At 40.9% G+C, this 68758-nt stretch overlaps 3 protein-coding genes and 1 long non-coding RNA gene across 6 annotated transcripts; 1 reads left to right on the top strand and 3 right to left on the bottom strand.

The window, feature by feature from the left end:
• Positions 1-2255: 2255 nt before the first annotated feature.
• On the bottom strand, positions 2256-8384 carry LOC124271126. Its single transcript, XM_046706195.1, has 6 exons — positions 8260-8384; positions 6270-6581; positions 5053-5130; positions 4687-4719; positions 3401-3476; positions 2256-2403 (listed from the first exon to the last, which is right to left on the bottom strand). Coding segments are annotated over exons 1-6 (555 nt in total). The 5' UTR covers positions 8315-8384; the 3' UTR covers positions 2256-2402.
• A 6953-nt stretch (positions 8385-15337) lies between these two features.
• Positions 15338-16666, top strand: LOC124271129. Its single transcript, XM_046706196.1, has 3 exons — positions 15338-15966; positions 16025-16137; positions 16314-16666. The coding sequence occupies exons 1-3, from the start codon at positions 15338-15340 to the stop codon at positions 16664-16666; spliced, it is 1095 nt and encodes a 364-aa protein (XP_046562152.1).
• A 14791-nt stretch (positions 16667-31457) lies between these two features.
• On the bottom strand, positions 31458-60502 carry LOC124271130. 3 transcript variants are annotated; one of them, XM_046706197.1, is made up of 9 exons: positions 59895-60502; positions 57014-57328; positions 40595-40660; positions 40175-40240; positions 38974-39031; positions 37666-37679; positions 33085-33105; positions 32873-32950; positions 31458-32428 (listed from the first exon to the last, which is right to left on the bottom strand). In XM_046706197.1, the coding sequence occupies exons 1-9, from the start codon at positions 59947-59949 to the stop codon at positions 32343-32345; spliced, it is 759 nt and encodes a 252-aa protein (XP_046562153.1). In that variant the 5' UTR covers positions 59950-60502; the 3' UTR covers positions 31458-32342. The 3 variants fall into 3 exon arrangements, with proteins under 3 accessions (XP_046562153.1, XP_046562154.1, XP_046562155.1); XM_046706198.1 differs by lacking the exon at positions 40595-40660 and having other exon boundaries at positions 59895-60494; XM_046706199.1 differs by lacking the exons at positions 40175-40240; positions 40595-40660 and having other exon boundaries at positions 59895-60493.
• A 3371-nt stretch (positions 60503-63873) lies between these two features.
• LOC124271127 lies at positions 63874-65340 on the bottom strand. Its single transcript, XR_006896951.1, has 3 exons — positions 65273-65340; positions 64265-64309; positions 63874-63943 (listed from the first exon to the last, which is right to left on the bottom strand). It is a non-coding gene; the product is annotated as an uncharacterized LOC124271127 (long non-coding RNA).
• Positions 65341-68758: the final 3418 nt, after the last annotated feature.

Raw genomic sequence — 68758 nt, forward strand, 5'->3', positions numbered from 1 at the left:
CAGGAATCGAGTCCATGAATCTATGTTTCGAGAAAATAATTCCATAAGACTTAGTGTGATAATTTCAAGGCTTTTCTGTTTTTTTCATTTCCAGTAGAACCAAAACTGCTGTGACGTGATGGATGCACTACCTCATTAAAGATAACAGAGATGGCTATATTTGTATACAAAATTAATTCATGAGACTATAGACAACACATACAATCAACAGCTTTGCCCAAACAATACCTTTCTGACAAATCAAATATATCAATAAATCTGTTCTTGGCAAGACCAGACGATTTATAGATCTGGGCCCATTTTACCACCTGTCGAGCTGAAGGATGCAAGTGGTGTATTGGGCAAAACTACCATGTTTCCTGGCTACTCTGCCCTCAACCGCGTCTTCCACAGACACAGGGAGAACACAGTGGCAAACAGGTTGCCCAGTTTGGTCACCTCTTACGACAAACAGGTTGCCCAGTTTGGTCACCTCTTATGACAAACAATGGGGTGCTGACGACCTATTGGTACAAAAAATATACCCAAACCCAAGTCCTCAAAGACTAAACACGGTGTGGAAAAGCAAAGACAAAATCTGACTGTTCAAACTGAAATCTGCTTAGACTTGTAAGATGTGACCCCTTCAGTAGTTCACCTGCACTGATGAATCAGTTGACAAGTAACTGGATATATATACATATATATATATATATATATGGGACAAGTTGTGTTGAGGCATCCCCTAGGTGTGTTTTGGGGGCGGTGGGGTAGCATAGTGGTTAAAGTCCTTGTGACGATAGACACATAACAATATTATGTTATTGTTATGACATTTTATGTTAGAACATTATTCGAATGTCAACTCATCGCCCGCGAGAACCATTACGACTTCGAATTTGTAAAAATAAAGATCTACGCACTGGCGCCAATATTGAGGGGACAAAATGTACAACGCAAAGCAAAATGCCAACTACTGTTGAAAACAGCCAACAGTAACGAACTGAAGGTGATTAAAAACTTAATTCTATTATATATTTTGGATTTTACCGGAATTTGAATCAATTTAGAAATGTATCAATGGTCGTTTTCCAGCTCGTGCCTTTTTACCTCCATGAGTGCCATGCCGTACGTGCTTCCGGTTTCATCACGGGTGGGTACACTTACAAATATTGTGATAATGTTTCATGATCTGCATTATTTAGGTATTGAGTCGTTTTCTTTGAATGTTTTTAAGTGCAGATTCTGCTTATGAACGCGTATTTTCAAACATCCTTCGTGTCTTGTCACCTAAAAAAACTGCGAGTTTGGAAACGCCCTTACGCGTCACCCACGGCTGTCAACAATGTCAGTGTGGGAAGGTTTATCCAACAAAATCTTTATAAACTCGATAAATATGATCATTTTGTTACAAAGACAATACCTTTTACCTAATCAGACCATGTAATTAATTCCAGCGAAAATAGTTGGATCTATCAAAGGATGGCACATTTTTTCGGTATCACGATGCATGTGGAAGTGTTTGTTTACCGCCGTTGCCATGATCGTTCCTATTCGTTCAATCGGTGATGTAACATTGAGATTGTTTTTGTTTATAATTAATTAAACCGAAAGTTACAAATATTTAGGAAATGGGAAATTTCAGCGTTTTCTCTTCACCAAAGAACAAAATTATTGATCAAACTATAAAAAAAATGTTTCATTATGAAGAAAACATGAGACAGGGTACTACTCGACGTGATGTGCCTGAAGTAAAAAAATGGCCGTTATTTGCGCTTGTGTGCCGAGAATTTTGGCGAAACATTTTTTAGTTCGCGGGCGTTTCGTTTAAAGGTACATAAACTAATGGAAGATTATATGTTCAGACAGCTGAGAATTGATTCATTCCATACATAATTCAAATGACACGTAAATCCGACTTGTTGAATAATTATTGCAAGTTTTATTTGGGGATGTCATTCTGCTGCTCTCCTGTCGAATGGGTTCGACAGTAGCATTGAAGGATTAATTCATTTGATGCATTTTAACTCATCAAAATAACACCAGGATTGAATATCGTGTTAAGTAATGCTCAAGGATCATTGAATCTGAATGTATTAAATTCGGCGTGACGAGAAAATGCTTCTAAACTGAGCATATTGAGGATCGATAGGAACAGAATAAAGATTGTATAATTTAATACATTATAGAAAACTACTTTCAGCAGATGAATTTTTAATCGTGGAGAGTAAAGGTGAACACAACCTTGCTATTTGTAAGCATTTATTAACATCAGGTTCAGAACTTCCTCCGTCTTCCCGTTCAGCCACCACCATGCAGCATACAAATATGCATGTGAAAGGAAGTTAGTGTCACGGTGCAGACTTCGCTTAACTCAGTTCTCTAACGCTGTACAGGAAAACAATCAAGCTGTGCAGCGGCAACCTGCAACATATATAAATATGTATAAACATACCATCTATATATGTGTTAATCTACGATCCACGTCCACGATAACATGCATCAACCCATTTGAGTCCAACTCGTGTTATACCGGGACAAGCCGAGTAGCGACTTCTTGGATGTAACGACAAGAATGGGCTGCTGAATTCTAACCTGGTTCGTCAGGGTACACGAGTACAATGCTCATTTTCTTTACAATAGTGATAGGCGACGGACTACCACAGTATTGGTGTCCTCGTCATATAGCGGCAAACATAAATACATTATGGTTTCCGCCCATAAATACATTGGGAATATAAACTACTAAGGGAAGTTTTGAAAATAATACTTTTGAAATAAGCTTAGGTTTCAAAAGTCTAATGAACATCTGTTCCTTTTCAACAAAATACTTATTGTATTTATGAAAGATGAAGGCAGTGACTGATACTATTTCACAGCCAGCTTAACAAGCCTCGTGTCAGTTAAATATTGAGTTAAAAACCACTCTCTGTGATCGATCTTTTGACTTACAGTCATATGACCTTGTCTTTACATACATATGATTTCTGATACAACTCGAGCTGTTTCACTAACATTACTGCAAACTTATAACATTAACCACTTATAGCGTAAACATTTACTGTAGGCAGGAAATACATAACTTACAGAGAGCGGAGTGCCCGATTCGTTTTCGGCTATAGAAAACTGCATCCGCATTCCATTCCTCTACTAGATCTCTGCGGAGTTCTGGGAGATGCAATTGTTCTAGTGCCACACACCAATGAACCCTAGTCCCAAGCCCAGGTTCGTCCTGAGGAGGTTGGGTTTGACCAAGTTACACCAATGTGTCGAACACCTGTCTTTGCGCTTTCTTCCTAGACGCCGTGAACTAAGTGCTCTAAGTGAGTTAACTCACTCACCAAAATATGTCACCAACTGGGCTTGAATTCGGTTTCTAATGGACAGACTGCACATAGAGGGCAAACATATGAACACTTACTAAATCATGCCGCCACTTAACACCAAGTACAGCATGACAGCCAGACACGTGTTGAGAAACTGTCCACTTGCCCTGTCTGTAATGAAAGTAAGCGTAGCTAAAACCTTACTTAATTCACATACAACAAATTTATATAAATGAAGTGTTGTCAAATCCTACGCCAATAGTTTCCTTGTTGGTTTTCAGTTTGCATGCACTTAATCCAGGAAATATCTGACGTGGTCATTCACTTATTAATGATCAACATCAACACACAGTGTTATAACACACCGAAAAACTGGCATCAACGAAAATATATATAAGCAATAAATATATAAAATATGAGTCCAGATATTTTTCTTGTCAAATATCCTTTATATCTGCACAGCAGTTTTAATTGTACACCTGAAGAACCGTTGAACGGCGAAAGATCTTGTGCAGATATAAAGGAGATTTGACAAGAAGAAATATCTGGACTCATATTTTATATATATATTCGCTGATATACATACTCTTCTGGGATCTCAGCACTGTGCAAACGGACCATCCTTTCATATACTGTGAAAACCCCGTTGGTCACAATACATACATATACCTTGATGCTAGTTCTCTTTTTACGTCTTTGTGTATGAACATTGAATTGATATCCAGTGTATTGCATTAATCTAATCCTGCGAATCAGCCTCGGGTCTTCAACGCGGTGATCGAACCTCAAAACAAGGACGATACCATAATGCGGAAACTTTCACAAACAGCAATTTATTTTGATTTAACTATATATTTCCGTAAATAGCATACATTTGATACACGGTTTATTATCTCAATAGGATGTGGCTTACGGAAGTGTTTTTAACTATAAACGATGTTCAGCTTCAACAATCCCATGCCTTAGTCATGACTCACTGAAACCTAGGGTAGCCGAGAACTCAAATCTCTCGACAGGGTGACACCCTTCATGCATCCACTGGGATAGATATAGGTACGCTTATAACGAACCCTCTTATAATAAACTGACTTTTGTTCCTGGAAACAATGTGCATATGTTTGTCGAAATACGTGTAAGGAACTACGGGAAAAACGAACTTAATTAGGAATTCTTTGCGTCCGTGATAATTGATGTTAACCCTACATTACTGGAGTTGTGCTCCAAGCTCTTAAGTACAAGAAATGAAGTTGTTTCTTTTGCCGAGTCTAAGCATTCTATGGTATACCATCATTGTCAGTACCAATGATGTATAATCAACAACCTATACCGAAAAGGACAACAGACAAACGAGAATTTAAGCAGGTTACTGTTTTTGTACTACCTGATGTATTGATGCTGGTAGTATCTGCAGTGCCTGTCAAATACAACACACAGAGATATCAAGTGTAGCTCGGAATATTTCCGAAAAGAACAATAAATGGGTTTATGTTTCCAAATTTAATGAGTGCACATGGTCGAAGCATTATAGTTGCATGTTCAGTCAGCGGACTAATGCCAGAGTTACGTACCTTTGGCATATAAGGAACCGATGTTTTCGGGCTCAGTTCGCAGATCCGGTTACAAGTGCTTACAGCTTACAACAAATGAAACTTACAGAATATTGCTAGATTTCACATGAACTGAAACAAGCTACGTTTTATACAAACTGATGCTGTTGATAAAATCAATCAATCAATAAATATATTACCTATGCGATTACTTTCTGATGAGTAACTTGGCACGGCAGCTGATGTGGTTGCGACGGTACCGAACCCTCCATGCAGCTCTACAAATAGTTTGATAGTTGGAATGCTTTAACATGTCAGCGACAATTGATAAAGATACATATTCCTTTGTTAATATATCAGGTTATATCATGATTAGAGTTGTTGAGATCAATCATATCACAATTAACATGCCAACAAGGTCACCATAAGAGACGACAAGTACCATCGTGGTACTCTCTGTTTTCGGTGAAGCGGTTCTCTTACGATATATACTGTTATCAAATTGAAATAACTTCAGTTTCTCTTGATGGCTTTACAAATACAATAATATAATAAGGTGATTATAACATTACAATATTACAATATCGCGTAGGTACCGCTCAAATATTACGATTTTTCTCAGCTATTATATGGTAAATGATGCAATACTAAAGAAAGCACAGTCCACATTAAATATTACTGTTATATATACGGTAGGAATCTATTTGTATATACGGGAAATATTTATGAAATTTAATATGATACATGTTTCACTATCATTCTAGAGTCGTAGTGTGTCGTTTTAAAACGTTTGTTTGATTGTCAAGCCGGTGTCAAGCTTATTTGGGTGTCGTTCCCCACCATAGCTAAAATAAGTAAAACGCAATTCTCGCATCCCCCATCGGCATATAACCCGGTTCTGCATAAAACATAACCAACTAAGTCTCGTCATGCATAGGCTGATGTGTATTACCCATATGGTGAGACATAACCAGTGTCAAATGCATAATATATGCACATGTGTACATACCACTTTTGCCTAGCAACCATTGTTTCTGTATTTCGTCGTCTGTGACGTCATTAAACAATTGACGTCCAGTCAGTGAACAGGACCCTCACACTTGCTTACCGTGTTTTACTGCACAAAGGTACATGAATAAAATGGATAAAAAAGAAATTATTACACTCGAGCAAGTGTGTCATACAACGGATACGAAACTCGTTAAAAATTTTGTGATACAAAATTTCACACTCGTTTCGTAGAAGTCGTACGACACCCTTGCTCATGTAATAATCTATTTATATGACAATATAAGGGATACGAGAACTGGGTTTTACTTATTTTACCCATGAGGAAACTGACACCCATAAAGGAAACCAAAAACTACCACGATAGAATAATAATGAAACATGTATCGTATTAAGTACACGAAATTACCTATCGTTATGCTGTTACTAATGTCATTGGCGTCCATATTGGAGCAGATCGATTCTAAGTTTCTGTCGACGCTGGCGTTGATCCTCAGATTCACGGAATGTTGACTTGTATCACAGTTTACTTCCATTCGGCTTGATAAGTCGTACATGTCAGCCTTGAAAATGGATATTTCACAGCCGCTTTGCGCGATCTGTGTTTGGAAGTTCTTTTTCCGATTGATAAGCCAGTCAATGCTGGTGTAACTTTTATTTTGACTACAAGTCATTGTGACGATTTCTCCATCTGATGCTATTGCAGGGAAACTGGTTAGCCCTATAAGGTATAAAAATAAATATGTAGCTGTGCACATTTACCCGAGGCAAGGAAGTTAACAGCCTATAAAACTCAAGTTCACTTTTGCAATCCAGAGCGCGACGTTTCCAAATCGCTAGGGCTGGATAAAATGATCGATACTAAGAAATATCGTTGATAGGAAAAAGTATTAATGATTATCGATATGAAAATTGTGTCATCGATAACATCGTACCTTAACTTAATAGAGATAAGTTTCTGTATTCTCACACAGTATACAGATTTAGGACTTTATTCCTGGTCTGCATTTTAATTATGTTCAGAACGCTGTTTTGTTAATGATTCATGCAAAAACATGTCACAACTCACAAGTGATGTGAAAATATTCATTTCCTTCAGACATTTTTGGTATTTTTCGCTGAAAATTACGTCTCCGATATTTACGGATAACCGATCGATATTTAGTTCACCAGTCTCGATCTCTATTATCTCGATAGCCAGTCCTACAAATCAATGACAAATTCCATATCGATATTTTAGTCCATTGCAGGATTTACAACTCGTATACTGTCAGCTGGGCTTGGACACCTGCCTTTCTATTCATGTTGGTAATCCGCGGGATACCCAAGTAATTTGATCACTTTGAGAGGAAACATCAGTTATATTTTTTTCCATTTTGTAGGTCCAGATTATTTATCAGATCGTCTTAGTCAGGCACCACCACTTTTTAAAGACAAATTGAGGATAATCTACAGTTAGAAAGTGACTGGTCAAATAGAGGTTGGATATTGGTGGTGCTATGCTCAAGCGATGAAATTCCTGCCGTCTTCGGCAAGGGTCAAACGTGGCTGTTTATAGTCAGATAACTCCCTTTCCTATGGAGTGAGTGAGTATAGTTTAACGCCGCTTTTAGCAATATTCCAGCAATATCATGGCGGGGAACATCAGAAATGGGCTTCACACATTGTACCCATGTGGGGAATCGAGCCCGGGTCTTTAGCGTGACGCTTAACCATTATGCTACCCCACAGATCCTTTATGGGGAACATGACTGGCATATAATATAATCCCAAATGAATGGCACTCTTTTCATACTAATTCAAGTGTTCGTTTGGATGATAACTTATTTGCTGAACGGAATTTACATGGAAATCCTGTTTGTTTCCAGACAAATGTCACGTTATTTTATAGTTCATATTATTGGTGACACTCGTTTACAGATAGTACATAAACATGTGTGGGTGTTGCGTGGTCCTGTGCACTGAGCTCAGGTCACAATCAGTTGAAGCTAAGCAACGTTGTGCGCGGAGAGTCCTTGGATGGGTGACAGTGTGTAACAGCTTGACTCCTGGGCCTAAATTTTGGAACCTCTCTTAGCACTAAGATAGTCGTAAGTGCCATTCATTAACATTAACCTACGACTATCTTAGCGCTAAGAGAGCTTCGAAAATCTAGGCCCTGAGAGTTTGTGGTCTGATACATGTGGTCTCACCTTAGGCAAGTGAGTTAGTTCAAAATTGCCTCTGTTCACCCAGCAGAAAATGGGTACCCGTGAACTAAATCGTGAGACTATTAACCTTGTAGCGCCTAACAGGCAGCTTGGGTTATCCGGGGTAATAACGATCAGACTGTGCGCTTTGAGCAGGATATATAGTCTGGAAAAGGCGCGTTATAAATGTTCTCCTTATTATTTGCTTACCTAGCTCCGATGCGTCCACTCGAAAGACAAGGCATGACAACAGGATACCAAACATCGATGCACTATTGGTTGACAACGGCACACAGCTGACGGCTGTTGGTTTGTGTGGCGACACTCACCCAGTGTTTGTGTGTAGTACTAGATACTGACTTTTCTTTATGATTCAATACGCGTTTCGAGTTCCTTGTTCGTGTCATCGTTGGATGTAAATGAACATGTTTCGAGATCCTCGGTTTTTCATTAGAAATTGACTAACATATCCGGTTTCCGCCATAGCGTGTTGATGAACGCATCTCCTCGCTTTATTGAACATATTGAACCAGGAGCTGCGTGTTGTTACAGATCGCCATACCCCTTGTAAAGTTAGACTGAACAAATGACGCAGAAAAATATGAAACCAAGAGGTTCAGAAACAAGGCGGATCAGCTTTCTGTGGTGACGTTGAATTATCACTCGCTCTTACAATAACTTCCACATGACAACATGTATACAGTATATTTACTCTTCAAAAAGGGTCACAGCTTAGACTACGGTAACAAACATGTGGCCAATGTGTAGCAAATAAGTATAAAAACCACCAGTCATATACGTGTTTGTCTTCAAAATTTATTCCAGTCAACACGTAATGTACAGTTACAATATTAATCTGTGCATCAGAGCCACTTTCCAAACACATAGATGCTTACTTTACACCTAAATCAGAGATGCAGAATCCTAAATTATCTCGGAATTACAACGCAGGCAGTCTGTAATATATCACATTACATAATATAAATTAAACATGCGTTATAAATGGCACAAAAGAAAAAACGCTTCTTTAACAGGTTAAGATTTTTTCAAAAAGATATATTTGATTTCGTGAACTCTAGACTGAGCATGCGTGGAGGGGCTGGGCTTTATACTTTTATCATTCAGTGAGTGAGTGAGTGAGTATGTTTAGACACCGCTTTTAGCAATATTCCAGCTATATCACGGAGGGGGGACACCAGGATGGCCTTCGCACATTTTATCAGTGGGGAGAATCGAGTACAGGATTGAAAATATCGGATAAAAACGAACTATGATTCATATTGTCATATCCGGGAGTTATTGACACACATCTTATGATACCAATACAACAAAAATTCAGAGAGTTGTATTATTGTTTAAATTCGCCACATGCTATGGTTTATAGAAAACGACTATACAACAGCAGTCCTACGTCTACGATGGTCACGAGATGGACAGTCATAATTGTTCGCGGTTGCGATGTAAGCACTGATATTTCCCCAAGTTTCCCAATTCCTGTTACGAAAGTATTTTGGGCATGGATGGAATATGTCGTAAGGACGAAAGAGCAGTCCTACTTCCAAGATCCCCATGATTTGGATTGTCCAATTCCTTTAACTACAGTGTGTTGAGTGAGTGAGTGAGTGATTTAAAATGTATCGTCACGTCAGCAATATTTCAGCCATATCGTGACGAGAACAATTAATTTCATACATAGTAATTAATGGTAAATTGTACAAACCTGCCAACGAAGGACAGTAAAATAGCTAGATTATCACAGATTCGAATTTAAAACTACTAACTAAATCTAAAACAGGGTAACTATAGATGACAATACAATATGAAAACAGGCTATAGATAACCAACAACAGAATGTAGATCACTATACTAGGTAACCTGGGGACTTCCAGTACCTTTGCTACCTGCATGTACCCTAATTGGATTAACACAATCCCTTCAGCTGCTGGCGACTGTACCAAATGTTAACCAAAATTAAAATAACAAGAATATTACGTCTAAAAATCCTGGTAAGTTTGAATTGACTTTGACAATTTTGGCGCTTACCTGCCCTCTCATGGGGACAATGATTTCACAGTACAGTATGTTGAACAAGGGCGAAATATGTCGTAACGAGGAAACGCAATACTGTACATTGGTGGTACCCAGATATAAGGAGGTTGTTCCTGGCCTTATTTCAGTATGAAACCAACTCCATGTACAGCATCAGCATGGTACCCCGTGATACCCCATGACCTCTCCTCTTGCCAAACTGCAAACGTTAATGATGCGATGTTAAAATGAAAAGAACGTTGAAATTATCAGTTAACTAAACTGGACATGAAGCATGGATTCATATTGCCAAGATCACATCTACATACACACCTACATTTAGGATAGACACCTCCAATCTGATAATTTATAAGGATATATCCTGATCATAAGCAACTCAAATACATGGCCTTTAATTAATTTATAAACAAAATGTTCCCTACCTTATAATGCATTCATTTAACACCACTCACGCACAACAAAACATCTACAATGAATTCATTGTCAAACGAATCTTTAGGATGCACTTAAACAAGGCAAGAAGCAGAGCCACTCAAGAGATTTTGGAGACTACCCTGTCGAATCTTTTGAACTTGGTACTTGATCAGCCATCAGCGGCTGAAAATGTAAACATTGTTTGAAAGGTATAAGTGACACTTTTTGTGAAAAATTACATGATAACTATTGCATATTTAATACACGACAATGAGATTTGTGTTGCAATTGTGAAAAGGACAGAAGAGACGGACTGACGGATCGAATGCCATACACTTCCCAAGGGTTTAACATTTCCAACATCACAAGATAAAAGTGTATTGATGACAACCTCTGTCATTAGAGGAACCCAACACAGATGGCAGCAACTTCCACCAGAGTTCCCTTCTTTTCCAAACACATCAGCAAGAACCAAGACCATACCATCATGCGTGAAAACACTAACAACCTAATGAACTACTGGGCACATTGGTACTTTCTCACTGCTCTTGATTCACAGGTACTTATATAGCTGTCCGCTTCCTATCCTTCATTTCATCTGATGGAGGAGTAAGAAGTTCTACAGAAACTGACATTCATAAATGTTTACCTTTATTGGGCATCACTTCAAAATGTCACTCAAAGATGATATTTTGAACATAACTATAAATATTTGCGGTTTAAAACGAATTCGATGGCAGAGAAAGATCCCTTGAAGTGACATTGAAGTCCATTTCATCACCGTGACTCATCACGAAAACATTGGTTTACGATCCTGAACATGACAAATGAGTATGCATGTTTAGATAATGTCTACGTCAAAACCATGAATAAAAAACAGACAAACATCAACATCAGATTTTTCTTGAGTGGATATTTATATACATTAGACGGTGTGAAACTCTTCAGTGAAGACAGTGACCAGACAATGGACGTTGGCGATGGCTGTTGCTGGCACCCACCATAGTATGAGGTTAGTTTAGGAATACATGTATGTGCGAGTATGTACATATACACGTAGTACATTTTTAACAAAGATTATGTACCTATGAGAAGAACATATCTCTTCGCTTGCCACGATGCACTATCAATAGATTTGTCAAATTATTGGGTGATTGGTGCTTTGAATATTTAACCAACATACAACAATTTAATAAAATAATGGATGCTTTCTACACATCGGGCTACTGATGGTTCATATTTACCTTCATGTTGTCCTGAGTACGCAAAGAATGCCAGTAACTACAGGGCAAGCCTTGATTCAAATTCATTTGGGAGGGTCTGAATAGAAATTTAACTAGAAACCTTTAATGTGTTTTTTTTCATATCCTGGAACTATAATTAACGTCGGATTGTCACTTTCCATTTCGAATCTCTAGAGCTTCGATACATTTCTCAAACTTTAATGTTTTACTCATACTCCTGAGGGTCATGTGGGAACTATTGTAACTGGTGTTTTAGAAACCATTAAGTTCTAAATATTATTACAGAAACAAATATCATACACTGATGTTGATATTGTACATTACAAAGGAGGTTATATCCAGTTTGTTTCATACAACTCAATTTCTACCTGTATCTCCCATTTGCCGGCATCGTCTGGTAATCGGTGTAGCGGTACAAGGCTCCGTTTCATCCGGCCATTATTCAACAAATACACAGCGCTGAAACACATTGATGACATGTAGTTTATTACAGTGTTTTTGTTTTTACTTTATTCACATTTCTTATAGTTTACTAAGACCTACAACAAGAAACGAATAATACCAATAAAAATGAGCACACTGTATCTTGCAAACTGGAAATAATAGCGGCTACCTTTCCCGATGGTTCCTTAAACGGTTCAAATAGTAGCCACGTATGCACCTGTACTCTAGGCACACGGTTCTGTAATCCTGGACTTACGTTTGTTTTTGTTCATTGATGTATATGAGGGCAAACAATATGTTCTTCCACACCTTTATTGACAAACATGCTCCTCCAATCAGCCTTGTACATGGACAGCTCCCAATTTCCTTTATAGGAAACGGTTCTTCGAATACTCCATCTGAATTGCACAGTAATATCTTTCTGGCTGCAACACATAATGATAACGATACCTGTACAACATGACACTTAACGAAGAGGGAAGGTTGACAATATTGTGGCAGACTCAAATGTTTATACAGTGTAGATAATAATTATTTCTAATACTAATTCAGTTACACGGCGCCTAGTATCTATCTGACTAGTGTTTCACTGGACACCGCAGTCAGAATCTGATCATGATTACCCCGAATAACCCAAGCAGCCTGAGAGGCGCTAGAAGGCTCACAGTCACATGAAGTATCTACTGGGTGAACAGGGTCAATTTTGAACATGTTTACTTGCCAAAGGTGAGGCCACATGTATCACATGCACTTCATCGTGGGGCAGGATTGAAGTCCTAGAAATTCTGAGGAGTCAAGCTGCCAAACACGGTCACCCATCCATGGATTCTCCAAGCTCGACGATGCATAACTTCAACTGATTCGTGACCTGATTCTACGCACAGGACCACACACCACCACAAATATCAGAAGTTGTTCACTGGTCACGAGGGGGGCATGGGTTAATGCACCCTCTATGTTTATGTTTATGAACGTAAGCAAAATAGATGGTACATTAAACTTAGAGGGTTCATGGGATGGAGAGACAGTACAAACGCTGATTGTTTTACTTATTATTTATGTCACACCCACACGCACGATGATGCATGATGCACCTTCTATGTCTGTTTATGTTCCCCAGGGGAACAGTGAACAGTGTATTTATCTTCCCGAACAACTCAATGTTAATTTTGAAATGTTTGAGCCACGAGCATCGGATCAAAATGAGGAGTACCAGAGTTAGGCAATTTGCCGATACCGACAGCAGACAAAATACTACTTATACCATGTACTAGTTCGGCATTTCCAGCGGGTAACATAAAAAATGGTACTCGCTTGTAAGCGGGATACATTGATTGGTTCAGCCAATCAGAAAACGACACTGGTCACGAGGGGGGCATGGGTTGATGTACCCCTATATTTGTTTATGTGATGAACAAGTTGACCAATGATGAACAAGTGATGAACAATGGGCGCCGAGGGACCAGCAAATAACGTATTTATCTTACGAACATCTCAATTAGGTGATACACCTACTGTGTGGGAAAATCAGAGGTATATAACGAAATTATAATAGCTCTAAATTTCATTTACAACCTCACGCTACGCGTTCGGTTATAAATGAAATTTAGAGCTATTATAATTTTGTTATATACCTCTGATTTTCCAACACAGTAGGTTTATCTCCATTCTACCATGACAATTTTTTTCAGGTGGAGCTCTTTCTTTGGTTACGAGTCAATACGTGAAGCGGCCTCGCATTCCAATTTCAAGTGGCATCGCCCGAAATGGATATTATTTTCTACATTTTGGAAAGTGTTTTGTGACCTAGTGGCTTCAAAGTGTAGTGAATTCAAATTGAATCGGATTCGCTGGCATGTTCGCGAGTCTGTTGACAAAGGGCCAGATTTGTGGTGATATTTCCGAAAGGATGGATCAGGACATGAGGGTGTACCTCTGGCATAAACACGGTAAGGTAATTAGTTATACTTTAATAGACTACTTTAGATCAAGCAGTGTAATGGATAAAAGGGATCATGACTAAGCTAAATAACTTTTTCAACGACATTATACTTTTAGAAAAAAAATATGTTGGGCTAAACAGAACGGTTTGCAGATTCTGTAATTTCAAAATATCATTTTGTTTGAATTGATAACCCAACTGTTTATTTATGTGGACGGAAGGCATTAAACATTTCTTTGGCGTTCGATGTTAATGCATCCTCCGTTACCGATCAAGATCAGTGGCGATATCGTTGACGAAAGCTGATAATATATTGGACACGCAAATTATGTAGCAGTCTATTGCTGGATCTATTCTGACATAACATAGAATCAACGTAAACATATTTGTTTTTGCTGAATTTTTATTCGGAAAGCAGACGATGTTTTGATCTTGTTCGACTGAATATTTGTTTCCATGTTTTTGAAGTACTTTTGTATGTATAAACACCTATTGCTGTGATTTATGCAAGTAGTGAGTCGAGCCCGTCATCGCCAAATCCATCTTTAAAGGCATATGTGTAATCACCGTAATTTATCGATGCATCGGTAGGTTGTTTGGTGTCCGCCATGTTAGTGGGCAGACAAAAATTGTGCATTACCGTAAACCATGTATGATTGCGCACGGAAAACAGAGACCTGTATAACGTAATTATATACCTCTGAATGACTTTAATTAACCAATCACAATCCGGTGTTTACTGATGTCATGGTAGATTGTTAATTTCTAACTGTTCCAAGCACGGGTAGTGGATCATAATATTGAGTACCTGAGTTAGACAACAGTTCGGCATTTCCAGCGGGTAACATAGAAAATGGTACTCGCTGGTAGCGTTGTACATTGATTGGCTCAGCCGATCAGAAAACGACATTTATGTGTGAGGTAAAAAATATATATAGGCAGTCAAGGCAGTCAAGGTAGTCAATGCAGTCAATGCAGTCAAGGCAGTCAAGGTAGTCAAGGTAGTCAAGGCAGTCAAGGGAGTCAAGGTAGTCAGGGTAGTCAAGGCAGTCAAGGTAGTCAAGGCATTCATGGCAGTCAAGGTAGTCAAGGCAGTAAGGTAGTCAAAGCAGTCAAGGCAGTCAAGGTAGTCAATGTAGTCAAGGCAGTCAAGGTAATCAAGGCAGTCAAGGCAGTCAAGGTAGTCAAGGCACTCATGGCAGTCAATGTAGTCAAGGTAGTCAAGGTAGTCAAGGCAGTCAAGGTAGTCAAGGCACTCATGACAGTCAAGGCAGTCAAGGCAGACAAGGTAGTCAAGGCAGTCAAGGTAGTCAAGGCAGTCAAGGTAGACAAGGTAGTCAAGGCAGTCAAGGTAGTCAAGGTAATCAAAGCAGTCCAGGCAGTCCAGGTAGTCAAAGCAGACAAGGTAGTCAAGGCAGTCAATGTAGTCAATGTAGTCAAAGAAGTCAAGGTAGTCAAGGCAGTCAAGGTAGTCAAGGTTGTCAAGGCAGTCAAGGTAGTCAAGGTAGTCAAGGTAGTCAAGGTAGTCAAAGCAGTCAAGGTAGTCAAAGCAGACAAGGTAGTCAAAGCAGACAAGGTAGTCAAGGCAGTCAATGTAGTCAATGTAGTCAAAGAAGTCAAGGTAGTCAAGGCAGTCAAGGTAGTCAAGGTAGTCAAGGTAGTCAAGGTAGTCAAGGTAGTCAAAGCAGTCCAGGCAGTCAAGGTAGTCAAAGCAGACAAGGTAGTCAAGGCTGTCAAAACAGTCAAGGCATTCAAGGCAGACAAGGTAGTCAAGGCTGTCAAAACAGTCAAGGCAGTCAAGGCAGTCAAGGCAATCAAGGCAAGGTATTCAAGGCAGTCGAGGCAGTCGAGGCAGTCAAGGTAGTCAATGTAGTCAAAGAAGTCAAGGTATTCAAGGCAGTCAAGGCAGTCAAGGCCATCGAGGCAGTCGAGGCAGTCGAGGTAGTCAAGGCAGTCAAGGAAGTCAAGGTAGTCAAAGCAGTCCAGGCAGTCAAGGTAGTCAAGGCTGTCAAAACAGTCAAGGCATTCAAGGCAGACAAGGTAGTCAAGGCTGTCAAAACAGTCAAGGCAGTCAAGGCAGTCAAGGCAATCAAGGCAAGGTATTCAAGGCAGTCGAGGCAGTCGAGGCAGTCAAGGTAGTCAATGTAGTCAAAGAAGTCAAGGTATTCAAGGCAGTCAAGGCAGTCAAGGCCATCGAGGCAGTCGAGGCAGTCGAGGTAGTCAAGGCAGTCAAGGAAGTCAAGGTATTCAAAGCAGTCAAGGCAGTCAAGGTAGTCAAGGCAGTCAAGGTAGTCAAAGCAGTCAAGGCAGTCAAGGTATTCAATGTAGTCAAGGCAGTCAAGGTAGTCAAGGCAATCAAGGTAGTCAAGGCAGTCCAGGTAGTCAAGGCAGTCCAGGTAGTCAAGGCAGCCAAGCCAGTCAATACCATCGGAAACTTTCCGTTACACCCAGCCTAACTTGCCCTCTGACTCGGGCATTGTCTGTGATCAAAGTCCTCCTTCTTATGACTTTCTATGAAAGCTAATCTAACAAACGTCAAGGTTTGCACGGATCTTAACGTGACTACGGAATTCAGTACCATGTCACACAACAGACAAAACAGCAAAGTTATTTTTTTTATCATATATTGGCCAAAGAGCTCTACAATCCTAGGTATAGCTAAAGATAGGACCTGGTACCTTTACCGTCCTCCATACCTGCTTAGCAATTCATAGGACGGTGGGGTAGCCTTGATCTTATGCGTTCGCTCGTCACGTCGAAGGCCCGGGTTCGATTCTACACATGTGTGAATCCTATTTCTGGTGTCCCACACCGTGATATTCCTGGAATATTGCTAAACTCGGCGTAAAGATTCACTCACTCACTCACCAAAGTTGGCCGCACTTTCTCTTGTCGATATTGCACATAATCAAAACAAGTAAATAATCAGGGTTCCAATTGATCGCGTATAACAAAAAAGTGTTACTTGCATGACTGTCAATACTGAAAGTCGCACTTGATATTTCATAATTCTATATTCATCCCAAATGACCTTAAAGAATACTGTTGAAATCTGCTTTGTCCCGGTACGAAACCTGCACATTCAATGTACTTACATTTTCCTTCTGTTTGAAAACTGTTTAATGTCTTCATATTTGTTTGTAATGCACGCCTCCTGGTACCAGGGTAAGACGACAGGATGACTGTGATTGTGCCGTCTTTCTCCTGACTCAGCAGGAACAATCTGAAAGGACAATCATTTTTCCCTCTTTCTCTGTTCTTCATTTATGCATATCGTCCCTTTTTGTTAGGGGTACTTCAACACAGCATTTCCCTCTGATTGTTCAAGATAGGCACTTGCAGTATAGACTGACTGAGTTTGGTTTTACGCCGCTTTTAGCACTATTCCAGCAACATCACGGCGGGGGACACCAGATATGGGATTCACACATTGTGCCCATGTGGGGATTCGAACCCGGATCTTCAGCGTGACGAGCCAACGCTTTAACCATTAGGCTACCCCACCGCCCCCACTTGCAGTATAGAAGTGAATAAATTGTTAGACCATTCATATTACTTGTAAAGGCATGGCAACCTCCAGTGGCAAGGCAGCTCCCAATTCTGCGAAGTGTGAGGTTCAAGGGTATTTCAAGGGTATTCAAGTAGAAAAATAATATGAAATAGTATGAAATTTCCATACTCAATATTCCGCCAAAATGCCGTTCCATAAATGGGACAATGTGCAGATTAGTGTACTTATATTAGGTAATTGTTTAGGATCGTTACGATCAAATTGTAAAACCATGTATCATCATGGGTGATCTGAACGGACACAATCCGCTTTGGGGAAGTGTCCATACTAACAATAAAGGTAAAATCCTTGAGGAATATATATAAGAGAATAACCCCTGTAAATTTAACAATGAATCACACACTTATCTACATCCAGCTACTGGAACATATTCTGCCCTCGATCTGGCACTCACCGATTCAACTCTGTATAATGAATTAGAATAGCTGGGCCATGACGATGACCTATGTGGGAGTGATCACTTCCCCACCATTCTTAAAACTCTAAACCCCGCGTGATGATCCTCCAAGAAGGAACTTCACCAGGGCTGTTTGGCCATTACGTAAGACCCTATGTATGGTCGAACACTTGAAACGTGGCCTTTTCATCAACGTAAACCATGGTTCAATAATAAATGCAAACAAGCCAGAAAGTGTAGGAAGAAAGCCAAAAAGTAGTTTCGACGATATCCTACCGTGCATGATTTGAATACAGTTAAAATCTTAAATGCCAAGGCTCGATGTGCATTTAAACAGAATACGAGGTGTGGAACATGGTACAAAGAATAAAGGGCAAAGGTTCAAAATCATCCGTTCACCATTTGAAGGACGGTGATAATTTATTAAGTGATACAGTTGACATCGCCAACGAACTTGGTGACACTTTCTCCAAGCATTATGTTGAGGGTAATGCCCGAGTAACTCTCTATTCCTTAAAAATAATGGAGCCGAGGCCCCGGAGGGGCCAAGGCACATTATTTTTAAGGAATGGAGAGTTACGAGGATATTACCCTATTTAAATTACATTCAAAGTATTGGGAATACTTCTGTTATCAAAATAAAATGTCAAAATAACAAAATGAAGCTTTGAATTTGAAAATGGTACACAAAGTAATGGAGCGAGCAGACAATGGAATGACGTCACCAATGTAATTTAACTTCGTCTAATTATGTCCTTGAATTTCCGAATACATCTAAAACAACATCTAGTTCATAACTTCTAAAACCGTTTGTGATGTACTTTCAGTAAAAAATTACTATTTAATCAAGTAAACTAAATGAGTCATGCTATTTTCGCTATATAATACTTACTATGACATACAAAGAAATTCTTAATAAAGGCCCTTCACTTTTCTCCACGAAAGATGCACTGGTGTTGCACTTTCATCGCGCGTGTGAATGCACCTATACCAAGTAATGGCAAATAACCCTGTACTCATCTGTGTACATGACGCTCTTTGGCGGTGTAAAGAAAGTACGGAAAAAAATAGTTACTGGTAAAATAACACCCAATTCCTTTCATTGCTTACCCAAAGAAACAAGCTCATAAAATTTGATGAAAATCTTAGATCCTAGGCATATATGGGTTAATATTCACTGCGGCATGGTGTCTCAGTTGGCTAGCACTATAAAACCAGCTAAAGTCTGGCCTAGTACAAGCAGCTGCACATACACCTACACATGCATGCACGTCGTCATTTGAGCGAAATATTCTCATGCACGACGTTAAACCCAATTTCACCTCACCCCACCTCCATGCTTGATCACAATGCCAGTGTTATTAATCTCATTCCATCTCAATGCAATTGACCTGTTAGCAAAATATATTCCAAAGTGATGTAATAAATAATGTGTGTCTCCAAGGAAAATTGAAAAGATAACATGATCATGATCAATCAAATGAAAGTGTTTACCGTCTTTGAGAGTCAATAATAACATCTAGTGGATTTGTCACCGGTATGGATGTTGGCGGTTGTCCTCCAAACCTTTTGTTAGTACGTTGTAACACAAAGGATGAGCGGCGAAGTGTAAACTTCATATGGTTCACAGGATCCTCTATTGTCTTAAGTACATCTGGAACTTAGAGGTCAAGTGTGCCATTACACACCTATGTAGTTTATCACATGTTTCAATGTTTCATCATGCCATACAAGCATGGGAAGTTCAAAGATATAATAAAGATAACCTTATGCTTTTTCATAACGACACAGATATGTTCTACTTTTTATATCATGAATTGTAAATGATGTTTGAAAGTTTCAATTTAAAAAGAAAAGAAGCTTTATCTGATTTATTCATATCAAAACAAATGAACTATTGGGAATATTTACATTTCATGGTGATTCGTTGGCTGCGTGCCACCCTCATAATCATATTTACATGTGTTATAAGAGATTGAGTTGTCAACCAAAGCATATGCTCCAAGGGCTTGTAGCTGACCCCGATAACGCCTCTGCAGTGTACTCTGGTTTCATACAATAATTGTTGGTTTTTAATGTTCAGATAGAAAACATGTCCACCAGTGGTTATAAGAACTATATCACTGCGCCGTATTCTGGACGCCACCGTGGCACGGTATTCCTGGGGACCTGCAGACATATCAAACAGCCGTTAATGATGGTGTGTTCTACCAACAGGTTTCACATTTCATCTACATCACGCCAAGCAACTTTGAATACACCTTAAGGATGCGAAGTTGCGCTTCTCACTTTGGTATATATTTATCTCAGAATGAATAATCGAGGAAATGAATGAAAACCGATTCATTTGTAGCTGGAGTAAACTGATGCCAAAAACATGGTACGGACTTATCGTTAGTGGAAATGCAGTAATGTGAATGTCATTCACAAACATCGTTTTAGGTTGCTGGAAATTCTCCCTGATTAAGCTTCGCCACGAAAGGGTGATAGTAAATGAAGGTTAAGTCCATCCGCGATAAACTTCTTTCTGGGCCATAACAAATAAAAATAATATTATGCAGCGCACATATCCACGCAACTAGTACATGCTCAAGCCGGTGGCATTTTTCCCCCATAGATCATTGGATGTCAGTCTCAACGGCACATCGCATTATCAATCTCAACTCCCTGGGGATTATACAACTCTTGCAGCACAAAACCAAAACAAGAAGTGTTTTACCTTCCAGACGACATGAACCTGGTTGTCCTCTGAAGAAGAAATTCTTTCTTTGCAAACCACGGCGGTGAAATGGCCATTTGTTTCTCTTTGGTGGTCGTTTGGCAGAATTATGAATTCCGCGAATATGTTTAGCTGACTTTTTACCATCTGAAGACCCATTCCTGTGGACTATAGTTACTTGGTCTATTGGCATCTGACCCTGGATGGTGTTGTGTCCAGCCTTCTGGGTAGGATATGTTAACAATATATTAAACAACATCTTTCTAATGAATAAACATTTGCTAGAAGATGGGCATCTTAACATGAAAAGGTTATTGTAATATGTTGCAACATTACGTAATATTACCCCAGGCACTAAATGCATTGATGCCATCTGTTAGTAAATGACCATAGGTATTGTTATTTTTTAATCTAATAGTTCAGAAAATAGAACCCAAATATCATCCACCCATGTATGTATGTATGCAAGTAAGTGTGCCTGTGTCTGTGTGTTCGTGTGTGTGTGTGTGTGTGATGTAACGTCAATCCTAATTCTACCTTAAAAAGACACACTGTTCTTGAAAAACTATTGTTAAGGCATGTTCTATCACAATACGTGTCTACTATTTAATATAACCGTTTTACTAACGCCTAAGTCACACCAAGGTAGTTCTGCATACGTCCTGCCTCGTCCACAAAATAATTGTAAAACTGGATAGAACATGTAACGTCTGCAAACATTACGATGCTAGTTTGATCATAAACAGTTCTCGGAATGTGTCTATCTCGTCTTCACCCGTCTTCAGCAACATAAGGCAACATCAAAACAAGCGTTTCCAAGCTTGTATGTGCTAAGTGTGGTTTCGCATAAAATCGCAAAGTCGCCCGTGGAAGTTTTTGAAGAGTGTGTATTACGTGCAGTCTGAATAAACTTGCCCGTTCACCCCGTGTGAACAATGTTTCCATGCAATGTATACCTGAAAATACCGATTAAAAAATAATGCACATGACTCCGCAGAACATGCCCATGGTCTAAGCGCAATTCTAAGATGCCTAGCGGTTAGAACAATAGAAAAAAAATACATTATCAGACAATAAAGGTATAGTTTTTTGATGACTTAACAATTGAATGACAATATCCTGTCACTGCGCCATTCTAGTGTGCCCCCTCGTAATCGAACCATTTCACGCAGCTAACATCACTGGTGGAAACATTACTTTTATGTTTTACGACGGTTAAAATGTGTCATTTCGACTCACAAGTTTTCAGCGACACGGTAACGTTCGTAATGTTTACATTCCCACAATGCAATTGTGGAATGTCGCTTGACTACTCAACTTCCTCTGGATGTACTGATCTAAACTTACGCTGGTAGTAGAAATGCAACGTTCATATTGCCCAATATGGTTTACGTTAATGACAGATGTAATTGAAATACCTCAGAGAAGATATTTAATCCGAACGTAAACCGTCATCAAACTGTTCTCATTTGTTTTTTTCTGGTAACGTTCGTCTTAACGTAGGGGACAGACGAATCAATAGAACAGCGCGCCAGTTAGCCCTGTGCGAGGATTTTTAATTTAGGTCACCGACACCGTCGTTTGTTTTCTGCCTTAAATTAATCGTAATTATCTTTAGAAAGTATTAAATTTGGCATCTTAGAAAAGAAATACACTTCGCCCTACCACCATGTATAGTGTAATAAAACACACTTTCGCCCTGAACTATTATAAGGCAAGCGTCCCCGTGCTTTAACGTTATAACAGTTCAGGGCAAAAGTGTGTTTTATTACAAGCGTCCGAGTGCTTTAACGTTATAATAGTTCAGGGCGAAAGAGTGTTTTATTACACTATACATGGTGGTAGAGCGAAGTGTATTTCTTAAACACACGACAGTCAGCAGCGAAGAAAGATCAATCATGTCTTTAGGTGAGATTTAAAACTCTATAGAGTTTGGGCAGATTTAATGTCTGTGGGTAGAGGGTTCCACAGGAAAGCAGCTGAATATTTGAAGTATCTATGACAGAAAGTTCTGAGTTTATATGGAGGCACACCAAGAAGTGATTGGTCGGCAGATCTGAGATGGAACGTAGGGTGAGACAAGGGTTGGCGATAGACTTGACCAGTTCTATTTAGTGATTGGTAAGTTAGAGTCAAACACTACACTTTATCTGTTTCTTAAAGGTCACATGCAACGTAAAACACAACTTTGCAGATTCTGATACCTTTCGGTATGGACTTACCGAAACAAAGCGTCAAAAATGCAAATTCAACTTATAAAGTTGAAAAATAACGCGATGAAAAAAACGCGTGAAATCGGAGTTCAAACGTTTCACTAATTTTTCCCAGACTTTTCTGGGGAAAACGGGTTTCAACAGCTGGGCTGCGCTTATAGCACGTGCGCGGTGAAGTAGGTTCGCGCAGCTTGGAAGCGGTTGTCCGGTGAATACTCGGTGAAGGCTTTGGTGTGAGCTATTTTTCTAATGTTTTGTTGATATCTCACAGGCGTGAGCTTTTTATATGTTATGACAGTTAATTAACTGTTTATATAATTTTATTTGTCTATTTCACCACACGTTCTTCTTACCGAGTCACTTTCTCAGTTCGATACTTAAAAGCAATGCCATTATTTAGCGTTGACAGAATTTCCAACTGTGATATACATATGTCGTTGTCAAAGACTAAACTCAATGTCTTGTTTTATTGACACCTGTGTGTCTGCCTGCCTGTCTGCTAATGACAATATTCAATACACAGCTGCTATCACTGACCACATGCAAATTGAACTTAACACCAGTCAGGCTATACACCATAAACAATATGCATTGATTTATGGCCCGAGTTCGGTCTCTGTCACATTATGTAATTACACAGACAGGCAGGTGTGATACTTGAACACATGACATGTTATGATGTCTGTTGATTGAAAAATGTTATACACAAAAAATGAGCATGTATTTACAAAACCCGACATCTCTACATATACACACACAATCAACCGTGAGGGCATCTGCAAATGGAGAATGCCATGATAATTGTGTTTTAATTATGTTTGATGTTTTGGTTGCATGTGACCTTTAACGACCGGAGGGAATTCGGTGCAGGCTGGCTATGACTTGTTAGTTTTTGTGAGGGTGATAATAATGGCGGCAGTGTTCTACAGCTTCTGCAGTCTGGGAAGTTGGTCGTTAGTAATACCAATCCAGAGCATATTGTAGTACGAAAACGAAAAGCAGCAGACAGTTCCATGTCAAGGATTTGTAATCTCCTTCTCACAATAACGGAAGAAGTAAGCATCCTTGTGGACGAATGAAAGCACGTGCTGTTTGGCAATCAAGTAAACCAGACTCACGCAATTGTTCCAAATATAAATCGATGCACACGTTTTAACATGGTCGACAGAAAGATATGATATTAATGTTTGTTTGAAAAGATATGTTTGCAAGTTGTATCGTCTGATCATTCATAGTAGTTATATGAGTGAGTGAGTGAGTTTGGTTTACATTGAACATCACAACGTTCAGCAATAAGTGTGATGATCCCCCAATTGCAAATTAGTGCATTGCCGTTATGCATAAAGTGGCCGACACATTCCAAGTCTTGCTAGATCTTGAAGGTTACTCATGTGTATTATGAATTAACACTTACCACTGACACTGGAATAATGACCTGGTTGGACCGATAGATTGTACGATTGTTATCGAGATCCTGTCCAGGAGAGGAAACGGTCGCCGTGAGGCAGAGTCTCTTATACTGGTAATAAGCAAATCCTCCCTTGGAATTGGTCACTGCATTAACTGCGCAAGCAATAGGTGACGGAATATTCTCAAAGAGTTCTTGGGTTCCAGGATCTTCTCTCCCCGAGGCGATTTGGTAATAGTGGAGTACACGAATACCCTCGGCAAGAGACGGATGGACTGTGACGCCCAATAGGAAGATAGTTGTCCATACCGCCATTCCGGAGCTGTATGCTCATCAATCAAAGCGTGAAACCATATTATTCTTGCATTGGTACCGAACGTCTTTGTTGCAGAGATTTACAGCGACAGGAATCACAGTCATTACTCTGAATGCAACAGCGAAACACAGACGGCGGCAAGTGTTTTGTGCTTCTATCCCGGATCCCACTCACAGGTCAGTTCATTATCCAAGATATGTGTTTTTCCTTCTAAATATCAAGCAGATATGACAGAAGCTGTACACTTTCAGATTATACTAGATACTCTGAGTAGAGTGCCTATCAGTAGAATAATGATGTCTCGTTGGTTTATCTCCAACAGTGGTAACTAAAGTCACTTTAATCTGTTAGATTCATTGAAATATCGACATTGATACCATCACAGGAAACCTGTGCTTTTAGCGTTACTGAATAAAACATTTGGTTGAGAACTTCACTTCAAATAAACTTACATATAAGGTTCAGATGTCGTACATCGAGAATAAATGCATGTTACAGATTTAATTTTCGATTTTGTTTTGAACCAGTAAAAGAATAATTTGATTTTTGGACATTGTCAACCTTTTCTGAATATACTCTTGAAAAGGTAAAAATTATTTCGGTGCATACCTGTTACTGACTCAGATAACGCAGCACTGAAAATGAAATTTGATATCAAGTGCAATGATATACACAAGAACGCTAATTACGCAACACGTATTCCCAAAAGCAATTCTGTAAAATGTTGGTACAAGCATGCGATCCTACACTAGCATACTAGAATGCAAATGTAAAATACTTGATTCACACAAACAATATCGTTAAAGCTTTGTGGGGCGCCTCCGCGGTGTAGTGGTCAACAGTTCGATCCCTGGCCGCGTCATACCTAAAAGACGTTAAAAGTTGGTAATTGTTGGTCCCTGTCTGGCGCTCGGCATTTATGAGTGCAACGAGGACTGGTCGGCTCAGAGACAGTATAATGTGTCTGAGTGGGGTATTCATGCTTAACTGCGGCATGATATCTCAGTGAGCCAGCACTATTAAACCAGTGTCTGGGCAAGTACAAGCAGCCACACATACACATATATGCACGTCGTCATATGAGCGAAATATTCCTAAGTATTAAATCCAATTTCACCTTGGTGGCGTGTTCAAGTGTTATAAAGGCCAGACAAGTATTGGGGTGAAGGTTTCATAACCGCAGTATGCACACTGCAATTTTCTGAACTGATTTAAAAGACGACCGTTCTGAAAATATCCTTTCTTGACAGGGCAAGGTGGTTGAGTGAGTATGGTTTTGCGCCAATTTTAGCAATATTCCAGCAATATTACCGATGAGACACCTGGGGTGGGCTTAACACATTGTATGTACATGTGGGGAATCGAAACTGGACATGGCAAGGAGTAGACTTTCACAAAAAATAGAGATGACATGTGTCAAAAGGGCTGTGTTCATGGTACTCTTACCATCTTTATTATATTAAACATGTTAGTTTGTGTCAAGATCACTATTTTTGGAAGGATATCATCATTGGTACATATTGTCATAACTCAGTTGACGACAAGTTGTTGTTACTTGTAAATAAAATGGCCTTAATTGTAAACGTGTATGAAACCAATGTGTGTCATCTTGGGTAGTGGTAAGTTAGAGTGTTTATGTTGTCTTTTATGTCTATTTAAATACACAATTATACGTAATAACATATGTGTTGCACTAGAAGTATTGTTGTAAAGACATCGAGAAGCGCAGTACTGGAATACGATCGTCATGGAAGTAATTTAGGTTTGAAATTCACGGTAAAGAAAGCCTGCTATCAGACACTAATGACTTGTTCAGTTCCCTGTTCAGGTAAAGAAAATGTACTTACATGAACAGCTGGACCTCTTGGAGCTCATAAATGTTTGATAAAAGAAAGTTGATGACTACACTCAACTGATAGATTCACGGTTGCTTTTTCAGGCCATTAGAATTTAAAATTTCATTGTGGCGGAGGGGATGTGTGATTCTGTTCTTAATTTTGAATATTTGAACAAAATAGAAAGGTAGAATGGTAGAAAAACCGTCTCTGTTTGTTCAAAAGCCTTATATTAATAAGTATAAAATTCATATCATGATACGTATCCCAAAACAGAAGTTCCTCGTGAGTGGTGCCAGCTATACTGCATACTGACGGACTGTGTCAACATAACAGAAGCTATAATACAATAAAACCTCATTTAGCTGCTATGTTAGTAAACCTTGTAGAATCAAACGACACATCCCAACCTTGTTGGAACATTGGTACCCTTATTGTTATGGGCACGGTAACCCGTAGATACACAACATCGACGAGTCGTTATTTCTATTATAATTGTTGCGAATTTAGCGAATTACTGCCACATAACGCATATTCGCGCAATTCATATCATACCTAAATTATGTATTTATTCAAATTCATATATAAATATAGTTTAGGAAACATATTTTTTGGTAATATTCCCCACTTTTTATTGCTGTGTTGTAACTGAAACAAGGAGGAAAAAAACAGGGGAAAATCTTAAGGAACCACCTAGCACCTGAATAACACGTTAATGGAATTATTTGAACATTTACAATATCAATAGTTCAATGATTAATTAATTATGGCCAAATTAATTTAAACGTCCCCATTACGAATTTGATGAACATTTTAGGTTAAAGTAAATGATTAATTGTTCGATACTATATGTGCAGGAGGTCGCTTGCCAAAACTAATTACAAACATACGATTATGGCGTGTGGTTTAAACATATTTTATTCTATTCAAGAAGAAAGAAAGGATTGGCAAACAAGCCAAAATGGCTTATATTAATGCCGCTCCATAATACATGTGAAGGTTCACATTTGTGCAAAATACATATTTATAGTGGTTATAACAAGTTATCTCTGAATAATAACAATCATGGATATCAACAATTTATCTTGGTTCAGTTTCGTGGCCAGTTGATACAAATAATAAATATAAGAGAAGGTACAAAACTTTATGAATCAAAACGTTTTGATGTTATAATGAATTGATGGACTGACCGTAGAATATCCATATTCGTCTGATGAGATACCGAGTTATTGCCATTTAGCACATCCCGCAGGGAGATCCCTTTCACATAGAAATACGATTCGTATCGAGTGGTATTATATTTAGGACACATGAAAAAATAGTGGAATACATCCTCATAATCTTGTGAGCAGGAACAAGAAGCATTATCAGAAATGAAACGATTATACTTATCACTGTTTAAGTCACTGCATCCCAATCTAAGGCGGCAGTGTATTATTTGACAAAATCGGCTACCAAAATTTAGATCGAACATTGTGTTGGTATTAACTTGTGGTGTGATTGAATTCTTAAACTGTCCAACAGAGGAAGCGTTTGTAGCATTTGTAGGTAGGTCATTCCACAGTTTAATTGTATCGTGCAAAAACGATTTGGCGTAATTAGCACATTTACATCTTATAGACTGATAATTTTCATTATTCCTAAGATTGTAGTTACTGTTATCAGAAACATTCTGGCGTTTGTGAAGATTATGGCGTGTTGTGTTGTCAGCTTTGCTTTACATGTCGAGAAGTAAGCAGCTTAACAATGTATCCTTAAGTTTATTCTCATAGCACTAACTTCCCAGATTAAAAGCGAATTTTTTTATGTTTATTGGTCTTTTCATTTTAAATAACATTGTGAAGAAGAACGAAAACAGATAGTAATGCGGCAATATAAACTGCTAACATGTTTTTATGCTAATCAACCCAAACTGTGTATGTTATAAAAACTGTGTCTCTCAAGATGGATTTTGACGTTTGTGTGCATACACCGAATGTAATAGTACACAAAGTACACCCATTCACATATTAAACCCTTCTCTTATTTTAAGGCTAGCGATAGGAATTGGGATTGTCAAAAACATATATGTTCACGTAATAATCTACCTGCTACCTCGCAATACAATATACACATAGTTATTACTCTCCCGTGGAAGATACTGCAGTGTAATATGTATACGTCAATATTACACTAGTGCAATACCGCTAGACGCATGACGTCATAATGTTTTACAGTTTGACGTCACAATGCTTATACCTCTGTCTCAATGGTATTAGATGTTGGTTGAAAGTCAAAACACTGTTAGTAGGCAGTGTCTATCAATTTATATTAGAGAGTTCTAGACGCATGACGTCATAATGTTTTACAGTTTGACGTCACAATGCTTATACCTCTGTCTCAATGGTATTAGATGTTGGTTGAAAGTCAAAACACTGTTAGTAGGCAGTGTCTATCAATTTATATTAGAGAGTAATAAACAGAATAATAAGAGTTCAACATTCTAATGCACAGGCAAAGAGAATCAATTATCATTAAATGGGCATTTGGAAATATATTACTTGCAACACAGGTTATTCTTGGAGGATAACATAAATATTTTCAAATATTTTTTTCGGGCAAAGAAATATGAAAATATAGAGGAGTACAAATTGCCACATACGACACTTTTATTTTCTTGTAACATCAATAATAGAATAACACATGGCAGAGTTTATATGCCACCTTTTATCAGACTTTAAAGAAACCAATTTGTTTTTTCTAGTCCGGATACAGTTTCAGGTGATAACAGATGAAATGGTCTGTGTACTGATACTGCACGTCTGCCATTATCACCCACAGCTCACTAACGGGTCAGATCCGGACCACTGTCAGTGATGAAATGAAATGATGTTCTATGTCGTGTTTAAGACGTGTCCGCGTGAAGTAATCTGTCCATAGACATTACTACTACAATAGTTCATACTGACTCTGTCTTCTTTTAGCCATTTGGCCTGGGTAGCAAGAAGTATAAACGTATACAGTATGACGGAATGAAAGGACCAGGGAACAAGCTTTCTGAACTGCCTACGGCTATTATCTGAAGACAAAGATAATAAAAAAATATACGTTGACTGGTCATTGCATGAAACTAAGTGCTGTGTGCCTGCTGCCGGTGGAACCCTGTAGGAACATCTAACAGTTTCCAGACAAATAGCATGTACAGATAAGAACAAAACACCAAATAAAACCCATGTCAAGTAAAACTAACTGAAGCAAGAAAATACGTTTCCTGGATTGAGCTTGACATTAAAATAAGATAAGCATGGAATACAGTCTGAGGAAAGCAGGGGAGAGTGTGGAGAAAAATATATCTCAAATACAAGTCAAGGAACCCAAATTATATTTCTCCAGATGGAACAATCCTCAGGTCAAAATTTCATAAACCATTGGGAACAAATAATGAACAAATTATCAAACAGAAACAAATCTTGCAAAATAACGAAAAGAAATGGATTCGGATGAAAAGTTCTGAGGAAAGAGGTAAGATATGTATACGGCGGCTGTAACCTATAGGAACCGTGGATCATTGATTACGATCATACAATTCGTAGCTAAATAACTGTCCAGTTGTTGTGTTATATCACACCAGACTTCCTGGGAAATGATATAACAATAACGCAGCATCATGGTTTAACTGAAAACTGTGCCCTTGAGTAAAACAAAACTGCTTCATGGTTTCAATTCGCTCCTGTATACAGGGGATATTGCTACATGCTTCCACAGAGGTCACACAGACGCTCCTTCCTAAGACAGGAGGTATGACTGACATTAAAACCAACCGCCCTACAACAAATTTGAATCATGAGGTGTTGGGGATGCACAAATCAATTTCTTGTACAAAGCATAATTTTAAACATACCACCTTAACCACTATAAACATGACTTTCACTCGTGAATGGATTTGGCAGATTATCCATTGTATTGACCTGCCTGAGCATTTGCTCAATTTTTAATGTGTTGCTGGTGGAGCTTGATGTGTACTCGGGACCTGTTCCAATCAGAAGGGGAATATTTCATGGGGACTATTTAGTCATTCGCATGTTTGTTTGTCAGAATTCATTCGAGTTTACTTCCAAATAAAGAAGAGGGTTACCATCCCGGACCTCCACAGCATAGATCCGAAACATCGCTTACTCATCACCTGTAAATGGATGACATCGAACGCCTTGCCAAAGGAGACGTCAAATCGAAAGAACAAATTCTCCTTGTCGAGACCGTTTCTAATGGTATGAGTGTGACATCTGACTCGCCATATGCAACACTATTCATATGAAACGTGTCAAGGTACTGAATGATGGATCCGCCAAGGTACAACGCGAGGGTGTTATTGTCTGTTTGGAGTGCAAGTCTAGGGACAAGCTGCAGAATGCTCCAATTCAAGACAAATTCGTCGTCTCCACAACTGTGTCTTTGACCCCCAGGTCGACCCCGAACATGTCATAGAGTCATGGAAAGCTAATTTGGAATAGACTCATATGCAGCCTCAACAATTCCTGTCCAAACACGTTGTGTGGATACCATGTAGAAGATGCATGAGCCTTGGTCGGGTAATCTTGGAGGGTTTCACTAGGCATTCCTTCCTCGGAACAGTCCAATTCGTATAGACTGCATGTAGAAGGTGCACGAGCCCTTAGCTGATAATGAACCTAACCAACCTCAGCTTGCCAAGTTCCATCGAACCATCGTCGCTGCATTCATTTATTAAGATTTTGATAGCAATTTCACGAAAACGTGTGTCGTCACTCTGTTGTGAACAGGTTTATTTGTCAAAGTAGTATATAACACGTGTGTAAAAGTGTAAAACAGTATCTGACATCAGCGAAATAAACAACACCTTGATCAACAAGTTTTAATTAGAGCAGCTGGATGAAGATGTATCAACAGAATGGAACGTCTGGTATCGCAGATATACATCGTATTCTCATATCGTGTTAAGATCATTAGTGTGGAAATGGTAGTATCAACTTTGTGAGTCACATTCACCAGAATAATGAATCCTGACCATGTTGCAGTTGTCCACATAGTGTCCTCTATCATACGGGTCAGTGGTATCACACTACAAAACCTTGTCCTTCAGTAACAGTGTTTACATGCATGGTGCCATGTATCTGCCAGAGGGTCAGATGTGCCTACTTGAATATAAGCATCTTAAATGTCCTTGTAGGAATCTTTGTCAAGAAGAGATGATCACACGAAAAGGTAACTGTATCCTGTTATACAAACAAAAGTAATACGAAGAAACACATGACAACGAAACAACATCAGCCACATGGTCCCCTTTGGTCCCCGATGTGTCTTTGTGTTAATGTCCCACATATGTCTTGCATGAAACGTTTGAAAGCATTACTGAGGCATGTGATGCTATTGGACATCTTCGTGGGAAAACGATTGTACCAGATACGCAATAAGAGGCCCCACTGGAAGAGTATAATTATTTAAAGTGCTAATGCGTCTTGGTAAAGGTAAATGTGATAGTTTAGAATGAACCGTGAAACGGAATTTAATGGCACCCAGAAGCTGCGTGAGTGGTATTCCAAGTGTTGTCCATGTTGTGAGAGAGAGAGATGCGAAATACAAATTCTTGCTCTCTTGGCTTTCAATCCAAACATGTTAACCAACTCGTCAAAGCTGTACTCATCAGGATCCATGGAACAATGACGGGTATTTTGACCAGTCGGTTTAATGACATGTTTTCTATATTAGCCTGCCGGCCTTTTTGCCTACAGCTCTTTCATGTTGACGTATTCAGCTTTATCTGCCTGGGCCGTCGTAGCTTTCTTTGGTTTCCGAACTTCAGCGTAGACATCTGGAACATGTAAGATGTTACTATGACAACAGACTGGTGCTGCTTTCCAGTGTCGCACACAAGGAGCTTTGGATCATCAATGCAAACAATGTTGCATTTATATTACAATGTTTTAACACATTTGGAACTGATGAAAAAGCTCACATACCTAATACAAATATATCATATTTGAGGAACTTGACTTTTCATGTAGTTTTTCAACTTACATGAGTAGTATCCTTGGAGTGTCAACGATGCTGATGCTGAAATAATTCAAGAACCAGGATATGTTGCTGAAAGTCCTAGCGCTAAGACTCGGTGTGAAATCTGGATATTAGTAAAGCAAGTCCCTACTTCAGCTTGTCATTTCACTGTGCAATTAGTGCCTCTTAGTGCTTCATTTGCATCAGTAACTATTGTTATTATATAAACTTAATAACCCGTAGATAACCAAGTATAACGAACCTGTGACGGCGTGATCAATCTCCGTAAGTTGCCGACTGGGTGTGATGTCTACCGAACCCTCGTATAAGTCATTTTCCTCTGGAATATTCAAGGTGAAGTTAGGAATTTTGTTTCGTTCTTCCTGGTGCTTGTTTTATTATTTACTTGTACTTTATTTAACTGGTTTTGTTAAAAGAAAATAAACATAATCCTCCGCTAAATTACAAACTCACCAAGTACTGTTTCATTTTCTTTTCTCCAAATCCTTATTCACATACAACAAACACTTACATAACATGGCATGCTGTACGGTGCACCATAGTTTATTCGTTTCAAACAGAATATAAATAAGTTTTACACAGTATGTACAAACTACATCCATCGAGCCTTCAGTCATAAGGCGCCGTCTCCTTACATCGCTGAAGCAGCTACGAACCCGCCATTTACATCTTGCATTGTTCGTGGCATATGCCCCCGATGACTCACGTATTCTAATGGCTCGCCAGCCTGGACATGTCCGTCCCACCCAACAGTGACAGTCATCGGTCTGTAACATTACACGAGAATTAAACATTCAATATGGAACACATACATATATACAGACAGTGTATATATCCGCTCTCAAAGAAATCACATCATATAGCATCAAATCAAAAATGACCGCTGGTGCACCGCAGCTGAGAATGGCCTAATTCAAATTTCCCTCCCTTTTATACCTATCAGAGCGCCCTCATACTCATAGCATTACTTCCCCTTGTTGTATCTTCCGACGCTAGGAGAAAGAAATTTCATTCTAATTTGTACCTCAAACGAAAGAATTTATATTTCTCCAACTCCTTATTCACATACAACAAACACTTACATAACATGGCATGCTGTACGGTGCACAAACTGAGACATAAAGAACGGGCAGCTTTACAATCCAAGCGAAAGAGACACTTTCAAACGCTTTTCAATATCATCTTTCACATAACCGTCTTTTGCATTTTCACTTTTCCACCTGCCATGACGCTTAAACATTCTATCTGGAATGCCATTGTTTGCGGCTGCAGTAGCTCCACCTGCTCTCAAACTGTGCAGACCAAACTTTGATATATCACTCACATGTGAACTAAACACCTCAATGAAAAGCTCTCTCAAACGGGAATAGGACATGGGCTTATTGTCAGCTCTCAAAATGTAACCATTTTCAGTCTTACTCATATTTCTGAATATAAATTCAGGATCTTTCACTTTGGTAAGCTTCAAATATCGTTCCAACCATGCTACAGGGCACATATTTGTACCTGTCCGGCCTATGATAATCCAAGCCCCATCTCTATAGACATCAGTTTTTGACTTCTGAATAAACACGGAAACGTAAGCTTGACAAAATACTACATCACTCCGAGTTATCGCTAATAACTCCGATGATCTCATGAAACCTGAATAAGCTAACAGGCACATTACAACAGTTCTCATTTTGTACAATGAGCATTCCTCCGCATTGTCTGGTACAATCTTATTCAACAGCTCAACTGTTATAGGCTCTTTCTTACAAAGAGGCTTGGCTAACTTCCTCTTAGCTGCTTCAAGTACGTTTTTTACTAACGTACTCTCTGTGGGGCTTTCTAAACCAACTAAAACATGGGCATGTCTCAAGCTATAATAAGCTGTCTGAACAGGTGAGAAAGTCTCACTTTGCTGACACATTGCTAACAAATATAAAGAACAGTGCAAAGGTGATACTGGCATATTTGTTGACATACCCTGGGCCAAAACCCATTTCTTCCATGCTTTAAAACCATAATCATACTTTTTATTTGTGGAGTTTGCTCTCGAGCAAGACAAATGCTCTGGAAGACGTCTTACGAGCTCCCTCATAGATGGAGGTAAAGTCAGTATCTCACTTCTATATACATGTTCAAACACACCTGCAACACGGAAACAACATCATCAGAATATCACACGTAAAGCCATCATGTTGAAGTTTATATCGTTCACTCCAAACAACCAGCCAAACTGTCTGCTTGGTACATATGCCTCCTTACAAGTGGGAAGATACATCCAGGCTTTAACTTGAGGTATAAATACCTTATTAGGACACAATATAGGCCAGAAATTGGCTGAATACCATACAGGAATGACGATAGTTCCCTTAGCGTGACACTCCCTCATATGCCTGAGAACACGTGCGATCATAAACACAGGAGGCACTATCCAGTTATTGTCTTCACCCCAGGACATAGATAAAGCATCCACTCCGTCACTTCCTGGATTCCAAAATCTTGAGTTAAACCTTACAACCTTAGTATTGTAATATGACGCAAATCTGTCAACATCAAATGGGCCCCATTTGGCAGAGACGCGTTGAAACACGTAATCCTGGATACCCCAATCATCTGCATCGACTATCTTACTCAGATAATCAGCACGCTCATTTTCTAACCTTGGTATCCACTGCATGTAAACTCTGATATTATATTCATTGCACAGCTTGAAAATATCTAGAGCCAAAGCTTGAAGATCGACTTTCATGCTACCTTTCGACACAATCGACTCTACATTTTGATTGTCAGTAAACCATTTTACTTTGTGCGACTCCAAAATGGAAACAAAACTGTTCATAACCAACAACACAGCCTTCAACTCTCTCCAAGTTGAACTCCGTGACGCTTCTAATGCTGACCACTGACCATGTGATATGGCTTGACCAACTTCTACACAGTACCCACCAAAACCGGAATTACTAGCATCACTGTAAACTACCCGTGTAGGAATACTTCCATAGCTTAGAGTACATTCACTGTGTCTGTCAATATGTGAAGCCCAAAATTGTAACTGATCTCTACTCAGGTACGATATCATTACAGTTTCTTTCCACGATGTAGCCTGGAGTGTCTGAATACTCAGAAACTTTGTCATTAGCTGAGACAAAGTACCAACAACCATCTTCATAGCAACTACTTGCCCAACAACCGAAGCTAAGCTCTTTACAGGGACTGGAACAGCAGAAGACAAAAGTTCTGCTATACTTTGCTTAAGCTTAGATATTTTCCGTTGAGGAATAGACAACTTCATTTGTCTTGTATCTATGATAAAACCTAACCATTCGATCTCTTGAACTGGCTTCCATAGGGACTTTTCTACTTTTGGTACAAAGCCTGGTTTTAACAAGTCTTGCTTGACAAGTTGGCCAATAGCTGCCGTTTCACATTCGGAAAAACTTGAAAGGATCCCATCATCTAGAAAAGTAACAATCTTGTAACCTTGGAAACGCCAAAACTTTACCAACTGTCTGGTAACCTTAGTAAACACATAAGGTGCTGTACTCAAACCAAAAGGGAGGACAAGAAATTTAAAATACTTCTTGTCTTTTCCTGAACACACCCCATGCAAATCCTAGAAACTGCGTATGTTCATGGTAAATATCAATATGGTGATATGCAGAATGGATGTCGAATTTCACTAGCCAATCATTCTTTTCTATGTACAACAATGCAGTTCTCCAGTCCTCCTACTTAGCTGAGGCTTTCCACAGATGTTTATTCACTCTAGACAAGTCTAAAATAAGACGCTTTTTACCAGAATGTTGTACAGCTACAGATTAAGGGTTAACCACGTAAGGTTTATCTGAACACTGAGCAATCAACCCTCTGCGCAACAAATCTTTAACAGCTGATGACACAAAGTCAAAATTCTCCTTACCAGATCTATTGTTCCTTATATTCATTCTTTGTGGGGTAGAATAAAATGGTATTTTGTATCCGTATTCAATAATGTCTAAAACAAAATCAACAGCACATATTTCTTTCCAAAACGAAACATGATTTTTCAGTCTACCCTTTACAAATATATCTATCCCATCTTGTTCATATTCATAAAAGTCATTTGTAAGGCCAGGTGCAACAACGTTTACAGTATCATCACCTAATGTATACTCAACTTCGGGTTCTGCTTCCTTGGAACGTATCCTACTCTCTGTCAAGCTTCCCGTGTTGCTGAGTTGTGTTGTTAAGTAAGGGACACTGACGTCTCCAGTGGTTGAAGTCGCCACACATGAAGCACGCTCCTGACCTTTGACCACGGCCACGAAAATTATTAGACTGGTCACCAGCATGAGAATCCGTTGAAGCTTGAGTGACTGTCGAGGAAGGACGCTGGATCGGCTTGTAAGGATGCAATCGTCCGGAACGAGATGCCCTTGTCTTGATTTTCTTAATCGCTTTGCTTTCCGCTCGGTTGATTCTTTTGTCGTCATCAGAATCTGACGCCAATTCATGAGCCACATAATTACGCACTGTTTCCCAGCCCCCCTCTGAGGAATCAGCTATTTTTATGAGTTTGTTTCTTGTCTGACTAATCAATTCCAAGGCGTAATCAGTCTTATCATACTGAATAGCAAAACGCAACTGTTCTAAGTTTTCCAGAGCTTCGGAATTAAAGGCAAACTGAATTTTGTTCCCATATTTTTTCCATTGATAGTCCCTCTCCGCTTTCAATTTATGTACTTCTTTGGATGTTTTATAAAACTCATCACGAAGACCTTCAATCTTCTCATCAACTGCCTTCCTAATTTCAGCTTGTGATTGATCCAACTTTTTCAATATGGCGTCTAACTTGTCGCTGTCAGTGTTGACTACCCTGGGGCTGACCATAATCAAAAATGACCGCTGGTGCACCGCAGCTGAGAATGGCCTAATTCAAATTTCCCTCCCTTTTATACCTATCAGAGCGCCCTCATACTCATAGCATTACTTCCCCTTGTTGTATCTTCCGACGCTAGGAGAAAGAAATTTCATTCTAATTCGTACCTCAAACGAAAGAAATTATATGTATCTCCTCGCCCCTGAAATATACATGCAACCTATCTTAGTTATGTATACATCTTCCAAAACTGAGTGAGTTATGGATTACACTTCTCTTAAAGGTATTCAACAGTGTTATCCAAACAGTATGCAACAGTGTTTTCTCAATCTTATTCAACAGTATTCTCTCAACAGTATTCATCAGTGTTATATCAACGGTATTCAACAGTGTTATCTTAACAGTGTTATCTCAACAGTATTCATCAGTGTTATATCAACGGTATTCAACAGTGTTATCTCAACAGTATTCTCTCAACAGTATTCATCGGTGTTATATCAACGGTATTCAACAGTGTTATCTCAACAGTATTCTCTCAACACTATTCATGTGTTAAACCAACGGTATTCAACAGTGTTATTTCAACAGTGTTATCTCAACAGAATTCTCTCAACAGTATTCATCAGTGTTAAACCAACGGTATTCAACAGTGTTATCTCAACAGTGTTATCTCAACAGAATTCTCTCAACAGTATTCATCAGTGTTATACCAACGGTATTGAACAGTGTTATCTTAACAGTGTTATCTCAACAGTATTCATCAGTGTTATATCAACGGTATTCAACAGTGTTATCTCAACAGTATTCAGGAGTGTTATACAAACGGTATTCAACAGTGTTATCTCAACAGTGTTATCTCAACAGTTTTCTCTCAACAGTATTCATCAGTGTTATATCAACGGTATGCAACAGTGTTATCTCAACAGTGTTATCTCAACAGTATTCTCCCAACAGTATTCAACAGTTTTATCTCAACAGTATTCTCTCAACAGTATTCAGGAGTGTTCTCTCAACAGCATTCAACAATTTTATACACATCTTACAGTGGCGAGAACAAAAGTAGAATGATCTTGAATATCATTCTTCAATTATCCACCGTCACTTTATTAAGTGACATAATGCTGGTCGGTATCATATTACCTGTGAATGTAAAAATATCGTAATAAACATGTTAATTACAGCACTTTTCTGTGTTATTGTTTCAGGGCTTTACGTCTAGTTCATGTACGGATTGTCACGTGGATTACCATTCATTTCAACTTTGGAAAGAACACGAAAGAACATATTTCATATCACTTTCATATATCCCAAATATGCAAATTGTTAAAATGAAAAACTCTTACTATTATGTATTTGAACACACATGATAACTTATATGATAAAGCAATATCGTCAGGTGTTTTATTATTGAGTTACACCATATCCTGCGAGCACACTTGGACATCATTCAGCCCTGAGTACTATTTATTTCCTACATTTACATAAGATGCACTCACACGTTGCTGTAGACGGGGGCTGGTGCCAGGTGATCAGTCGCCATGTCCCTTTCACTGGCTGTGAATGTTGATAGTGATGTACAGGTATTATTATCTTACTAGATGTGAAGCTTACAATATGTGAAAATCAAGATATAATGAAATACGTCATCATATCGTATGTGAGTGCATATGTGTGTATGTGTCTCTCTGTGTCTGTGTGAGTGTGTCCGCGTCCTCTCTTTCTTTCTCTCTTTGTCTCTCTCTTTCTCTCCTTCTCTCTTTCTTTCTATCTCTTTTTCTCTCTCTTTTTCTTTCTCTCTTTCTTTCTCTCTCCCTCTTGCTCCGTCTCTCTCTCGACGAGTTGGTAAACATTTCTGGATTGAAAGCCAAGATAGCAAGAATTTGTATTTCATGTGTTATAATTTATCATCTTGTTTTAGGGATGAAAATTGACACCCTGAAGGAAGAGATAAACCGATTGTATCAGGAAATACAAAAAGGACAAGTGTGTGAGGAAAAGACCCCAATGATGCCAAGTTGGTTTAACGCAGGAGCACGGTGCTGACAATACTGGAGACGTTTATGGCGTGTTATTTGTCATTCCAAATAGATATATATCCTGACAGCGGTTTCTTTCAGACCACGTGAAATTGCTATGGAAACAGTTTCAACATATGTTTATGTAGATTTATTTACATGGAAATATGATCGCCTTAGTCCCTGAGGCTCCAGTTCTCCCTGAGCAAATTAATTTCTCAAGACAATGAACCCAGTATCAATAGTTGTCCTTTCCTTCATTTAGGTCAACATTCGAGCAACTGTCTGACCGCAGCCTGTAAGAGGCGTGTCTGAGTGAGGCAGGCTGGGGATTATTCTCTCTCTCTCTCTCTCTCTCTCTCTCTCTCTCTCTCTCTCTCTCTCTCTCTCTCTCTCTCTCTCTCTCTCTCTCTCTCTCTCTCTCTCTCTCTCTCCTTCCTTCTTCTGACACACACAACGATGACGACAAAGACGATGATGATGACAACACCAACTCCTGCTCCTACAGCGACGTAGACCGCTGGCGATTGTAAAGTTACCGGTGAAGTTGCATGAAAACGTTTATATATTACTTCACAAACTGTATTCATACGTGCAGTATAATCGAAGAAGCACATATAGGAGAAGCATCATCATCACAGTTACACCGCATTAATAGAAAAACTTAAAATCTAAATGTTACCCATAGTCGACGTTTCAGGTTTTGTCGTGAGCATCGTTGTGGTTGCAGTTGACGTGCCTGGTGTACCTGGCAAGGAAATGATATCGAAGTCATTACATGTTGAATTACCGAAGACCAGCCTGCATTGGAACAGTCAGGGATTCTAAACGAATAGCCCTTCCATTGTCTCCACTAAGCAATGGACACCAAATATATTACACGCGATCCTCAGCTCTATGAAAGTTATAGACAGGGTATATGCCAGCAGTGTTCGAACTCGAAGTGCAGAAGCTGCGTGGGTTGTACCGCTGAATGTAGAAGATGAAGGAGAGGTACCCTTCCATTGTTATCTTATTCCTTTTTAGGAATCCCTACACTGTTTCTTATTTCCTATTTTATTGTTTATGAGTTCCAAATTCATAAGTGAAAATGAAAACCCATCGCCAGAAGTTGTGGAAAATATTGATCCTGGTGTGTTGTTTGGCGGCGTTTCTTTCGGACTTGTTTCTGAAAAATTGATGTTGCAAGAAGTAACCTTTTCCCCTATGTACGTTGATACAGACGATGCTGTATGTGATGTGGCTACAAGCACTGTTGTTATATGTGAGGGGACAAAGTGGGGATCACATTTTTATTGTAACTGAAGTTATTAAGACTCCTATCACACATAACCCAACACCAACTTTTCAACTCTGGAAAACGTTGCATGGGTGAATAGCTGAATTCAACCAATCACAAATTCAGTAAGCGAGCCGTTGATCCCATGTCGTCTCTACAATGATGTTCGACAAGTTTTACTGCAGAGATGTGCTGAAGTGTGCTCCGGGTTGAACACGTATATATTTTTATCTTGCACTGTGCCATTTTATGTGCAAAAATATGTAAACTATTTTAGACAAACGGATGGAGAAAAGATGCAATTTCTGTTATATATTTTATGCTCTTAGTATGTTTTCTCTCTCGCTCTCGTGTATATATAGGCGGAACTTAGCTTTCAATGTACACCTGAAGAGCCGTTGAACGGCAAAACATCTTGTGCAGATATAAAGGAGATTTGACAAAAAGAAATATCGTGACTAATATTTTTGTATTGCTTATACACCTGCAGAAATCACACACATATATATATATATATATATATATACTAGCCACATAAAGAAACTGTGCATTGTGAAATTATTATCCCAGTTGATAAGTACTATAACAATGTCAAAGGTACATATAAACTTTAATGGAGGGATCATGAAACCATAACAAGTCGGGAGAATTTCAATTGAAAAGTCAATCACAATGACGTCACGAGTCTCCAAGCGGGACAGGGGTCAAACGACCATGTCACAAGCTCAATAACGGGTATGTCCACCATCGGCATTGAGAACAGCAGTGCATCGACGACGCATAGAGCCTATCAAACGTGCAAGGAAGGCTTGTGGGATGTCACGCCAGATTCTCTCAAGTTCGGTTGCAAGGTCAAGGACGTTATCTGGCGGATGAGGAAGACGGCGTAGACGTCTATCCATCTCGTCCCAAACATGCTCTATCGGGGAGAGATCCGGTGAATTTGCAGGCCAAGGCAGTAAGTCAACGTTGTGCTGTTGCAAGAAATCCATAGCAACCCTTGCCGTATGAGGGCGGGCATTGTCCTGTTAACCCAGGGCCATGACGTTGCAGAAAAGGAATTGCCACAGGTCGAAGAATCTGATCCGTAGAGGGAATGATTGTACGGGACCAAGTCCAACAAAAGGCTCTGCAAAGCCTTATTCCCCAAATAAGGCTTTGGTCGGACCCTTAGCTCTTGCTACCATTACCCCTACTATAAAAAAGTTTGGGACGCTAGCGGGATACGAACTCCCGCGGCTGAAGTGTGTATAACGTGCCGCTATGACATAGAAAGATAGAAAGGTTCTAAAAAGTAGTAAAATGTCCCCGGCAGCCACAATTCCCCAAGGGTGAAATCGAAAGATGATGTTGCGCTTCCTCCCCTTGGGAATTGTGCCGGCTGCCTTTCTCTCACCATGAGAGTGCCCCTCTCAGCTAAGTGCTTTAAGCGACCCAACTGATATGATCTTGATTCCTTACCGAAACACCTCACATCACACAAAGTTGCAAGGAATCTCCTGAGGCAACGGCGGGATACGAACCCACATGTATAGCTCGCGCAAACTATACATAATGGGCCGCACCACTCAACCGATTGAGCTACCGGGGACATAGCTGAATCATCTCGGTTTAACGGGTCTATCCTGAACTAGCACTTTCCTGATCACGTGACACTATGCGGTAACACTGTGCCGTACGGTACGATCAATAATTCTTCTCTTACAAAACCTCTGCCCGGCCCATCCCTCAAGTAGTACAAGTTAGGCTCGTCTGCTTTAATGTCCACTTTATCTATGTTGTAAGTTTTGACTGACCATATAGGATCGGTGGCTCGCTTACGGCTATCACCCTCGTGTTCCCCCGGCTGGTATAGATACCTCACTAGGACCCTGTCTGGTATCTGTTTCTCCTTCCCACGCAAAGGAGCGGCCGACTGTGCAACTATTGATTTTAGTTTGATAGCGTCTGCCGGCTTTTTACCGGTGAGACGGGTGACTTCATGGTTGATTGCCGACACCACCTTAGGTAACCTCGTGACCCATTCAGTCGATCGCTTCCCCGGGGTGGCCATCTCTCTAGCATACTGATGTCCGAATAAGCGCTCAGCCAAAGTCCTATTAAATCTCTCAACTATGGCTTGGCTGCGATGGGCTCCGGCCGTGCCACGCCTGACCTTTGTATCGTGTTTGGCTAGCAGTTGTGACACGGCACCCATGAACTCCCGCCCTGGGTCAACTTGCAGCTCTGTTGGCCACGTCAGCGGACTGCGTTTGTATATACGTTCGAATCCTCTGGCTACCTGGACCGAATCTTTCGTGGTCAAGGGTTCGGCTTCCTTGTAGCGACTGGCTACATCCACGACTGTTAAGGCATACTTGTACCTTTTATCGTGGGTAGGAACAGTAGGTCTGCCTGGTGAACGCTATTAGGTATGTTAATACCGAACTTCCTTCTAGGCACGTAGCGTGGTGGTGGCAAATAGATCTGCCACAGGGCTTGTTTTTTTCGCCACGCTTTATTTCTCCGGCGGTACTCGCGCCATTTTAGCCAGCTTATCTACAGCGCTAGCTCCTTTCCAGTACCCACGCGGGCTATAGTAAATAGCCTCAAACTTTTTCTGGTTCCCGACCCCGACATATTTATATCTATGTTCTTGGTTCAATTTTTCATGCCCGTACGCGTACGTGTTTATCCCATCAATAGCTATCCAACGTTTAGTATCCATAGGCGACAGGGACGTCTTGTTTATAGTCAGTCCGTATATCCTATGGCCATCACTTCTAAGTGTGTTCATTTTATGTCTAAAGGTACGGGTCTTGAACAGGGCTTCCTTGAATCTGGCGTGTTTGATGTGTTGTTTAACCACGTACTTCTTAACACCCTTAGCCTTCCGGATCTCACTATTGTCGGCTTTCAGTATGGAGTACATCTTAGGCCTCAACCCTATGTACTCGGCTATGGGCGTGCCAGCACACTCGTCCTTCATCTTACCTAGGACCTTTTTATTCACCGTGCTGTGTATGGTATGGTCCTTGGGGTAGTCGCTGGTGTCGTACAAATCGAGGTGTTTTTTCATGTCCTCGTACACGTCCTCGGTTTGAATCTCCATCAGCAGGGAATCCGTGTCAGTGTACAGCACTTCACACCTGTCGTCGTACTGTTTCTTAAGCTCGTTGTAGTAAAAGTCGTACATCAGGTGTTTGGATAAATCGAGGATGCTCATCCCCACGTAAACAGGCCGGTTGAATTTTATGTGGCTTTTCTTCATGTGTAGGGCAACTAGGTCATCGGTGAATATCTTGCTACGGTTGAATGCCGGACTGGCTATCAGTCTCCTGAGCTTGTCTTCCTCATCATTCGACCGAACCAGCTTCACGGTCACGCGTTTCCTCAGGTTCTCCATAGTCTTACCGAACACCGAGTTGTTCATGAGCTTGTAGAGATTTTTCTCAAAGTCACTGGTGGCAAGCTTTCGGAGGTCTGTGTTCATTCTGATGTAGGGTTCCATCCATGGGCTCTGGTCGAACACGAGCACCCTGTGTATTTTGGTCAGCCTCATACCCAACGACAGGTACAGCTGTAGGTTGCGATAGTGAACGATGTACTTGGTCTTATTCATTAAGTTAGGCACGAGTTTTTCAACGTCTGCCACCCGCCCACCTAACAAGTTATGTTGGTACTCAGACATCCAGTTGGGCTAACCCTCATACGTTCGGGGCCAGGGGTAGCTGTTGTGTGATGTGTGTAATACCTTGGGGTATTCTAAGTCAACCTCGAGGATATAACCTTTGTTTGAATCTGGTGCGATGCTCATAACATCGACCTCCTGTGGCACCCATTCGAATCCCCCTGTGGGTAGATACTGGCTCATAGCCCAGCCGTACAGGTTGTTGGCGTCGAGGTAGAGAATGTGATTGGTTGGCTTGCTAGGGTCGTAACCCTTCACGTATTGATTATTTGCTTTCGCGTATCGTTTGGTTGCCATGGAGATCCCACCTCGCAAGCCTTTCTCAATGAATAGGTGCATGTCATAATCTGTAAGCAATTCCAACTTAACTCCGGTCTTTTTAAGCAAGGCATCCCACGACAGACCTGGGCTGGTGTAATACCATGCGGGGTCGAGTTTATACTGCTTGAAACATGTCCGCCTAAACGTCTCAAACACGTCGGCTAACAGCAGTACATCTGTCCTCAAGTACAGGTCGTGATAATCCCCCAGGTTCTTACAACCCAGTTTATTCCATACGTTAATCGCGTGCGAGTAATCGTCTTGGGATATTTCCGAGTCGGTCAGATTGCTGTAAAATTCTCTGATGGGAGGTAGTCTGGTCTCGGCGAACTTGGGCCAACTATCCATGTACTCATAGGGGTACACACCCTTCCTCATAAGCAGGGGTCTAGTCTCGGCGTCTGTGTATCGGTCGGTGATAGGGAAGGTATCGTTGGCCTTAACCAGACTGTCTAATGAAGACAATAGAAATTGTACTGAATCTATAAACCTAAGGCCGTTTAAGCTGAAGGAGATGTATCTCTCCATGTTGTTGGGGATGCACGTTATATTACCATCGATTTTCGCGATGGCCTGCATGATCAAATGAGAGTCGTACCCTCTCAAGTTGTGAAAGACAACGGGGATGTTTATTATCTTAGGGTTGATTCTAAGCTTGAGGTTACACGCGCTGTGAGCGGCGCCTCTATACTTACCGGTTACGTGACAGTGATCTCTCACGGAATCACCATTCAGTGGTGAGTCGCACACGTGACAATTAGTGCTACAGGCGTGAGCTAGTCGGTCGGCTCGGGTCATACGCATGGGAGCGACTCTATACAGTGCATTCCTAATAATTTTTTCTTCCTCCTGCAAACACTTTAGAAACCTTTCAGCCGCGTCGGGACCCCTGTACACTACCGGAGCTTTTGTTTCCCCGTCACAACGGACGACCACGTATCCAAACCCACAGGCTTCATGCTCCTGTGTTTTGAGTGTGGTTGGGGTATCCCCAACAACCTTAATAGGTTTGACCAAGGCTTCAAAGTCGGCGTATATGATATAAGGCACAGACATTTGGTTCTTGTGGTTGTCGAATTTTAGGATATTGTCACCTTCCTTGGGCATGTCGACGCGTATGGCCGTCTGCCCCACACCTTGGCAATCCTCCCGGTGGGATTCTAATAAATCAGCTCGGCTGAAACCGTGTAGGCATCGCACACAAAAGTGTTTTTTCCCAACGTGTTTCGACTGGTCGTGCAACAACCGGCTGAGATGTTTTATCCACGTGTAGTGATACTTTTCACCTCGTTGGATCATGAATATATTGATAACTTTGACCCTTTTCCCCAACGATGGGCTGACCCTGTGTACTATTGTTGTGTTACCTTCGTGCCCAAAGACATTTATAGCTAGATTATTCTGTTTTTCTACTTTAGTGATCTGGGATATGGGGTTGGTTCATCTATACCATCCCAGTTGAGCCCATCATCTTGGGGATAGCTAGAAAGCCTGTCTGAATGAGTGTCAGCTGGAAACAAGGCTGACCTGATAGCTACCCTCAGGCAATCGTCTCCTCTATTCTTGACGTTTACCATGGCCTGTTTTTTCCTATAGTAGGGGGGCAAGTCTAGGTATGACCCGCCTCTGAACGGCACGTAGTTAGCTATGTCTAGATAGACATTATCGATTTTATCTACAGCCCACCCGGACCCCAAGTGTGTGTAGCGTTCTAGGTATTCCCGTATCTGCTGAAAACTGGTATCGATCGATGCGTCTATGGTCTCTGTATGCGTGACAACCTCTTGCCTACCTCTGAAGTAAGGCTGAACGTACTCAGTGACCCCTCCCCCAACTTGCTTATCGAGTGACATTTTAACTGTGATCTGAAACTTGATGCTTCCCAGACTGGTTAGTTCCTGATTTATTTTATCAGCTATCAGTGGCTTAATATCTGTAATGTCTATGTTCCTATCAACATGCATGCGCCAGCCTCTTAAATAATTACCTACAGCGCGCTCAGTGGGTATGAACTGTAGGTCAATAGCTCTATTCTGCCGTAACAGTTCTACAAGCTGTGGTTTCGTCATACGGGAATACCCACCTAACCCCAAATCGCGTACCTGGGTTTTTAATTGTTTTACAGTGGGAGGTTTTGCTACGGGGGCATGTGATAACAATGCAATTAACCCGGCTCTCCCCAGGTTTGAATAACCCGTGAACCCAAGCTGTTTTGCTTGAGCTTTTAATTGTTTTACCGTGAGAGGAGTTTCTAAACCTAGTAATCTCAACAAGGCTGGCTTCCGCATTCTAGAATACCCTATCACACCTCTCTGTCTGGCGATTTGCTTAAGCTCGCGTATAGTAGTCATAATTGCGTACACACCTAAGAGAATTAATGTCTAATTGGACCACAGTAAAGGGAGGTAACTCATAAAAAATATAGTGAGGTTGTTTCAATCCAGTACTCACTACACTGTTATCTTGAGAAGCCGCCTACGTTCTTTTATGTAGGCCTTTTTATTCTCGTAGATGAGGTGATGTCTGACTACGTTCGCTCCGTGAGCTTTACATAAACAGTAGTGCCCTTTGACCCCTATGCCACACACAGAACACGTGTAGTTCGGGCTTCCCATGTGGAAACAACAGTACCCCTGAGTCCTGCATCTCCTATCACAGGCTTCTTTTCTTCCCATAAGTATGTATTCGCATCGGTATGGAGCAGGTCTCATGTTTAGCATACTTATATGAGTATTTAGTCTAATTGTTTCGCAACCAACGCAGTCGCTGCAATACCCAGCGCTATGAATACCAGTTCACGGTCCATTTGCCCCTTGGATGGTGTGTAGTACTGAGCGAGTGTGGGTTTATTCAGTGGTTCCAATTGTTTACCAGTTAATAAGTAGTATTCTTTTCTGCATCGTCGACATCGTGGAATGTTTGAACGGCATGGTTTTCACGCCTGAGTTGTTCGTTAATGTAATCGATCCTCTGGAGGCGTTTTTTAGCGTACTCAGTCTGTGCTGTTTGTAATTTCTCAATAGCGAGATCGTGCCGCTTCCTCTCTTCCTGTATTTCAGCCGCGTGTGACTCTCGTAGTTTCGAGAAGAGGAAATTACTCCCGGAAAATGCCAGGGCATTCACTAACGCCCCACCAACCATCATGGCAATCGTAGCCATCCTATATTTACTTCATAATATTTTCAGGTAGTATCCCTTGTTTTACTAGGATGTCTTTGTAGCCATCGCCATACCAAGGTTCATTATGAGCATACCCATATCCTGCAGGTTGAAATCTAGCTTGATAGTCGGTTGTTTAAGCACCATTTTAGTCAACCGAGCGTATCCTACGGCTAGACTGGCGACCACTGTGGCGTGGTATGCGTCGTTGACGAACGTTTTCCCTCAGACATTATGTATATGATATAAAAATATTAAATTATAACATGATATGTGGGTTGACCTCTAATTGTGGGGAGGGTTTCTCTCCCTGGGATCCCTGTGTCGTATATAACCACGAGATAGCCACGGCAGCAGTTGCGCATACAACTAACAAGAGTCGCTCCGGGTGAGTCACCCTGATAATTTTATGTTGGTTACACCACCGTTTTTTACCGGCAGCTACTCTCTTAGGATTCTTCTGCCTGGTTACTGTGGGAGGGGTCACCTCCCTGGAGGTTTCCTCCAGTTGTTGGGGTGGGGTCTCCTCTGAAGGGGTCTCCTCCTTGGGGGTCTCCTGTGCAGCATCCATCTATACTATTATTATTATTTTTCCTCTCAAATTGACAATGCTTTGCCGTAATAATCGCCGCCGTCACCGGGGCTAACAACATACCGTATTTGTGGTACAGCTCGCAGCTAATAGAGCTCAAGGCGTGTTCGATAAAAGGGTCTTTCTCAAGGTCTTCCCACAGGTAAAGTCGGCGCTCCGGGGGGATGGGAAGAAAGTATGACGCAATACCAGTGTATATCTGGGTCATAGCCGATCCTATTGTTTTTGTCATTTCTGAACCTAGTCTAGCCTCGTATCTAGCGTACAGTTTATCGATTTCTTCGGCTGACATTTTGTGAATTTTATCTGGAGTGTAGTCCCCAAAGTAATGTTTGGCTTTGCCGCCAACAGCCAACGCCACCAGTTTCTCTCGCTTATCATCGTCCACCTGTGGTGATTGGGGTACCAACAATTGTTCGAGCAGTTCATCACACTCCATCTTATAATGTAACAAGTAAGTTTTAGTTTTAACAATATAATACCCGATGCAGGCAAAACACAGGGAAATGAAGGTTAAGTTGCACACGACAAACACTTCAAATACCATAGCTATAACTAAATGCTAAGTATTTATACTAAGCATTGCTAAGCATTGCTAAGCATTTACTAAGCATTTGCTAAGCATTGCTAAGCATTGCTAAGCTAAAACACCCTATATGCTACTGGTTGGTCGGTCTTGAGCACGAGCTTAGCGTGTTTAGTTTCAGCGAGCTGTTTCTTCACCCGTTCCCGTTCTAATTTACTCATCACATCGTTCTCTCTCAAACACTCTTCGAACGAATCCCTGTCCTTGCAGTGAAATAAGGCCACCCATCGCGTCTGCTCCCTTAGGTCTTTCAACACCGAGTTGAACTTCTGCGTCAGTACCCAGACGCTGTGATTTGCGTGTCGGCCAGAGAAGGCCAGGTACGATAGCATGTCTCTCTTTTTTGTTATCTCACGATTAGCGCTGCAGTCATCCAGTATGAACAACGTCGACTCCCCTTTAAATTTCATATGGTAAGCTTTCAACCAGTCCTGCAGACGTGGTCCGGGTCGACTCTGTGTACGTCCGGGTCCGTCATCACCCAAGGTCTTTCCGTGTACGTTTTATTCATGCTCAGAGTAGGGCACATGATAACGATGTGGTCGAACACATCCCTGTAGTACCCCTCCAACATATCCAACACGAAAACGGTCTTCCCACAGCCAGTCTGCCCGCACACTATGGCGCAGTGTGGGTCGCGGGCAAATCAGTAGATGGCTTGCACGAATCTCCCATTGTCTATATTAAGTTGCGCGTCCATAATCACGTACAGATATAATTTCAACTTGCCAGCGGGTTGAGCCTTCTTGGTAATCTGGATAGTAATCCCTTCGCTGCCATTGTCTATGCGGCGTCCGCTACCGTGCAGTTTATCGTCATCCGTGGATCGCATGTCCAACCACAGCTGCACTTGGTGGCCAGGTATTCACCGATTTGCACGGAGGATAGGTCCAGGTCCTTGGTTATGTATGGGTGTTGTTTGATGACCGGTAGCTTTTTTATCTCATCCCACTGCTGGTATGGCCTCATACCATGACTGAACAGCTGGTTGGGCACGCCCTCTATGGTCACTTCCACCTTTCAATCTCGGGTTGAAAACTTCGCTGTCCCTCCGAACGCTCGTAATCCTCCACGGGACGACCAGGATGCCTTTCATCGATCGCTACCGCACGCTCAGGTTGATATTCCACACAGTGTCGCTCTTATCTCGCACGACTGATCTATGCCTCAGTATGCGGTCGTACAGGATGGCCATCTTCCCAGAGTACTGGCTTCGAACCTGCCTGGCCAGCTCCGGCTAGTGACCATGTCGAACTCCAGAGAGATGTTGTCTATGGCGTAACTGGCCTCATCACCGTTCGGCGTACGCACTACTTTGCTGTAGTCGTTAAACGTTAGCTCGTGATTCAAGCCTATCACCCAGCTGCCTGGTAAAACGGCGCGCGGTCCCGCGGAGCAACTCGAAGTCGAGCGCACGCAGAACCTGTTCCCGTGACGCTTGAGCGATGGCCTTTTCACCGTCCGTGATCTTGATAACTGGTCTGCCGTGAAGGCATACCCATGCGCAACCTGGTCGATTTGTTGATACCCTGGTACACGCCATTGACACGTTCTCCTCGCTTTTCCAGAGATCCCCGTAGCAGTGAAACACGTCGCTGTCGTCGATGCTCAGCACCTCGTTACCGCTGATCTTGATGGTGGTTTTCTTGATAATGGCTCGACCTACGTTCCGCACTAGCTCACGTTTGTCGTTGTCGGAGGTCAACGTGATGTTGAACGCCAGTCGAACCGTGCCTGGTACAATGAGGTCATTCTCGCCAAGGTTTGGAAATCTAACCAGCAGAGTTTGGTTCTGGTCTATCTTGCTGGGATTGTTGGTGATGGTCACCGACTGGCGCACGGCTCTGGCGCCTAGAGGCTCTCTGATCTTCTGAAAGGATCTAGTTTTCTACCGTACATTGTTATATAAATGAAATATATAAGTTTTAATACTAAATAATGGCTGAAGGCGGTCATGAAGACATACCTATGGATAATATGTGGGATAATACCCAGGCATTCGAGGATGATGAAACCTCATTCTCGCAAGGCAACGAACTCGTGCAGCAGGCCGTCAACGGGTTTTATGATGGTTTAAAAGGGGATAGAAATTACGTAGAGCCGTTGGGGCGAGACTATTCCAAGTTTTTTGTTGATGGTAATGGCACGCTGCGACTGAGGGGTCGCCCGGAGATCGATCTCATGAATAAGCGCACGAGAGAACCGCTTGCCTTATCAACACTCACCAGTCGCCATGGGGGTGATTTTATTCGCGATGAACTAGGCTTCATAGATTACGGGGGCGCACGACCTAAAGCCCTTCCCCTTCAAGATCTGCAAGACATCAGGGGCGCCACATCGGATCAAGATATGACTGATAACATTGAAAAGCTGTTGACCACATACCATAACAAACCCTTACCCGGGTTCGAATTTACCGCTCGGGAACTACGGGGGCTGGACAAGGCCATGCAAACCATTCGCGGACATCTCGTGAACAACACGGCCAAACTGGACGCGATAGACGACCACATCGCCCATGAAAAGGCCAAACTCGGTGAAACGGAGGACGAGTCTCTGAAAGCCACCATCGAGGAACGAATACGTAGTTTGGAAGATGAAAAGAAGACCCGGCTAGAAACGGCATCCTCCTTCCGAGACCAGCTTCGATCCCAGGTCAGCCGTGTGCGGGAAACCGTTGATCGAGTCCTCCACCAAGACACCACGTTAGCTGACAGGATTCGGATCCTGTTCCGGGAGCAAGGGATCACCATCGCCAGCATTCTGACCGCATTGGGGTTCATCATATCAACCCTGGTAGTGTCATTGAGTGGGGGTACCCCCACACCCCCAAGTGGCGGCACACCACCAAGTGGTGGGAACTGGATAAAAAAACTCGGGGAGGCCCTGGCTAAACTGGCTGGTAAGGCTGCCGAAGCCCTGCCTGGCATCCTGGGTAGCATCGTCTCGTGGTTGTTGGGCGCTCTGGCTAAAACTGCCACGTGGCTCAGTCAAAACCTGTGGGCAGCCATCGTCGCCGTGGTGGGTCTGGTGTACGTAGCGGCTAAGGAATTTTTTAACCAAATAAGCCCCAAAGCTACCCCACCAACCACCAGGGCTGTTTTACGATCGATGTGCTGTGAACCCACAGTGGGTGACCCCACAGGGGGTGTGTGTTGAACCCTAGGCTCCGGGGGTGGCGCTACTATACCCGTTTCACCGGTCGTGGGTGGTGGGACGTGGGGGACGTTGACATCGAGGTTGACGCCCAACTTTTGACCCGCCGTGGCTATGACTATTTCGTTGTTGTAGCCCACCACTTTTTTTACTCTCAGTTGCATATCGCTCGGAGCCATGTACAACCCCACGTCGAAGACGTAGTCGACTTTCGACCTGGCATATTCCAACACGTTTTGGTAGCGTTTGATGGCACTCGGGAGATCAACTGGAGCATTGATAGCATCCTCAACGTTGACAACGAACTGTTTCTGAGCGTCGTAAGCAGTCCCCTTTACCAAGGATATTGAACGCGTTTGCGTCTGCGCACCCAACAGCGCCCACACGTACGTTCGAATCGAGTCGTTTAACCTGATTACCCCAGCACGAGTAAACCCTTTCGATGTGTCCAGCATGAACTTTTTCCAGTCATCCGCTGCCCCCTGCTCAAACCTCCAGACTCTGTAATCCTTACTGTTGTCGAAAGCCATGTAACGGTCATCCCACTCGTTGGTTGTGAGGTGATGATACGACTCGTAATCCCATTCTTTCAACTTCTCGCTGGCTTCCACGAGGGGCATATTGTGAACGATGGGGATACCCAACCCATGGTTCGGTCCCGGCAAACGCCAATCCGTCTTCGTGTTTAGTTCGAATTCGTTGCAAATACGTTCGTAGGCCCGTCTATCGTATTGGTTGTTTACTGCATTCCACGCCTTTTCCTGTGGGAGCGGGCGCTGATCTCTTTGAGGATACGCCTGACCTGGTAGTACACGCGGAAACGTGAACACAGACTGACTCAGCGATCCACGCCGAAAGTGTCGGTCAATGTCACACCACACCCCGCTGTAGCACCACACGGCGAAGTTGAGTTGATTCTGCCAGAACTGCATCGGTTTGTTGAACCAAGCGTGAACTACCTTAGAGTTAGTCACCGAAAACTTATACTTATCAAACACATCTATGAACTGGGCGTCGAAATACAACCCGCAGCGACCACGATCTTCATGTGGGGAAATCTACGTCCAGTTTAGGGTAAAACACTCCAGGGGAGTACATTTTAAAACTATTATATAATGAGCATATATACTCTAACATGTACATAACACTTCCAGGAATAACGAGCGGTGAGGCGCGTTCAGCTGACGCACGCGATCGATAATAACACGTCGGGTCAACTCGAAGTAGCACTGTGCGATATAACCTACCTACCGCGATGGACTAACATCAACGCTAGCAACAATAAACTGTTCGTAGGTGGTGCTCGCAACCAGATAAGTGCCGGCTACTACAGCGTGTTCTCTAAGCGACGAGGTCTTCAAACCCCTAGGAGCCGAACTCAAGATGAACGACTCAAACGGCACAGTGGTGTTAATCAACAACGGAAGAAACTCCTTGAGACTTGGCCGACCATTGGCGAGGACACTCGGTATGCAGCCTGATGAGATAAAACCAACGACTACCACCACAGGCACTAAGTTACCCGACCTAGTACCGTATCGAGAGCTGTGCATTCATCTCAGCCAGGTTAGCACAACTGACAACATTCAAGGGGGGTCACCCTTCCACTATACTGAGAGCCGTACCGGTGAAAACGGAGAAATACAACGACGGTAGAACTGAATCGTTTTCACCTCGGCAGTATAAGAGGTTAACCCAGGGCAACATCCCTGAGCTGATAATATCGGTGTTAGATATAAATCATAATCCCGTGAATATAGGATACCTTAGCATAACGCTGCACATAAAATGACCAGCGCACAAGGTCCCGGAATGAAGTTGAAAAAAATGCATCAATGTGGGGATCTCCGACCTCGGGGACACACGCGGATTCGACGACCCCGGAGTAGATGGTAAATTGTACGCCTTGCAACTGAAAAACAGCATTTACAAACGCGTTGAAGTCCCCTCCGGTGGTACTAGCAACCTAAGTGATATAGTAGATACCACAAGAGCGGCAGTCAACACTAAGTACACCCTTGTCAACACCGGCGATAACTGGATAATATACCCATCGTTCGGAGGCAAACTGTTCGACTTAACCGATGTTGAGAGCAACGTGACGGCTATCACCAAAAATAAGCCATATACACTCGTCTTCACCGATGATGATAAGTGGGTGTTGTTACCCGATAAAGCCGACTGGTTTCTCAATATTAGGCTCGGCTCCCCCTACGTGTTCACGGATAATAAAGACAACCACCTAAACAAAGTCGTGAACAACGGAACCCTGCTCGTGGCTTACATCCCGACTCAGAGACGTAGCGTAGTCATCAGCCCACTCGCCAGTATGGCAGCCCACATGCTATCGGTAAACCCGGATGCAAAACGTGGTATTGCAGTTGGTGTCTGAATTCGAAGGCGTGGTCAAGATCCTAGAGAGTCTACCGGCGAACTCAACACTGGTCATCCAAGTCTACCTAGGGGAACCATCGCGGAATGATGTCGAAATCGTGAAGGGGGGTCAAACTCCGGTGGGGGAAACAACAACAGTATCACGTTTGCAACGTTTACGTGCGGGTGGGTGTCGACTCCAAAACCAGTCTGCAGGGTGTCACCGTGATCGTGGAAGACACGATATCACTAACCAAGATCTTCCTACCCGACAACATACACTTCATGGGGGTGAAGTGCACCCCTGAACTATTATCAGAAAACCAGTTGGAAATTATATCGTAATAGTATTATAGCAATGACCAGTCATCGTCCCAACACCACGCTTAACGACCTAGGGGACACGGAGGGATTCGACCAGCCTGGTGAGGAAGACACCTTATACATCCTGCACTTGAAAGACAACGTGTATAGGAGGGTGTCGTTATCAGATTTTAAAGAGCCTGAATGGTTACTAAACTTAACTCTCACCGCACCTTATATCTCCCTGAAACAAAATAATACTATCTCCGAGATTAGGAACAACGGCATGATTATAGGATCATTCGTTCCGGAATCTAGTGTACAAGTCGTACCAATACCAGACCACTCGGGCAACATGTTAGCTTCCAGTGGGAGGGTAAAGACAGAGATAAAATTACTCGATCACCAAGAGGTCTTTAGAAATGTCGCGGAAAACTTCACATTCATCATAGACGTCTATCTCGGAGATATAAGTTTGACTGCGAGTTATATTAACATTATAGATGATATGATGATAGGTTGGGAAGCCAGGTGTAATAACCAACGTTGTTGTATTATTAAGGTATCGGGAAACGACCCTGTACCAACCCTTGATGGGGTTCGTCTCTTTAATGGCCGTAGAGCTAAGACCCCGCTTTTTTACACACACGTTAATCTAAGTATTATCGGCTTTAAGTACATTAATCGAAGGTTAAATACAACCCAATTAAAATATATTATGGGATTGAGCTATATCCCTGAACTAGTACCAGAACACTAGATAGGCTATTAACTGAAACCCAATTAAAATATCTTTTGTAATATATATTATAGGCACACAGGATGGGCTGTACCCAGTCGTAGAGGAAGTAGCGAAGACCCTGGAAACCGTAGACGGTTCCGCTTTGAGGCAGTTATGCGATGTAAAACGCCAACTAGAACAAGATCATGACAAGCCGGAAAGCACTATATAAGAAGTACCATAGAGCTTTCAATGCCGTGGACGGACTGATACTACCCTTATGGTAGCCAGCATGGGCCTAGGGTGGCAGGTGTTGGGTTGTTAGCTACCATCGTGGCCGCACCTATAGTGATGGGGCTCGAAATAACAGCTGGGGTGACAGGGTGTTGGGGTGGTGCTTAAGCTTGTATCCCGCAGACTGCATCGTAAAGCATTGAAGCATAATGAGATCGGGTTCTAGCTGAAGCAAAGCTTAACACCATAAGCGATCTTATTTCCACCGCACTCACTGACAGTAAGATCTCAGAGGAGGAGTTTCGTTTAGTCCTCTCTGAACTCGCAAAATATCATAGAATGAAACAAGAGATTCGATCCAAGTCTCGTAAGTCTGCTATAAGCGAGGATGAGAAAAAAAGTACATAGAACAAGGTGAAAAAGCCCAGCAAGCCTTTATTACAAACACCAAAGAGATCATAGGCGATTCACATTAAACTGTTTCGTCGAGGTAAACATGGCATAGCGGCACGTTAGACGCAGCCCAGATAATACAATCCCAGGATACCAACATACTTTCAGCAATGTCCCCGGTGGCTCAGTCGGTTAAGTGGCGCGGCTAAGAGGTGCGTTCGTATCCCGCTAGCGTCCCAAACTTTTTATAGTAGGGGTAATGGTAGCAAGAGCTGGGGTCCGACCAAAGCCTTATTTGGGGAATAAGGCTTTGCAGAGGCTTTGTTGGACCTGGTCCCGTACAATCATTCCCTCTACTACTTGTTTCTCTTTCCCAGAATGCACCTGCAACAACGTCTCAAGGACGAACCCACTGACGTCACGGAACGTGGCACGTGCATGCATGTTGGATACATGTCATTAATCTTTGAGTTTAAATCCTTATGTGTCTTCACGTATCATATTGTATGTTGACAAGTTATATTTCTATTGTAAATGGTTTTAACAGATAGTCTCTCATAACTCCAAATGGTGTTCCCAACAGTCTGTGCGTTTGGTGCATGGGTTGATGGCACGTTATTGTACCCGAGCGTCGTAGATCTGTGCTCATAATGTTAATCACTGGCCTGCCTGTTACAATCGATTATTTACAGTCTGCAGGTGTAGAGCTGAAACAAATGATTACACGTACTCACCTATAGTTAGACGGTTGCTCTTGTCTCGACTAGTGTTCTCACACTGCCATACAGAACCACTGTTTGTGGGAGAAGTTGTCGTGAGGGACACATTGTGTTGGGCAGCATCACAGCTCACACTGACACGCCCTGACAAGTAGGTAGTATAAGTGTCACTGGGGTTGTGCTCTAGTCCACACCGGCCCCTTGAACCATCACGTGTCCGTATCACCAGCTCGTTATTCCTGAACCAGTTGATGGTCTGGCTGCCGGGGAGGCTACGGCACATCAAGGTGTAAGCGGATCCTGTTTGATATTCCGTCAACTCAACCGACCCTGCGACGGAAATCATTTGAAATAGCATTGAAATTATACAGTTAATACGTTATTCTGACCAAATTTCACTCTTAACGGTTATACATTTTGTTCGATTAAATATATAAAGATGAGTTATGTTTTTAAATTATTTATACTGTGAAAGTTATTATAAATGGAAATAATAGAAGTAAAATATAACAAACAATATCAAATATTAATATCTTTTATAGCTGTATGGTTTCGTGTTACGATTGTTTCACGTGTTATGCAGGTCAGAAGTAGGAAGAACTGTGTTTGATCAGGGTATTTATATACTGTTAAACACATGATACAATAATACATTCAGTCTTGAAGGTCAGTTCTACCATGGGCCTTTCTTCAAAATGGCGACATGTTCAGAACTATTTCAGGGCTTCAGATAAATTTTCAACATCAGGAGTACGTACTCCTTATTTTTCAATATAGGAGTACTGGAGTACATTTAGAGTACTGAATGGAAAATAATGGCGTATCAGTAATCTTGTGTTTTGTTGTATATATGCACCACAACATTGCTGCTCTTGTGTAAACAGGTCAATAAACAATAAAACAATACTTTTCAGATAAATACGTCTGTAAAATGATTTTAAGACCATACACCATTGCTATGGTGCGTATCTGCGACGTTTTCTAAATTATTTCCTACCGTATCGTGCATATTTTCTATCCGTACATACGCCGATACGGCCCTTGTTTGGAGCCCTGTATTTGTACACACTACACTGGTAAGTTTGGCTTGCTCGCCATCGAGGAGTTCAGTCCGAGGAGATGCCGGACCCCTGGTACCAAGCCTCCCAAGCACCATACATAGGGTTACCACTGTCGAAGGCGCTGATCTACTCCTGTATTTCAGCCGTTTACTTCTTTGATGAAACAAATGAGATTACGAAACGCCTAAGAGACGCATGTTTGCACATTCTTTACTCTGCACGTGTGTTCGTCGAATAGTGAGATATAAAACTCAATGCGTTTAACCACAAGACTTATATCAGAGTTCAATACATGCAATGCCATCAACCACGTGTTTGATAGATATGACTATCCTTTCTGGGTTAAACGAGACAACAGTTATTCTTAAAACTTGGGGGTTGGGTATCCAAGCATCCAAACCGTTTACTAGTTTGAGTTAGATCCCCACACAGGCACAATATACCAATGGAAACCCCGCAGACAGATAGGTGAAATATTGCTAAAAACTATACTCCCTCACTAATAATAATAATAAAATGCAGTGATGTAGGCTCAAGCAATATCCCGCAAAACGTATTCGCAATCGTTACATGTAAACTGCTATTTACGTGTACTTCTGGTTGGAACTCTATCGATAAGTATTCTTGGCCTGCTGATTATAAAATTGTTGCTGGAATGTTTCTTATTCTGTACTCAACAACATTCCTAAATATCTCCTTTATGAGAGTCGCCTTTGGTGGATCGTTCATAATTCACCACAGCGATTCACTACTTTTTAACCTCCGCAATATATCTTGCACCCCGTGCGGTTTTAATCTGAAAGGATAACTTCCACTAAAGGGTAAGGTTAAAAGTCAGAAATTACGGATGAAAAATATTGGCAAAATAACAATGACGTTTGAGTTCAATTAAAAATACTGTTTTCTTCCTCCATATTTCAAATAACAATATTCTTTTCTGTAAAATATCATTAGAGAATTTGTATAGCGCTGACTTCCACCACACGAGGGCAATGCCCAAGCGCTGACAATCACAATCTGATTATTATTACCCGGATAACCCAAGCTGCCTGTATGGCACTAGAAGCTTAATAGTCTCGTATCACTTTTGGATGGCAACCATGCATTTGCATGTGCTATGTTATATTACCACGAAAAAGCGTTCAGGGCCCACGACCTTTTTCTTATTTTGCAAAGCTTATCTGAAATAAATTAAACTATACGATTAGATGTAGATTTTAAATTCTGAACGTCATTGTTTACTGTTTACTGTGATAATTGACTGTTTTATTTTATGCGCATTTCCAGAGGAAAATATTTTTATATCCAGCCCGCGAATAGATACAGAATTACTGACGCGGTTTCAATTAACATTCACTCACTCACTCCCTCACTTAAGGCCCATGACTCAGGGGGGACATGTGGACTTTCAGAGCAGTCCAAAGCACCACAAATGTCGAAATGGTCAAAGAGACGCAACTCTTGTGAAAAGCGTTAATGCCAAGGTCTTTAGTGTCGAAATATAAAACTAACATCCTGTTTGTGACCAGTAAACCCTCACTTGTACAACAATCTATACCTGAGCTGGTTATTTGTATCATTTCAATGTTCTCCCTACTAGTCTAGGTAAACGTCTGGTCACTGGTTTCCTATATATGCAGGGAAATATCTAGTCATTGTGTTGTGCATTGTGCATAAATGGAGAACATTTCATATTGAATCATGACAAAGTTAACACGACTACAATAAATTAGTGGCGTGTCGGTTGTTTTGTTGGATGCATTTAGGGATCCGGACGCATGTGATGACGACAAGGAATTATAGAAATCTCTACACCACCAAGACGCGTGACTCACCCTGTGTACGGGGAATACATCCGTAGAGCAGAAACAGGACCCGGATATACTCCATCTCTTCCACTTGAATGACGATGTATCTTTAATGGATGAAAGCCACACAAACACTGGAAACTACAATGGTGACTGCGTCCACTCCGCTGATGCAGCGTCAGCTGTAGGATCAGGGAGCGTTTCATAAACCCGTTCTCAACTGAGAACTCTCCTTCGTCACAGAGAACACCGATGGGCTAATCCTCCACCCGTGGTCATTCATTCTTCCATCTATACATCATCATACAACTATGTGGGAGATGTTATCCATGTTGACGATAATCACCCTGTCGTTATAGTCCACGACACTGTACACCAACGCATGTCACTATTGACCTTCTACTGCACGACAAGCGTTACGATGTTGTCAGGATATTATACTATTTGCACAGACTCGACTGATCCAGTTGCGACTTGATCCGTGTCTAGTAACACATTATATGAAGACAGTGACGTTTCTGTTCCAGGCCGGACATCCTCCATCACCCACTTTACAGACAGTGTGTGTTACAGCTTGTCCCCTGAGGTATTTAGGACCTTACACAATGAAATGTGATCCTGTTGAAACAATCATCACCTGAACGTGAACGTGAAACTTAATGCGAACAAGCAAATAGGTTCACAATACCTTACTGCATGGTAGGCATGTGCACTGATGCAGATACGACAGCGTTTTTGAAGACCAGTGGGGATTGTTTAGGCGTGTTGTTGTACAATACTTAAACTGTGGTTTTGTTCACTGATGCATACAATCAATGAACAATCTCAACATGCTGTCGGCCCCTTCCTCGTGTCGCCGCAGTGATGCGACTGTTTTATCGTCCAATATGTTTACTTAAGTTTCAACTTATCATAAGCGTATCACTTTTTTCGATAAAAAAAGACGATTAAGAACACCACCACTGACAACAGACTTTTTGGATATCATATAATAAAAAGTCAGGAAATCTGTTGATGTGAAACAGCACTTCATCAGTTGCTCTCTTGTTGTGGTGCTGTCCAGTATACACAGATGATGCCCTATCCATTTTGATGCTCGCGGGATATCGACCAGATATTGAGCTTATTGTGCAGGTAGAATTCCACTACTTCGTTTCTGAAAATAATAATTCTATAAATTTGGGCTGTCCCGTAGATATTGTTCCTAGCATTATAAAACCGTCTGTGACGGGGTATCACGAAATATACGAATGTAAACAACTAATGAAGTAGACACTTTATTTTTACCTTCAGTTGCCTACAAAATGAACCAAACTGTAAATTTTCCTTTAGAAGACTATTCATCATTACGACGCTGCGTCTACTGCCTGGCGTCGAAGTGAGTCTCTGTCCTCCTTACCAAGTTCTGTAGCAGGATTGAATGGCAGCTGATCATGTGATGTACTGTACATGTTACAGGAAGGCCTTTCAGGTATCCAGTATCGTCAGGCAATAATGTGAAAAGTATGATTTACCTGGCTCATCATTTATCTATATAGGGTTCAACCTGCACGTGTCAACACAGGGAGAAACAGTGATCAAATGGTGAACTTTGAACGCATTCAGTTTTGTATGTCTGAGTACTTGCTGCAAGGTGACATTAAGTTGCCTTCACGCATCAGACCACAGCGTGCCAACAGATGTAAACTTTTTCTCATCACCACCTACTTTTAGCATCTCCACCGAAGTTAAATTTGTGTGTGTGCTCAGTCTGATTTAACCAGTTAATTTTGGTACGATAATATTCACACATCATATATATTTATGCTACAATGAATATCTTACACATGGAAATATCACGCACAAGAGTTTAGGAAAGGGGATCCAATATATCAATACGCTTTCCTTGAAGTTAGAATAAGATATATCGTGGATCAATTCTACATTTTAACGTCAGTATTACAAACAAGAGTGACCCTTATCGGGCAAGTGGTGACGACGAAGCGTAAAAGTGTGATGTAGTGAGTACGTTGATCCGATGGAGTGGAGAATGCTTCATGTACGGAATATGTGTAATGTACGGTACAGCTCCTTGCTGCTGAACCCAGTAGTATAAACAAGAGGATAACCGCCGATTGATAAGCAGCTGGGATGTGGACGGTTTTGTGTTGTACTTCCGGCACTTCTGTCTAGTGATATTGCCAAACATGTAATTCATGTATATATAGAATAGAATAGAATAGAATAGAATAGAATAGAATAGAATAGAATAGAATAGAATAGAATAGAATAGAATAGAATAGAATAGAATAGAATAGAATAGAATAGAATAGAATAATTTTAATGCCTTTTCAGGAATTTGTGTTACATCAGCAGAGCTACTGATTACATTAGAGAGATACCAAACATATTTACATAAATTCTTTGATTTAGGTATCTTCACATTTGTTTAAGAGAGATATGGTACTTGGAATAAAGGATGTACGAGCTCTCTTAGTTTTCACAAGTGGAACTTTGTAGCGGCGGCCTGAAGGGAGAAGATTGTATTCCGAATGTAAGTGTAGTGAGTACGGTCAGATATATGATTTGACAGCTTGGTTCACGATTTGCCGCTCATATATTGATTATAAACATTCAAATCTGACTCCAGCGATGTTACTTGCAGAGTTAACAATTTTGTCTATTTTAGATTTGAGATGAACTGAGAGAGACCCATTGTACCAACAATGGAAGGAAAATGTTAAAATACTCTGAATAAATGCTACATAAAAGGATGACATCACAGATGGGTTAACGATTAAAAGATCTCAGTTTACGCATGAAGATGAAGACGTTGTTGACACGTTTTTGTATGGGGCTTCAGTGTTAGAGTTCCAGTTCAGCTTAGAGTCAATGAAGGTTCCCAGATACTTATACTCCGACACTGTCTCAACACATTCACCGTTGATTAGTACTGGAAGCAGTTCTGTGGGTTTACTCCGAAAGTCAATTATCAGTTCCTTTGTTTTTGTGACATTTAAAGAGTAAGTGGTTTTCTGCACACCAAGTCGTAAAATGATTAATGTCCTCTTTATACAGTTCTTCAGAATCAGTGTCGTTCAGTTTGCCGACAATTGCTGCATCATCTGCGAACTTTACAGTTGAACAGGTTGAATTCGAGGCTTGCACAATCATTAGTGTAGAGGGTGAAAAGAACAGGAGATATTACACAGCAGCTCGTGGTGCACCAGGTGTTGGTGGTCCGTTTACTCGATACAGCCCGTTAACTTTCACCGCCCACAAGAAAGGTTTTCGATCCCTTGATGAGGTACGAGTTAACGCCCATGTCTAACAGTTTATGTATCATGATATGTGGCTGGATAGTGTTGAACGCAGATGAAAAGTCAACGAAGAGGATCTGATGTATGACTTAGGTGTCTCTAGATGTGTATAGACATTATTCAGGAGTGACAATATAAGGTCAGGTTCCATTTGCGATATAACCATTTGCGATATATCGATGACAGTTCGTGTTTCATGACAATCAATCACAACACGAAAGTTGGAGAGTAATAAGAAAAAGTAACATTTGATCCACTTTTATTGTGAAAACACGGAAGTTCGTCTAGTGGTAGTAGAACAGTCTGCCCATTGATACCGTCCATTACATTGGCGTTCTCGTGTCCTGAAAAATATTGCTTATTATAGGAAATCTTAGTTTGTTATTTAAACAAGCTTGGCATTTTGATAAAGGTAATATGACAACAGTTAGTGAGTGATGTTGTTTAACTCCCAGCAATATACCAGCTTATCTTTGGTCTGGGACAGAGGGCAACCTTAGTACGTGCGTTTGACAGAGTGATCTGCAGGACCAATCCCCGGGAATCACAAGGAACTGGGGAATTTTCACAACAGGACACACCTCACACAAAGGCTTAATTTAGCATTGAAAGTGGTTTTACAGTATTAGGTATCTCTTCAGAAAGGAGTTTCCTCAAAAATTACGTCAAACGAAAGTTACTCTCAAAAATTCCCACCTGTTGTGACCGGAACATTTTCAGGAGGCTTTACGGAAATTGGCGTCACGTCACTTGAACGTTCATATATATCATTATCCACTGGAACAAACAAAGTCTAAGCTTATTAACGTGTCCTGTGCTCCAATGGTTCCAAACTGGCAATAAATTAATGTGTTTGCAGTACAGCCTACGCTTAGCAATATCTGATCAATAAAACGGCGGGATAGCACTAGATTACTGGCTTCATTAATTCTACCCATGCGAATGAATGAAGTCTCTTTAAGGCTTTACCCCGTGGGCTCCCAACTGTTCCTTTCTGCCAATAAAGACACGAGACTGAACAAATTACAATTGTAGTCCTCGAATTCTATGATGTAAAACGTCGTAATGAAAAGCATATATTGAAATTCGCCTCCTCACCTAGTATCATGGTGTTGGTTTCGACCATCGTTCATGTCAAGGGTCCTTGAAACATGGACGTTTCAATAATAATTCATACATGATACGACATACGGTATTCATTCCAATGGGGAGATTGATTGATTGATTGTTGATTGATTGAGTTATTTTACGTCACATCGGCATTATTCGCTTACAGAAAGGACGACATCAAGTCTGAATCGGCAATCATTTTAAGTACAAAGTCCAAATGAGTTTTATTTTAAAAACGCATATATTCAGCAAGTACATTATCTTTAAAACAGAAAATGTCATAGCACTAAATTCAAAATCTAGCAATTCGTTAATATTCACATCACATAGTTACAATTTATGACAGGTCAATCTCCCGCAGGTAGTTAACACTCGAGATGAAGGGAGAATACCTATGTGATGTACGCTGAAGGCAAGACGATCACAATATTGAGTTGCATTGAATGTCTTGTGCAAATGAGCACTGGCATATAGGTCACAAAAGCATTTGGGTTAATATTTGTAACAGTTACGATGTTGTTATGATTCTATTTAAATAATTCCTGAGTTCCAACAGGCGAGCTGCATCTTCTTCTGCGAAGACGAGCAGGGCTTTGCTACCGGTGTTATTTATATACCCAGGAGCTAGCATGGTGTTGATTAATTACTATGGCAAATCTCTGGGGTTAAAACCCATTTTCATTTCTGACTGGTGCAACAGAATATCCTTATTCTACAATACATAAATATCCAGCATACCCCAAAACTCAAATACATTAAAGCGAGTGTGTGATTAAGGATTTTATGTCACGCTTTTAGCAAATATTGGCAGCAATAGCTTGGGCTAACACAAAAATAGGGCTTCCATTATTATTGCCAGTCGGGGAATCAGAACCGGCTAGCCGGTGTGTGACGAGGCTAACGCTTTAACAAAGAAGGCTACCCCACCAATCTCCAAGAGACAATTTCAGATATTGTGAAATATGAATGTTAGTTTTCATTCAAAAGTGCCCTCACGCATAGCTGGTGGAACCTGTCTCCAGGTGATTTGCGGTGTCGTCGTCTCCGCTATTGCCTAGCACTCCTACAATTGAAGAAAACAAAGTGAAAGGATATACTGGTATATTTTTGGGTATGCCTGGATTTAGATTTTGGTGTTGTTTTGAAAAAGATTGTAAACTTGCATCATACATACACGCGCAGTGATATGCTGATAATGTGAGTGAGTGCATAAGGTTTTACGCCGCAGTTATCAATATTCCAGCAATGTCATGGCGGTGTACGCCGAAATGGGCTTCACATAATGTACGCATTGGGAGGATCTATTCCATTACCGTTATGTACAGGATGGTCCCTCTTTCTTCGCACACACAGAACGCTGGCGACAACGACAATGACAACTACAACACCTCCTCCAACACCAGCACCGATGTAGACGCACCTGTATGCAACAGGATGGGCTTCGTGAAATGATAAACATTAAGACTGAACACAAAATGTAGTTTGAGGTTCCATTCGTAACATGATGTTAACTGACAGGTACGCCACAGACGCAATTTGGATCATCAGAGACTTATTGCAACTGATCTGGTAAAACAAATGATAAAATGGTTATTTCGTTAATTTTGTTCATGTTCACGTCATGACCTGTTTGTTTCTCTGGGTCCACAAAGCAGCTGTGTTATCGGTGTTAAAGTAGTTCGCAGTGTCTGCTTCGTGTGGGAGAAAAGGTATACAGTGTTGAAACGGATACGGTGCTCCCATCGAAACATACACTAAACATAACATGAAACGTTACCCCCTACCTATATGAATTACTTAAAACAATCAAAGATTAGTTAGAAGGTATTACTTGACAAGAAAACTTAACAACAACACAGCTTTATGCAAATCACGAAAAGAAATTCACAAATGCATTAATATTTAGGTAAAATGCATCTTTTTCTGAAGAGTTGAACAGTCCTATTTTCGTCACATGCCGAAATAAACAAATAACAGTGATTTAGATGTCCAAAAGGAAGGATTGAAATAAAATTCTGCTTTGAGACAAAGATAAAACCATTTAAAGTTACCATTTTACGAAGTTACTGTTGTAGAGTGTAAAATTATAAATTATGCATTCCTATGATTTCAGTCTTTAAAAACATTTTCTGCTGATTTGCATTAGTGAAAGCAAGTAAAACATGTCTTCGATATTGTGAAGAAAAGTGTTTAGGAACATCTAAAATTAATTTGTGCTAACAGTTTCTGCTTGCAAAGTAACATTTTTCCATTTTCGCTGTTTACATATAACAATATTAGTCGCCAAACACAGCAATATTCAAGCAGTATTTGCATCTATTTCACGTTTAGAATGAGTCTATAGGGTATAAAGAGGCATAGAATGCATGATATGATACACAAGCACTTGAAAATGTGCAACGATTAACAGTTGAAGAGAGATAAAGAGCCATTAAGATGGTGCCGATGGGGTCGACATACAATGCTGGTGCCAACGCCCCGGATGCCACCGTGTCACGGTCAGGGCTACAGACAGACTGGGGTCACCGTAGACAGACCAAGAAATGGACGTAAACGCATCACAACGCCAGCTGAAAATAGGTACATCCGTCATTACGGAAGGAGGGTAGCGTTTCTTTTTGGCGTTTAGTGTATTCGCCATGCACAGCAAACGCTTGCCATGCATCCCCAATACAATGAAAGAAATCCTTTAGATTTATTTGGGAACAGGATAAATTAGACCACTTTAGAAAAAATATTCTTTCAGACCAATGTACAAGGACTACTTAGTGAGTCTCTGGATTCAGCATTTACTGATTTTGATTTGATAACTGAAGCTCTTTTGCATAGCCGCTAGCGACATGAAAAAATAAAAATCACACCAGTAGACAATAATATGAAAAATCCATGGCACGATACTGAATGCAGGAAACTTAAAAAAGAAAAGATGTAGATATTTAAACAAATTTAGGAAATCGAAAGACACAGACACTCTAGAAAAATACCACCACAGTAGGAATGCATACCACCACTTTGTAGACAAAGCGAAATGAATATTTTAAGGTGAAACAACAAAAATTAGAGAATTGTATAAATGATTCAAAACATTCTGGTCTATGCTGAAACAAATAAACGGACACATGCATTCAAGTGAAATAATATACAAATTGATGATTGGCACAATTATATCAGTGACCTGTTCTCCCACTCGGATAATGACAGTGCATGACGTGACCAGTCTGATTACAGAAGTGAACAATTCTGATTGTTCTGATTTTAGTCCAAGCTTCGTAGAATATATTCTTGACTCACCAATTACTAAGGGGAACTACTTCATAGTATCACAAACTTAAAAGCTTAATAAATCTTCTGGTATAGACTCTACCATCTCTGAATTTTTAAACTCTATACAGATTTTACCATTGCCACTCTTAGAACTGATATTAAATATCATCTTGAAAAAAGGATACTTCCCCAAATCCTGGTCCACTGGCATAATAGTTGCTATACATAAGAACGGAGACGTAAACAATCCTGAAAATTATAGGGGCATAACGTTATTATTCATATTTGGCAAAATATTTACATCTACCATAAATAGGAGGTTGGTTAAATGGGCAGATACTCTAGAAAAAGACAACAGAATCACAAACTGGCTTTAAGAAGGGATACACTACTCTTGATAACATATTTGTTTTACATTCTATTATTCAGAAATATCCTTAATCAAGGGACAAAATTCTATGTCTTATTTGTAAATTTTTCCAAGGTTGATCCAATAAACAGGAACAAACTATGAATCCTCGCTTAGGCGTTTTAAAAAGAGAGAGGTAAGCTTTATCCACAATGAAAAATGGTTATTCAAGGGAAATAGACTGAAACAACCACTTCTTGTATGCAAACACTTAGGCGTGCATTTTACCAATCATCTTTCATGGCACTACACACACCACAGGCAGCTATACAAGCAAAGAAAATATTAATAGGTATAATAAAATATATACATATTTTAGGCGACTTATTCATGTCTTTTTTTTCAAAATATTTGACGCCAAAATATACCCAATTTTGTTATATGGTGCAGAAGTATGGGGTTTTACAACTTTGATGTCATAGAAAAGTCAATTTGTATGTACAGCCTCTAAGCGTAAAACAGCCACGTCAACTTGTATGGTCTACGGAGAATGTGGAAGATATCCACGTACATAGAATCAAATGTAAAAATTATTAGATATTGGTTGAAATTATTAACAGTGCCCCTGCCACAGATTGCCAAGAAAATGTTATGAAATGATGATACTATATGATAGCCATGGAAAACGTAATTAGTAACAGACATAAAACAGTTATTATCATCTATCGGTTTACAATGCCTGGCATGAACAATTTGTAGAATCTCATTCTCACTTTGTCTGTACAGTTAAACAAAGACTTAAAGATATATTCCTTCAAAATTGGTTAACTAGTTCTCATTATCTAATAAATGCTTTTACTACAAAATGA

Source organism: Haliotis rubra, unplaced genomic scaffold (assembly GCF_003918875.1).
Source record: "Haliotis rubra isolate DU_JTF1 unplaced genomic scaffold, ASM391887v1 Scf1577, whole genome shotgun sequence".
Classification (NCBI taxonomy): domain Eukaryota; kingdom Metazoa; phylum Mollusca; class Gastropoda; order Lepetellida; family Haliotidae; genus Haliotis; species Haliotis rubra.

Bases quoted from the DNA above. Each gene is read 5' to 3' on its own strand.
- LOC124271126 (XM_046706195.1), bottom strand. From the start codon at position 8,314: ATGTTTGGTATCCTGTTGTCATGCCTTGTCTTTCGAGTGGACGCATCG. The intron at 5,131-6,269 runs GTAATTTCGTGT...AACTATTTGTAG, and splicing joins TAGTAACAGCATAACGATAG to AGCTGCATGGAGGGTTCGGT. The intron at 4,720-5,052 runs GTAATATATTTA...TGTATTTGACAG, and splicing joins ATCAGAAAGTAATCGCATAG to GCACTGCAGATACTACCAGC.
- LOC124271129 (XM_046706196.1), top strand. From the start codon at position 15,338: ATGGCAGTCAATGTAGTCAAGGTAGTCAAGGTAGTCAAGGCAGTCAAG. The intron at 15,967-16,024 runs GTATTCAAGGCA...TAGTCAAAGAAG, and splicing joins GTCAAGGCAATCAAGGCAAG to TCAAGGTATTCAAGGCAGTC. The intron at 16,138-16,313 runs GTAGTCAAGGCT...AAGGTATTCAAG, and splicing joins AAGCAGTCCAGGCAGTCAAG to GCAGTCAAGGCAGTCAAGGC.
- LOC124271130 (XM_046706197.1), bottom strand. From the start codon at position 59,949: ATGGAGTATATCCGGGTCCTGTTTCTGCTCTACGGATGTATTCCCCGT. The intron at 57,329-59,894 runs GTGAGTCACGCG...TTTCCGTCGCAG, and splicing joins ATGTATTCCCCGTACACAGG to GGTCGGTTGAGTTGACGGAA. The intron at 32,429-32,872 runs GTTCGTTATACT...TACATGTTCCAG, and splicing joins GATTGATCACGCCGTCACAG to ATGTCTACGCTGAAGTTCGG.